General features: G+C 38.1%; 3 protein-coding genes across 6 annotated transcripts in view; 1 reads left to right on the top strand and 2 right to left on the bottom strand.

The window, feature by feature from the left end:
- Nucleotides 1-29,875: 29,875 nt before the first annotated feature.
- LOC110922177 lies at nt 29,876-39,802 on the bottom strand. Of its 4 annotated transcripts, none has more exons than XM_035983469.1 (9): nt 39,571-39,802; nt 32,202-32,331; nt 31,836-32,124; nt 31,601-31,685; nt 31,315-31,533; nt 31,111-31,240; nt 30,673-30,827; nt 30,220-30,599; nt 29,876-30,133 (listed from the first exon to the last, which is right to left on the bottom strand). In XM_035983469.1, exons 2-9 carry the CDS (start codon nt 32,328-32,330, stop codon nt 30,096-30,098), a joined length of 1,425 nt encoding a protein of 474 aa, XP_035839362.1. In that variant the 5' UTR covers nt 32,331; nt 39,571-39,802; the 3' UTR covers nt 29,876-30,095. The 4 variants fall into 4 exon arrangements, with proteins under 4 accessions (XP_035839362.1, XP_022022182.1, XP_035839360.1 ...); XM_022166490.2 differs by having other exon boundaries at nt 29,876-30,136; nt 39,571-39,801; XM_035983467.1 differs by having other exon boundaries at nt 29,876-30,136; nt 39,595-39,801.
- LOC110896032 lies at nt 32,651-37,169 on the bottom strand. Its single transcript, XM_022143449.1, has 3 exons — nt 35,543-37,169; nt 33,025-35,501; nt 32,651-32,734 (listed from the first exon to the last, which is right to left on the bottom strand). The coding sequence occupies exons 1-3, from the start codon at nt 37,167-37,169 to the stop codon at nt 32,651-32,653; spliced, it is 4,188 nt and encodes a 1,395-aa protein (XP_021999141.1).
- Nucleotides 39,803-69,651: 29,849 nt separating the features above from the next.
- Nucleotides 69,652-72,089, top strand: part of LOC110922150 (hydroxymethylglutaryl-CoA synthase) — a 4,122-nt gene continuing 1,684 nt past the window's right edge. The window contains exons 1-5 of the mRNA XM_022166467.2: nt 69,652-69,717; nt 70,861-70,967; nt 71,043-71,175; nt 71,266-71,409; nt 71,482-71,640. Coding sequence (XP_022022159.1) covers nt 69,652-69,717; nt 70,861-70,967; nt 71,043-71,175; nt 71,266-71,409; nt 71,482-71,640 — 609 coding nt within the window. The remainder of the gene's footprint in view (nt 69,718-70,860; nt 70,968-71,042; nt 71,176-71,265; nt 71,410-71,481; nt 71,641-72,089) is intronic.

Here is a 72,089-nt window from a genome sequence, read left to right as displayed (position 1 = left end):
CAAGAAGAAGAATGGTTCATTTCGTATGTGTATCGACTACCATGAACTTAATAAGCTTACCGTGAAGAATCGTTACCCTCTACCTCGTATTCACGACCTGTTTGACCAACTACAAGACGCATCCTGCTTCTCTAAGATCGATCTTCGATCTGGATATCATCAGTTGCGTGTTCTCGAAGATGATATTCCTAAAACCGCATTTCATACTCATTACAGACACTACGAGTTCGTGGTTATGCCTTTTGGACTGACCAACGCACCCGCTGTGTTCAATGATCTTATGAATCGTGTGTGTAAGCCCTATTTGGATCGTTTTGTTATAGTCTTTATCGATGATGTTTTCATTTATTCTAAGTCTAAGGCTGATCATGCTCATCACTTGCGTCTCATGCTCGAACTTTTACGTGGTGAACGTCTGTATGCTAAGTTTTCTAAGTGTGAGTTTTGGATCGATGAAGTGCAATATCTTGGTCACGTTGTTAGTAAGCAAGGTATTCATGTTGACCCGTCTAAGATCGAAGCCGTGAAGAATTGGAGTACGCCTGAATCCGCGTCTGATATTCGTTCTTTTCTAGGATTGGCTGGTTATTACCGTCGATTCTTCTCGGATTTTTCCAAAATCGCGGTGCCTCTTACTACGTTGACGCAAAAAGAGAAACCTTTTGCTTGGGGTCCCGAGCAAGAGGAATCTTTTCAGACTCTTAAGACCCTTTTGTGTAACGCACCTGTACTTACTCTACCTAATGGGAACGACGATTTCGTGGTTTATTGTGATGCCTCGAACCATGGATTGGGTTGTGTGCTCATGCAACGGGACAAGGTTATCGCTTATGCCTCTTGTCAACTCAAAGTACACGGAAAAACTATACTATTCACGATCTGGAGCTTGATGCAGTTGTCTTCGCGTTAAAGATCTGGCAACACTACCTATATGGTACAAAATGTGTGGTCTTCACCGACCGTAAGAGCCTCCAACATATCTTTGACCAGAAGGAACTGAACATGCGACAGAGACGTTGGGTAGAGCTACTTAACAACTACGACTGCGAAATTCGCTATTATCCTAGTAAGGCGAATGTAGTGGCCGACGTTCTTAGTCGTAAAACTCATTTTAAGGCTATTCGTATCTCCAGTGATCTCCATGCCTGTATTCGTGAAGCGCAGTATTCGTCAGCTAATGAAGGTAATCTAAGGGTGGAAATTCGTGGTGCTAATGTGGATCATCTTGAAACTAAATCTGATGGTCTTCAGTAGTATCTTAATCGCGTCTGGGTGCCAGATCGCGATAATCTACGTGAGCTCATTATGAATAAGGCTCACAAATCTCGCTACTCTATTCATCCAGGTGCCTATAAGATGTACCAGGATCTGCGTACGACTTATTGGTGGCCTGGCATGAAGAAGGACATTGTTGTGTATGTTTCTAAGTGCCTTACTTGCTTGAAGGTGAAGGCTGAACATCAGCGTCCTTCTGGACTTTTGGAGCAACCTAGGATCCCAATTTGGAATGGGATAGCATTGCTATGGACTTTATTACCAAACTACCCCGTACGCCTTTTGGTCACGACAGTATCTGGGTGATAGTTGATCGTTTGACCAAACCGGCCCACTTTCTTCCTATTCGTGAAGATTATAAAGTGGAGAAACTTGCTTGAATCTATACTGATGAGATTATATGCCATCATGGCATACCTCTTGACATAATCTCTGACCGTGATGGTCGTTTTACTTCGCGTCTTTGGCAAACGTTTCGGTCCGCTATGGGTTTGCACTTGAATCTTAGCACAGCCTTTCATCCTCAGACAGATGGACAGACCGAGCGTACTATTCAAACCCTAGAGGATATGCTCCGTTCTTGTGTCATTGACTTTGGTGGTAACTGGGATGTACATTTACCATCGATTGAGTTCTCGTACAACAACAACTATCATTCAAGTATTCAGATGGCTCCTTTCGAAGCCTTGTATGGCCGCAAGTGCCGATCTCCTCTCAGTTGGCATGAGATTGGTGACAAGCAGTTTACTGGCCCTGAGATCATTCAAGAGATAACGGATAAGATTCTTCAGATCTGTGATAACTTGATCAAGGCTAGGAGCAGACAAAAGAGCTATGCTGATGTTAGGCGTAAGCTCGCTCCTCGCTATGTTGATCGAGTTCTTCTTAAGGTATCTCCCTGGAAGGGGGTAGTTCGTTTTGGAAAGAAGGGAAAGCTCGCTCCTCGCTATGTGGGTCCTTTCAAGATACTCGAAAGGATCGGCAAGGTGGCGTACAGACTCGACTTGCCACAAGAACTAAACAATGTGCATCCAGTGTTCCACGTATCTAATTTACGCAAATGCCAAGCCAACGAGGGACTTCAGGTTCCCCTCGAAGACTTGCAAATAAATGAAGCTGTGCAATTTGTGGAGAAACCGGTCGAAATCATGGATCAAGCTGTCAAGCGTTTGAGGCACAACAAAATTCCCATTGTTAAGGTTCGATGGGAAGGAAAGCATGGCGCCGAATTCACTTGGGAGTTGAAAAGTGATATGAAGTCCAAGTATCCGCAGCTCTTTAGACAGTCTTCTTCTAAGATTTCAGGGACGAAATCTTCTAAAGGAGGGGAGACTGTAACGCCCAGCGTCCCTAAACTTTAGACTTTTGACAGATCTAGTCCCTGAACTTTATCTAATTGGCAAGTCTAGCCCCTGTACTCTTTAATGTGTGACATTTTGATAATTTGGTAATCTATATACTTGGAATGTCTAAATCTATGTTGGAATGCCTAAATCTATGTTTGGAATGCCTAAATTCTATATACTTGGAATGTCTAAATCTATGTTGGAATGCCTAAATCTATGTTTGGAATACCTAAATTCTATATACTTGGAATGTCTAAATCTATGTTGGAATGCCTAAATCTATGTTCGGAATGCCTAAATTCTATATACTTGGAATGTCTAAATCTATGTTGGAGTGCCTAAATCTATGTTTGGAATGCCTAAATTCTATATGCTTGGAATGTCTAAATCTATGTGCATATATTTGGAATGTCTAAATCTATGTTGGAATGCCTAAATCTATGTTGGAAATGTCTAAGTCTAATTGGTGCTCGACTCTTGAGACTCGTGAAACTTGATTCTTGGTTGAATGAGAGACTAGAGCCTTGTCACTGGCGGAATCCATTAATCTTGGGAACTTTTGGTGTTTATGATGTAATCTAGTTATTCTCTTACCAAATAATACACAACGCATAATCTAACTCGTAAAACGAATCAAGGACGGGAATGCGGAAAGGGTGGATTGACTGAGTGGCAATCCGATCGGATGACCACCCGATCGGATAGCCACCCGGTCGGATGACCACCCGATCGGATGGTCACTCGATCGGACCACCATCCGATCTGTGCACACCGCCCCTCTCCACACACTCTGACACTATAAATAGGCCTGTCAGATCACCATTCTCACTGATGTGACAGCCTTGCTCGACCAGATGCACGCACTCCCCTTTTTCCTTATTTTCTTGACGATTTCGGTACGTTTCACACTAGATCCTTGTACTTTCTTGATCTACACTTCATTCCCTACGTGATTCACTTTTGAAATCACACTTTTCATCTTGGAATCTTGTGACATCTGTGCTTGTGATCATTGTAAACAGTTCAGTTATCAATGAAATAAAGTTATTTGATCCCTATGTTTGTTTGTTTATGTTTGATGTTTTTCATATTTTGACTTTTATTCGATTTCAAACTCTATATCGCTTTCTGGAGAATTATACGCAAACTGGTGCGAAAACGTAGTCAGTTAAAAGCGACAAATACTCCGGAACACCAATTTATGCTTAACATACCTTAAATAACCTTTACATAACTTAGAAATAAGTTTTGAAGGCTTTGGTATGGCAAAATCCAGTTAATTCGCTTACAGGGACTAAAATTGACAAACTGCGAAAGTATGCCAATCTGAACTGTAACGAACATTCCGGAACATGATCATAAGTTAAACACACCTTAAATATCCTTTACATAGCTTAGAAATAGGCTTTGAGGGGTTCGGTGTGCTAAAATAAACTTTTGGGTCATTCAGGGACTAAAAGCGTCAAAAAGTGCATAAGTTTGCATTTTCGCGCATAACTTACGTTCTGAATACTTCCGGACATCCAAAAATTTATGTAAGCATTAAAATATTATGTTTTAGTGTTTGGCTTGTCAAAAATCCATTCGTCGCGCAATTTGGATCGTTTTTGTGTCCGTTATGACTTCCGTCGTAATTAACCGAACAACGCAATCGTACGGCCAAATGAACCGACATCCGGCATATTTTTGAGCATATTTCAAGTCCCCTATACTTTAACTTCATTTTAGAGCTTAAAAATGGGTTTGACGGGTTTTAGAAGTGCCAAAACACGACCATACGCGCACAGGGATCAAATCTGCCAAAACTGAAAGTTAGCTGGTCTGCAGGTCCCTTACGGACCGTATGGGATTTCTTACGGTCTGTATGCCCCTCCTAGATCAGTAGAAATGTTTTCCAGCTATTTCCAGCTGTTACACACTTATGCACATGGTTTCTCCTAAACTATGGGCTGGTTTTGGGTGCCAATGGTTTTGTAAATCAGTGGGTACGAGGTGTACGGCTCAGATTTAACGCTTGGGGAACAAGAAACGATCTTAACGGTTCCATGTTTCCTATAAATACCCAACCCCAACTTCATTCAAACCCACTTGATTCTGAGATTTTCTCTAAGTTGGAGTTATAAACACTTCATACCTGAGAAATACTCGGAAATCAATCTTGCGGGGACCTTCTGTAAGTATTCTTTCGCGTTTTTCGTTCGTTTTAGCGTTAAAGTCAAACTGTGTTTGACTTTCTGCTTTGACCAGTTTATGGTCAACGCGAAGTTCGTTTGAACTTCCTAACGTGAGCGTAATCACGATGGTTATAGTCCCTAGTGACTATACCTACTGATTACCACGTTATCTAGGCTCAGTGACGAGTCGTAGTTTCGGCCAAAATGCGTTTTCTCACGTATTTTGTAACCAAACTACTCTAGGGTATTAAAACCGTTTGTTTTAATACCAAACCTGTTTTCTAGCTTTACTAAACATGTTCTAGCATGTTTAGCTCGTCGCTTTTAGATTTGTGCTTGTTTAGGGTCGTAAAGGTAAGCGATCTAATCAATCGCTTATGCTTACGAACCCGACCCATTTGGTCGATCATTAGGATCCGACCAAACATTTTAGGTGACCATAGTTGTGTAGGGAATAACCTTCCGAGGTTATACCTTATGGTCACGACGTTTAAGTAGTTGTATGATAAGTAGTTCTTATGCCTTAGGTAAATTACCAAAATACCCTTTTTGCGCCGAAATTCATTTTAAGCCTATGTAACATAAATTTTGACATCTAAACTGATTTAGCAACAATATTAAGCATGTTAAGGCATAACTTGCTTGTCATAGGACTAGTTAAGCATTCCGAACGCGTTTTACGCGAGCGACGCGTTAAAGTAGCATAAGCTACCTAAACGGGTCGTAACGGGTCAAAAGCACTTAGGATAGGTTTCGTTTTAGTACGTAGGCTTTGTTAAACCATATTACATAAGTTCCCATACTTATTTGGTTTACGAACCCTCGTACTACCCGATCCTCCGTTAGGTCCGTTTATTAATGTAGATACCTATATAGGTGCCGTTTGATTCCGTGATCTTCTAGCATTGCTTGGTGGTTATCCTACGACTTCTAAGCAATCTCAAGTGAGTACATAGAACCCCATCTTTTAAATGCTTTCAAGGTGTCTATGTGAGTACATAGACCCCTCTTTTACTGTTTTCCAAACATTTTGGGGTGAAACACATGTGCCTACTTGTTACTTTCGTGCTTCCTTGTTTTCACAACTTATGCTTGCTATGTTCTTGAGTACACTATTAGTACATGATTTCATTATGTTTTGCTATGTATGTTTACTTAGCATGCTAGCACATTGATTTACATTACATTGCTTTGCTACATATGTTTACTTGGCATATTAGCACATTGTTTTACATTACATTTTCTGCTATGTATGTTGACTGAGCATGCTAGCACATTGATTTACATGACTTTTCTGCTTTGTATGTTTACTTAGCATACTTAGTACATTGTTTTCACATAACTTGTTTACATTTGGTATGACATTTGGTATGCATAAACGGTTCTTTTACTTCATTCATTAACATTAGCTACGCCGCTCGGTAGTAAGTAATGGTACCATAGGACTTGGCAAATCCCGTTCCTGACACCCTAGGTTTGTTTGGGTGAAAGGAAGGACTGAATCCGTGAACATTTTACTTTGATAACCTTTACTCTAAGGTTATCCTGCTGTCTCAAGGCTTGAATGTAATGCGTTAACTTACCACATAAATGTTTGTATCGATAAAACAAGCTTTTACTTGGCAAAACATAACTTTTTGATTTATTCAAAATACTTTGTTTTGTTCCTTTTTACTTATGGTCAAGTATTCTCATTTTGTTACTTACCATACATAACTTTTGTTAACACTTAACTACATGACTACATTTTGGGTTTTAAACATTGACAATGGTTTAGACAAGAACATTTGATGATTGGTTTGAACATGAACTATATGCTTTGGTGGTTTGTTTAAGTGACTTAAGTAACGATATGTGTGTAGTATGTTACAAGCATGGTGGATACGCCGCTGGTACTTCCTATATATAAGTGCTTGTAATGTATTACATGACATACCGTTATTTAAATCATTCGATTTTGGACTTATACATTGTACACAAATAATATCTTTTTCACAAGACTTTGTTTTACAAAACAATTTATTTCATACAACTTATTTTTACTTGGTTATTCTTTTAACCATACATCATTTTTTATACATACATATTAACTGATTTGTTATCGTTTTTCAAACATTTTATAAGCAAACACTTAAACTGGATTCATGACAAAGTTTTCATTAAACATTTTCTTAAACCTAAGTCATGAATCCTATTTTCACAAAACCTATGTATCTCACAGGCATTTTTATGCTGACGTACCTATTTTCACATGTGTTTTCAGGAGCTAATGCATAGGACGATCGTGACACGCTAGGGTGGACTTGGGCCTTAGTGACATAAAACAGAGCTAGACTTAGTTTAATTACGTTATGTACTCTTTAATTCTGTGATTTTAAGACAATGTAACATGTTGGTTCTCGTTTCGCACGATGTATTCCACCCTTGGGTGATGAATAAAATATTATTTTAATTACCTTGGTTGTGGAACAATAATTATGTTACAACACTCGCCGACGTTTCCGCCACGATTTGATGTTTTACGTGGTCGGGGTGTGACAGGATAGTTGGTATCAGAGCCAATGGTTATAGGGAATTAGGTTATTAGTAATGCTTTGACCTAGACTATAACCTTTCTAGGACCCCAACACAAGTTGTCTTGTGTTTAGATCTTAAAACATGCACTTCACCTATCCTTAGGTGATCACCAAAACAAGAACCCAGTTTTCTAAAACGATTTTTTTGAAAAACAATCTTCTGTTTTCAAATGATTTATTATATGATTTTGAACCCTTCCAGTTTGATTTTTGGCCTTGTGCCTTCCAAGTTTTCAAAATCTCGTCAAAGTTTTGGGTTCTAAATAGTGTGAACACGTGCAAACTGGAAGAGTGAATGCCTGTACCCTGGGTTTTCTGTCTAAGGCTAGAGTGTTCGTACAAATCCACATAATCGGACCAGTCACTCTTACCTGGGAACTCTTGGGGTGAGTGTTCACTTATAGGCGAGCATGTCTTCGCAAAGCATTATTTATGGACCCATTTACTTTGATTAGTCACTGTGTGTCATTTGTTTGCTTTGTGATACGGACGAATGACCACCATCCTTGCTTTGCTGATTTTGTTTCGTCTCGTTCTTTTCATCTAATCATCTCACTCGTTTCCTCTCATGTTTTCCTCTTTTTAGCATGCCTCCTCGACGCGAAAATCAGCTACCGAATGCCGAACTGGCAGAAATCATCGCACAGCATATGGCTGCTGCGTTCCCGAATCTTATTGCTCAGTTTAACCAAGCCAACATCAATCAGAATGCTCCTTGTAACTTCAAGAGCTTCAATTCGGCTAAACCACTCAAGTTTAGTGGTACTGAGGGGGCAACTGGGCTCCTTCAATGGTTTGAGAGCATTGAGAATACTTTTCGTCATGTTCAGTGCCATGATAATCGGAAAGTCGAGTTGGCTTCTAGTGTTTTTCAAAAGAGGGCGTTGACATGGTGGAACGGGGTCATGAGGGATCGTGGTGCTGAAATTGCTTTAGCACAGACATGGGCTGAGTTGAGGACTCTTATGATGAGTGAGTTTTGTCCTCGTCATGAACTGCGAGCATTGGAAAGGGAGTTTGATTATCTGAAACAAGTAAGTGGTGAGCACCGGGCGTATACTGATAGGTACGAAGAGCTGAGTTTGTTATGCCCAACAATGGTTACCCCACTTGATAAGGCTATCGAGAGATACATCGATGGTCTACCTGACTCTGTGCAAGACATCGTTACCGGTAGTAAATCTACCACTGTTCGTCAGGCAATCGAACTATCTGCAACGCTGACTGAGTCGCAAATACGAAAGGGCAAGTTGCATAGAAAGGGTGACAAGAAGGGTAAGAAGCAGGAGTCTGACAAGAAGGATAGCAAGAAAGGTAAAAGCAAGAAGGGGAGTGATGCGGGTTCTTAGAAGGGTTCGAGGAAGCGGAAGGCTTCCCAGAACTATGCCGTTACTACTCAGGCTCAAGCTGCTCAAAATCAGCCTGCGCAACCTCTTGCCAAGAAGCCATACTTTGGCAATGCACCTTTGTGCAACAAGTGTAACAGACATCATCAACCACACCACCAGTGCCGTCAATGCACTAACTGCGGAAGACCTGGTCATCTTGCTGCCACCTGCCGTATTCCTGCTAATTTGAATCGGGCAGCTCAGAACCCGGCTCAACAGGTTGCTCAGCAACAAGGTCAAGCAGCACGACCTCACTTCCCACCAGGTTCCTGTTACAACTGTGGGGATCTGACCCACTACCGTAATCAATGTCCAAGATTGGTAAATGCAAACCCGGTTCAAGCTCAGGCTCGTGGACGAGCTTTTAACATGAATGCTGTTGAAGCGCAAGCAGACAACGAGGTGGTGAACGGTACGTTCTTTGTTAATAATCAACCTGCGTCTGTTCTTTTTTATTAAGGGGCCGATAAGAGTTTTGTGTCGTTATCTTTCGAGCCCTTGCTTCGCGTGTCTAGAACGAAACTAGGTAAGCCTTTGAAAGTCGAAGTTGCGAGTGGTGAACCCATTGTTCTTGATTCTGTTCTTCGCAACTGCCAGTTGAACCTTAACGACCATCTTTTTCCTATTGACCTCACGCCTATGCAACTTGGGAGCTTCGACATTATTGTTGGTATGGATTGGTTAGCCAAGCATCGCGCAGAGGTAGTTTGTTTTGAGAAGATTGTTCGAGTTCCGCTTTCGTCTGGTGAGATACTACAGGTTCGTGGTGAAAAACCTGCTAGTAGCCTCAAGCTTATGTCTTGTTTTCAAGCTCGGAAGTATCTGCGAAAGAACTATGTGGCCTTCTTGGCACATGTTACAGCAGATAAAGACCAAGGTAAGTCTATACAAGATATCCCTGTTGTTCGGGATTATCCGGAGCTGTTTCCTGAAGAATTATCTGGACTACCCCCAGCACGCCAAGTCGAGTTCCGTATTGATCTTGTACCTGGTGCAAATCCTATTGCCAGAGCTCCATATCGTCTTGCACCGTCTGAGATGCAAGAGCTATCTAAGCAGCTTCAGGAGCTTTCTGACAAAGGTTTTATCCGTCCTAGCTTTTCACCTTGGGGTGTTCCCGTTCTTTTTGTCAAGAAGAAGGATGGATCCTTCAGAATGTGTATCGATTATCGTGAGCTGAATAAGCTTACCATCAAGAATCGATATCCCCTACCTCGCATTGATGATCTCTTTGACCAGTTACAGGGTGCTACTTGCTTTTCGAAGGTCGATCTTCGTTCTGGGTATCATCAACTTAGTGTGCATGAAGAGGATATTCCCAAAATAGCATTCCGCACTCGATATGGGCATTATGAGTTCACAGTCATGCCATTCGGTTTGACCAATGCTCCTGCTGTTTTCATGGACTTGATGAATAGGGTCTGCAAGCCTTATTTAGATAAGTTCATCATCGTTTTTATTGATGACATCTTGATTTACTCTAAGACGCGAGCTGATCACGAGCAACATCTTCGTCTTACTCTGGAACTCCTGAAGAAAGAGCAACTTTTTGCCAAATTCTCCAAGTGTGAATTTTGGCTTAAGGAAGTTCAATTTTTGGGACATATTGTCAACGAACAGGGTATTCATGTAGATCCCTCCAAGATCAGTGCGATTAAGGATTGGGATACGCCTACTACTCCTACTGAGGTTCGTTCTTTTCTTGGTCTTGCGGGTTATTACCGCCGCTTCATCGAGAACTTCTCAAAGATTGCAGTTCCTCTAACTGCTCTAACTCAGAAGAACAAGCCCTTTGAATGGGGTTCTAAGCAAGAAGAAGCATTTCAGACCTTGAAGCATAAACTTTGTGATGCACCTATTCTGACTTTGCCTGAGGGCAATGATGACTTTGTCGTTTACTGTGATGCATCGAAATTGGGTCTTGGCTGTGTTCTGATGCAAAGGAACAAAGTCATAGCCTACACATCTAGACAATTGAAGGTACATGAGAGAAACTACACCACTCATGATCTTGAGTTGGGTGCAGTTGTCTTCGCTCTCAAAATCTGGAGACATTATTTGTATGGCACAAAATGCGTGGTTTTCACTGACCACAAAAGTCTTCAGCATATCTTCAACCAGAAGGAACTCAACATGAGGCAAAGACATTGGGTCGAACTCCTAAACGACTATGATTGCGAAATTCGCTACCATCCTGGTAAAGCGAATGTTGTGGCTGACGCATTAAGTCGTAAGGAACATACTGTGCTTCATTGTGTTCGTGTTCAATCTGCTATTCAAGCTCGATCTGATATCCAAGCACGCATTACTCAGGCTCAACAGGCTTGTGTTTCACAAGACTTGATGGGTAAGGAATTACCCTATCACATTAAGCCTGATCTTGTGCTGAAGGAAGATGGATCGTATTATTTCATGGACCGTTTGTGGGTCCCAAGCCAAGATGATCTTCGCACTCTGCTTATGGATGAGGCCCATAAGTCTCGTTATTCTAGTCATCCTGGCTCAGACAAAATGTATAAGGATCTTCGTACTCAGTATTGGTGGCCTGGTATGAAGAAAGACATTGCCTTGTACGTTTCAAAATGCCTTACTTGTCTAAAGGTTAAGGCTGAACACCAACATCCTTATGGTCTTTTGGAGCAACCAGAGATCCCAGTTTGGAAATGGGAAAACATTGCTATGGATCTCATTACTAAACTTCCGCGCACTAAGAAAGGTCACGATGCCATTTGGGTAGTTGTTGATCGTCTTACAAAGTCAGCGCATTTCCTGCCGATCCGTGAGAATCTATCTGCTGAAGATCTGGCTAAAATCTATGTGGATGAAATTGTATCTCGACATGGTGTTCCTTTGAACATTATTTCTGATAGAGATGCTCGCTTCTCTTCTCGATTTTGGAGAACCATGCAATCTGCTATGGGGACCCAACTCAATCTGAGCACAGCTTATCATCCACAAACAGATGGCCAAACTGAAAGAACAATCCAGACTTTGGAGGATATGCTTAGAGCTTGTGTGATCGATTTTGGTGGTAGTTGGGATTCACATCTTCCATTGATTGAATTCTCCTACAACAATAGTTATCACTCCAGCATCAACATGGCTCCTTTCGAGGCTCTCTATGGTCGAAAATGTCGTTCACCAGTCTGCTGGAATGAGATCGGTGAGGCTCAGCTTACTGGACCTGACCTCATTCTAAAGACAACTGACAAGGTTAAGAAAGTTCGTGATAACTTACAGGCAGCTCGAAGCCGTCAAAAGAGTTACGCGGACCGACGACGCAAGCCCTTAGAATTCCAAGTCGGTGATCGTGTATTACTTAAGGTCTCACCTTGGAAAGGTGTGATCAGATTTGGAAAGAAAGGAAAACTTGCACCTAGATATGTTGGATCATTCAAGATCGTCGAAAGAATCGGCAAGGTAGCCTACAGACTTGCATTACCTCTTAAACTTGGAAATGTTCATCCTACCTTCCACGTATCCAACCTCAAAAAGTGTTTAGCTGATGAGAACCTCCACATACAACTTGACGAAATTCGTGTTGATAAAACACTACATTTTGTTGAGAAACCTGTGGAAATTATGGATCGTGAAGTCAAATGGCTTAAACGCAAGCGCATTCCGTTGGTTAAAGTTCGCTGGGAATCTAAACGTGGACCTGAGTTTACTTGGGAACGTGAAGATCAAATAAAGGCGAAATATCCACATCTATTCCCACGAGTTTCCTCTAAACAAATTTCGGGACGAAATTTCCACAAGTAGGGGAGACTGTGACATCTGTGCTTGTGATCATTGTAAACAGTTTAGTTATCAATGAAATAAAGTTATTTGATCCCTATGTTTGTTTGTTTATGTTTGATGTTTTTCATATTTTGACTTTTATTCGATTTCAAACTCTATATCGCTTTCTAGAGAATTATACGCAAACTGGTGCGAAAACGTAGTCAGTTAAAAGCGACAAATACTCCGGAACACCAATTTATGCTTAACATACCTTAAATAACCTTTACATAACTTAGAAATAAGTTTTGAAGGCTTTGGTATGGCAAAATCCAGTTAATTCGCTTACAGGGACTAAAATTGACAAACTGCGAAAGTATGCCAATCTGAACTGTAACGAACATTCCGGAACATGATCATAAGTTAAACACACCTTATATATCCTTTACATAGCTTAGAAATAGGCTTTGAGGGGTTCGGTGTGCTAAAATAAACTTTTGGGTCATTCAGGGACTAAAAGCGTCAAAAAGTGCATAAGTTTGCATTTTCGCGCATAACTTACGTTCTGAATACTTCCGGACATCCAAAAATTTATGTAAGCATTAAAATATTATGTTTTAGTGTTTGGCTTGTCAAAAATCCATTCGTCGCGCAATTTGGATCGTTTTTGCGTCCGTTACGACTTCCGTCGTAATTAACCGAACAACGCAATCGTACGGCCAAACGAACCGACATCTGGCATATTTTTGAGCATATTTCAAGTCCCCTATACTTTAACTTCATTTTAGAGCTTAAAAATGGGTTTGACGGGTTTTAGAAGTGCCAAAACACGACCATACGCGCACAGGGATCAAATCTGCCAAAACTGAAAGTTAGCTGGTCTGCAGGTCCCTTACGGACCGTATGGGGTTTCTTACGGTCCGTAAGCCCCTCCCAGATCAGCAGAAATGTTTTCCAGCTATTTCCAGCAGTTACACACTTATGCACATGGTTTCTCCTAAACTATGGGCTGGTTTTGGGTGCCAATGGTTTTGTAAATCAGTGGGTACGAGGTGTACGACTCAGATTTAACGCTCGGGGAACAAGAAACGATCTTAACGGTTCCATGTTTCCTATAAATACCCAACCCCAACTTCATTCAAACCCACTTGATTCTGAGATTTTCTCTAAGTTGGAGTTATAAACACTTCATACCTGAGAAATACTCGGAAATCAATCTTGCGGGGACCTTCTGTAAGTATTCTTTCGCGTTTTTCGTTCGTTTTAGCGTTAAAGTCAAACTGTGTTTGACTTTCTGCTTTGACCAGTTTATTAATTCAACGCGAAGTTCGTTTGAACTTCCTAACGTGAGCGTAATCACGATGGTTATAGTCCCTAGTGACTATACCTACTGATTACCACGTTATCTAGGCTCAGTGACGAGTCGTAGTTTCGGCCAAAATGCGTTTTCTCACGTATTTTGTAACCAAACTACTCTAGGGTATTAAAACCGTTTGTTTTAATACCAAACCTATTTTCTAGCTTTACTAAACATGTTCTAGCATGTTTAGCTCGTCGCTTTTAGATTTGTGCTTGTTTAGGGTCGTAAAGGTAAGCGATCTAATCAATCGCTTATGCTTACGAACCCGACCCATTTGGTCAATCATTAGGATCCGACCAAACATTTTAGGTGACCATAGTTGTGTAGGGAATAACCTTCCAAGGTTATACCTTATGGTCACGACGTTTAAGTAGTTGTATGATAAGTAGTTCTTATGCCTTAGGTAAATTACCAAAATACCCTTTTTGCGCCGAAATTCATTTTAAGCCTATGTAACATAAATTTTGACATCTAAACTGATTTAGCAACAATATTAAGCATGTTAAGGCATAACTTGCTTGTCATAGGACTAGTTAAGCATTCCGAACGCGTTTTACGCGAGCGACGCGTTAAAGTAGCATAAGCTACCTAAACGGGTCGTAACGGGTCAAAAGCACTTAGGATAGGTTTCGTTTTAGTACGTAGGCTTTGTTAAACCATATTACATAAGTTCCCATACTTATTTGGTTTACGAACCCTCGTACTACCCGATCCTCCGTTAGGTCCGTTTATTAATGTAGATACCTATATAGGTGCCGTTTGATTCCGTGATCTTCTAGCATTGCTTGGTGGTTATCCTACGACTTCTAAGCAATCTCAAGTGAGTACATAGAACCCCATCTTTTAAATGCTTTCAAGGTGTCTATGTGAGTACATAGACCCCTCTTTTACTGTTTTCCAAACATTTTGGGGTGAAACACATGTGCCTACTTGTTACTTTCGTGCTTCCTTGTTTTCACAACTTATGCTTGCTATGTTCTTGAGTACACTATTAGTACATGATTTCATTATGTTTTGCTATGTATGTTTACTTAGCATGCTAGCACATTGATTTACATTACATTGCTTTGCTACATATGTTTACTTGGCATATTAGCACATTGTTTTACATTACATTTTCTGCTATGTATGTTGACTGAGCATGCTAGCACATTGATTTACATGACTTTTCTGCTTTGTATGTTTACTTAGCATCTTAGTACATTGTTTTCACATAACTTGTTTACATTTGGTATGACATTTGGTATGCATAAACGGTTCTTTTACTACATTCATTAACATTAGCTACGCCGCTCGGTAGTAAGTAATGGTACCATAGGACTTGACAAATCCCGTTCCTGACACCCTAGGTTTGTTTGGGTGAAAGGAATGACTGAATCCGTGAACATTTTACTTTGATAACCTTTACTCTAAGGTTATCCTGCTGTCTCAAGGCTTCAATGTAATGCGTTAACTTACCACATAAATGTTTGTATCGATAAAACAAGCTTTTACTTGGCAAAACATAACTTTTTGATTTATTCAAAATACTTTGTTTTGTTCCTTTTTACTTATGGTCAAGTATTCTCATTTTGTTACTTACCATACATAACTTTTGTTAACACTTAACTACATGACTACATTTTGGGTTTTAAACATTGACAATGGTTTAGACAAGAACATTTGATGATTGGTTTGAACATGAACTATATGCTTTGGTGGTTTGTTTAAGTGACTTAAGTAACGATATGTGTGTAGTATGTTACAAGCATGGTGGATACGCCGCTGGTACTTCCTATATATAAGTGCTTGTAATGTATTACATGACATACCGTTATTTAAATCATTCGATTTTGGACTTATACATTGTACACAAATAATATCTTTTTTACAAGACTTTGTTTTACAAAACAATTTATTTCATACAACTTATTTTTACTTGGTTATTCTTTTAACCATACATCATTTTTTATACATACATATTAACTGATTTGTTATCGTTTTTCAAACATTTTATAAGCAAACACTTAAACTGGATTCATGACAAAGTTTTCATTAAACATTTTCTTAAACCTAAGTCATGAATCCTATTTTCACAAAACCTATGTATCTCACAGGCATTTTTATGCTGACGTACCTATTTTCACATGTGTTTTCAGGAGCTAATGCATAGGACGATCGTGACACGCTAGGGTGGACTTGGGCCTTAGTGACATAAAACAGAGCTAGACTTAGTTTAATTACGTTATGTACTCTTTAATTCTGTGATTTTAAGACAATGTAACATGTTGGTTCTTGTTTCGAACGATGTATTCCACCCTTGGGTGATGAATAAAATATTATTTTAATTACCTTGGTTGTGGAACAATAATTCTGTTACAACACTCCCCGACGTTTCCGCCACGATTTGATGTTTTACGTGGTCGGGGTGTGACAAATCTCTCGGATCTAAGCTCTTGAGGATGATGTCACCATGGTGGTTTGTATAAACTGCCATATCATGTCATTCCAGACAAGATCTAGCTCAGATCTAAGGAATTCCAGATATTTTACACTAAATCTAAGCTAAATCTAGACTTTTCATATAAAATTTGAGTTATCTTCATCTTTCCTTCAAACTTTTACCTTATACGGGGGAATCCAACTCGGAATGGGCTGTAGACTTAATGACTAGTCTAGAGCCGGCTTAGAGATGGATTTCTACCCGAAAATGATGGCTGGAGTATGGATTCTGACATTAACACTATCGCGGACAGTTAACTTATCAGACAGGGGTGGTTCCCATCTGATCCGAACGACCGTGTGCCGATGAGTCTACCGTTGTCTCAATACATGCCCTGCTGACATCATTAATCTAGAAACTTAGAAATTTTACATAAAGGAGTTAACAGAACAAGGACCACCCGATCGAACGGCAACCCGATCGGATAGCCACCTGATCGGACAACCACTTGATCAGGAGACACTTGTCCTTTAGCCTTAAAACCTTTCAACACTTAGAAACTTTTCAGAAACTGGGAAACTTTGGAAATCTTGATCGAGTGGCAACCCGATCGGATAGCCATCCGATCGAGGTGACTAGCACTAAACTTAAAACTTGGATCGAGAGGTGACCCGATCGGATAACCATCCGATCGGACAGCCATCTAATCCCTCCTCGCTTTGTGGAAATTGAATCAAGTGGCAACCCGATCGGGTAGCCATCCGTCCCTCACACACTTGGCACTCGATTGACTGGCAATCCGATCGGACAACCATCTGGTCCAATGACTGCTACGACACTTTGCGCAATCTCGTTATTCTGCCCGACTCTTATCTGTTGTAATCTAATCAGACTAAATTCTAAAAGAGCTCCCTTTGATCCAATAACGGTCTATACCGTTAAGCAATCACTCTGAGTATAATCAATCTCTTTTTATTTAACTTTGGGATGTAACATGTATTCTATTAAACTACGATACTTGAGACTTTGCAAACTAAACTCTATCCTACGTGTATGTGAAACTTGTGCATTCTAGTATTCTATTTTATGTTATGTGACGTTTAATCCAGAGTGTGTAGTTCCGCCTTAACAATAGTAGCGCTATAGGGGGTGCACCTCTCCCATTATTCTCAGGGGGTATTGTTAGGAGGATTCTAGTTTACCTTGAGTCTTGGGTAAGCACTAAAGCATTGGGATACTTGGGCTATCACTGCGTGGATTGTGACACTAGCACGGCTGAAACTATTTTATTCTACTTACATTGTGGATATGAGTTGTTTTAATCTATTATTCTATTACCAAACTTGTATACTCGCCAATACTTATGTATTGATATTTTAATACATATGGCAGGCTGATAGGGTGCTATGGGAACACATGGAAACCAAGCTAGGACGATGCCTAGAAATGTCACGTAGTTAATAAGACTTTGAACAATCTTTTGGTGTTGATGTAATATGGTACTTGGTGTCTTGGATATTCGTTTTAGGCAATTATGCATGAAATCAATTTAAATTCTATTTAAATATCTAGTGTTATGGAGCTTCATGAGCAATCTGAACGCTTAGTGCTCGCACCCCGATGTTTCCGCCATCGGTTGGGGTGTGACAACAAATCTCAAGACAATCACTGCTTTTTCAAAACAGGGTTTAGTAAGAGGTCTTCCTCAAAAATTGTACACCTGTCCTGTGCACTGTGTTTCCTGCTTAAAAGGAAAACAACATAAAAGCTCATTTAAGTCCATTGAAGAGTCCAAAACAACCAATTGTTTGCAAATGCTGCATATGGATTTGTTTGGGCCAGTTAAAGTCATGAGTCTCAAAAAGAAAAGATGTTGTCTGGTAATTGTAGATGACTTTTCTAGGTTTACATGGACTTATTTCTTACATTCCAAAGATGAGACTGCAGGCATTCTGCAAGACTTTGTTAAACAAGTTGAAAACCAGTTTGACTTGCCAGTAAAAGTCTTCAGGAGTGACAATGGCACAGAGTTCAGGAATAGGGAGTTGGATTAATTCTGTGTGTCAAAAGGAATTGTAAGGCAGTACAGATTCCAAGGACACCAAAGCAAAATGGGGTTGTTGAAAGAAAGAACAGGACATTGATTGAGGTTGCCAGAACCATGCTTGCTGATTCAGGTTTGCCATTAACTTTCTGGGCAGAGGCAGTAGACACTGCTTGCTATGTCCAGAACAGAGTTTTAATCAACCTCAGGCATCAAAAGACTGCCTATGAACTGCTATATAAAATCAAACCACTGATCTCATACTTTAAAGTATTTGGCTGCCCATGCTTTATTTTGAACTTAAAAGACTCAATTTCAAAATTTGCAGCCAAAGTAGACAGTGGATATCATTTGGGATACTCAACCGCTGCTAAGGCCTACAAAGTGTTTAACACAAGGACCAAAACAGTGGAAGAGACTTTGAATGTAAAGTTCAATGAATTTTCTTCAATGAAAATCCCTGTAAATCCTGCAGAACTGTTTGATCTTGATAAATTTACTTTTGAAAATGTTGTTCTCAAGACTAACAGTACACGTCCATCAGAAACTTCTCCATCAGACAATGGGTATGAAGTGATCATTCCACAGCAAACCTTCAAATCCATTGCCAGACCAGCAGATGTTCAAAACAGTTGTCAAAGCTCAACCACTGCTACCTCAACAGTTGTTGACCAAAGTAGCCTTTTAACCCCTGCTTCCACATCATCAAACACTGCTGATAAAAGTTCTCAAATAGTGGATCAAAGTCAGCATGTTTTCACACCAATTCCACCTATTCCTCCACCTCCCTTTCAAGACACTGTTGGATCATCAAAGTCACCAACAGTTGTTAGCTCAGATGATTCACATCTGCAACCTTCACCATTAAATGCCATTATTCCATACCAAGGAGATTTAATCTTCTTGAAGTCTCATCCACCTGACCAAATTATTGGCAACATCAATGAAGGGGTGCTCACAAAACGTCAATCCCAAAACATTTGTCTTTTTGCTGGTTTTCTATCTCTCCATCAGCCAGTCAAGTACCAAGAGGCACTGAAAGACAAGAGCTGGGTAGAAGCCATGCAAGAGGAGCTCCAACAGTTTAAAAGACAACAAGTATGGGAGCTTGTACCACTGCCAAAGGATGTAAGTCGTATTGGCACAAAGTGGGTCTTCAAAAACAAAACTGATGAAAGGGGTATTGTTGTCAAGAATAAAGCAAGGCTAGTGGTTCAAGGTTTCAGACAGGAAGGGGGCATTGATTATGATGAAACTTTTGCCCCTGTAGCTAGATTGGAAGCTATCAGACTGTTCCTGGCCTTTGGTGTCAACCACAACATAAAGGTGTTTCAAATGGATATCAAATGTGCATTCCTCTATGGTAAGATTCATGAAGAGGTATATGTTTGTCAACCTCCTGGATTTGAGGAACCATTTTATCCAGATCATGTCTACAAGTTAAACAAAGCTTTGTATGGTTTGAAACAAGCACCAAGAGCCTGGTATGAAACTCTTTCCACTTTTCTTCTATCCATTGGTTTCACAAGAGGTAAAATAGACAAAACACTGTTTTTAAAATAGAGAGGGAAAGATTTGATGATTGTCCAGATTTATGTGGATGACATCATTTTTGGAAGCACATGTTCTAAAATGTGTGAAGAGTTTAGACAACTCATGACAGCTGAGTTTGAGATGAGTGCAATGGGTGAACTACAGTGTTTCCTTGGTCTCCAAGTGAAGCAACTGCAAAATGGTACATTCATCCATCAAGGCAAATATGCCAAAGAACTTTTAAAGAAATTTGAGATGGATGATTGCAAACCATGTTGTACATCCATGGCAACCACCAAGCTAGTCATGACTGATGAAAAGGATGATTTGGTGGATCAAACACTATATAAAAGCATGATTGGGTCTTTATTGTACCTAACTGCATCTAGGCCAGACATCATGTTTGCAACATGTGTTTGTGCAAGATCCCAATCAGCCCCTAGAAAGTGTAACCTAATAGCGGTGAAAAGGATACTCAGATACATAAAAAGTGCTCCCACACTTGGTATCTGGTACCCTGCTAATGGGAATATTAAGCTTTCAGGTTTCACAGATAGTGACTTTGCTGGGTGCAACACAACAAGGAAGTCCACATCAGGAGGGTGCCAATTTCTAGGTGATTGCTTAGTATCTTGGCAAAGCAAAACGCAAGCAGCTGTTTCAACATCCACTGCTGAGGCAGAGTATATTGCTGCTGCAAGCTGTACAGCCCAACTGTTAAGGCTTCAAAATCAATTGCTGGATTTTGGTATCACTGCCCTAAAGACACCTCTCATGTTGGACAGTCAGGCAGCAGAAAACATCATAAAAAATTCAGTTTCACATTCAACCACCAAGCACATTGACATCAGACATCACTTTGTGAGGGATTGCTATGAAAAAGGTTTAATTTCTCTGCATCATGTTCATAACAAGGATCAGCTGGCAGATGTGCTAACAAAAGCATTAGACACATCTACCTTTGAAAGCTTGATCTCTAGGATTGGCATGCTGAACATGGAATAACAGGCAAAATCCTGTTTTTCTATGAATAAAAGCATTAAAATGTTTTCAGCAAATCAAAAATCCATCCTTAAAAGTAGCTAAAAATGAAATTTTCATTAATCCTTAAAAGTCTGCCATAACCACTGTTTAGTTCAAACATCTGTTCTGTTAAATGTTGTCCACTGCTAAAAGTCAACCTCTGTTCTCTCATTTCCTTGGTAATCACTTTTGATCAAACGTCAGTGTTTTAATCCACTGATAGGCTATCCACTGATAGTTTTAAAGTTACCCACTGTTTTCATTATAACCATTGTAACCACTGATACTGCTCCATCAGTGGTTTCCATGAACAACTGTCCTCCATTACTCATCAGGGGTTGGCACGTGGACAGTACATAGCAGTCAGATCTTTGTAACCGCTGCCACATCACCATTCACTCTTTCCACCTATAAAACCCTGATCAAAACCCCAAATAGGGTTTTCACTGTCGAATCGACTTCGAAATTCCTTTCTCAAAGCTATTACATCCATTTCTCTCAAAATCACTCATCTTCTTCATCCGTTCTTCATCATCTTCAAATCACCATGGCCCTTCCTTTCAAAACTCCACATAATTACTTGGGCTTGCTTGAAAAACCAACTCATACCAAAACCTTCAACTCTGTCATTGATGCTCTCTCGTCCTCAAAGTACAAAACTTTGTTGACCTGTGATGCTCTGATTTTCATGGAAACCCAGCAAGAATTCTGGAAAAATGCTACATTAGAAACTGCGGATAAAAAGCCCGTAGCCATCAAATCTTCTATAAAGGGTGTTCCAGTCAAAATAACACCTCAAACAATTTCAGAGGTATTTGAACTCAATGATCTTCAAGGTAAAACTTCTTTCCCTAAAATAGAGTATCAAACTGATTTTCTTGAGAGACGGTATGAAGAGGAAATGAAAAAGGACACTTTATAAAAAGCCAATTTTCCTCCTCCATGAGGTTTTTGTTTTATACCCTCCTTATGTGTGTTTCTAATAAAACAACAGCTTTCAATAAGATACCATTGAAAATCCAATACCTGGGTTATGCTATAATGTCTGAGGAAAATTTTAACTATTCCCAGGAGATTTTCAATGATCTTGTTAAAAATGTTAATAAAAAATCATTTTTTGTTGTTTCCCAGATTTCTAAGTGTTTACTTACAAAAGAAATTTGCAAAAGATAATGCACATGTGCTTATCCAGGGAAACCCCATCCAAATAAACAGCCTAACCTCTGAAACTTTTACAAGGCTGTTAAAACCTTCTTCAAAAACACAAACAGAGGTTCCTGAGCAGACTTTAGCAGCTACCACTACTCCTCAGGTATCTGCTGTTGAGCCCATTGCTCAAGGTGATCACAGCAGCAAAACCACTGCTATGAAACCCACTCCTAAAACCACCAAAAGACCTAAAAAGAAAAAAATCCAAAAGCCCCCCAAACCCACTCAAAAGGTAACTCTGGAAGATGAGATCCTAGAGATTATACCAGTGACAACCCAAAAGTCACCAATAACCACTGCTGCTACTTCCTCACAGCAGTTGGAAGAAAGATCTCAACCTAAACCTCAAACTCCTCCTACTTCTTATAAAAAAGAACAGGTTGTAAGCCAAGGGACACCACAATATGAAACATATGATTCACTTGAATCTATGTTCAATAGCCCAGCTCTCGGGGCAAATTCTCTTTCTACCCCCATCCCCACTTCACAAATTCCACCATCAATACTACCTCTATTGGATGTTGTTGATATTGCCCAGACACAAATCAGTTCTTCTCAATCACCTATCACTGAGAATATGCCACAATAAGTGACTGAGTCTGGTGTTTCTATCACTACTAACCCACCAATAGTTGAGGAGGTTACACTGCAGGAATTACAAGTAATTCATGTCAGTAGTTCAAGTGGAGCAGCTACTACAAGTGTTGAACCCACTGTTTTACACTTGGATAGTAGTTTCATAAGTAAGACTCCCTTGAAGGCAATTTCTTCTTTGGGAACCATCCTAACCACTGTTGTATATCCTGTATTCACTGGTGAGCTAAGATTGGTAACCTCTGCAGAAGGAAGAAGTCCCCAGTACCAAGAAAAAGGGGCATCAGTGGATGATTTTTGGGAAAATTTCCCTAAGTCAACCACTGATACAACCACCTCTGGTGGGAAATCAGATGATCTCATTAACTTGAGTGATGGTTTAGAATATCAAGAATTGACGGAGAGGGTTAACAAATTGGATACATCTGTTGCAGAAATAATAGATATGCTGCAACAGTTGTTAAAAGCTCAAAAGGCACCACCCATTGCTGCAACATCATCAACAGCTGCTCCATCCTCTGATGAGCTTTGGAGTCTGTTTCAACCTATGCTTATTCAACAAAGATAATATGCTGATCAGCAACATGAAATTCAAGTTCAAAAGATCAGAAATTTTATGGAAGCTAGGTTTAAGGATACACAAGCAGATATCAAGGCAATCAAGGCCCATCTGTTGCAAACCACTGGCTCTGCTCCTCCTACAATAGTTTTTGTTGATAATCCTCCACCAAATGATGCCAAAAGGGGGAGAAAATGAATCAGTTAAAGAAAAAGGGATATGAAGATGGTCTGTACATTGCACCAGATAATTCTAGTATGCTTGCAGATCTCCCTAGGCCAGATGGTTCCAAAAAGGTTGATGTAACCTTAAATGCTTTTGCTAATGAAAAAGCAAGGCTGAAAAAGGATATGGAGGCAAAGGGTAAATCAAGGTTTGAGCAGAAGAAGAAAGTTTTTATGGAGATGGAAGAACAGGGAGTTTCAGAGCCCAAGGATGATGAAAGTCCTAAGCCTAAAAGAAAACAGCCCACTAGAAAAGTGAGGCAACCCAAATCCACACCTTCCAGAATCACAAAACATGCTCCCCAAACTCCCAAAAGCTCCTCTCATCAACCTTCCAAACCAACAGATGTTAAAACACCTGCTGTATCAACAGTTGTTGGTACCTCAGTTGTTTCGACATTTGTTACCCAAACAACTGCCACTACTACCACTTCAACACACACTCAATCCACTGCCTTACCAAAAATCACATTACCACCAAAAACATCCTCAATACCACCAACACCACCTTCCAAAAAGCAAAAGACATCAGATGACACATCATCTGTTGTAATGACAACAGTGGTTGAAACACCAGTTGTTTCAACAGCTGTTAGTCAGCCACCTACCACTCAAATCACCACCACTCAACCTACCAAAACACCACCAACCTCTCATAAACCCAAAAGGAGAAGGATAATACTGGATGATGACTCTTCACCACCTCCAACATCTTCACAACCACTGACCCTTGTTACCATTCCAAACCCTGTTCCACTCTCTTCAGGCTGTCACACCCTGATATTTCCACGTATTACCGGTGGGCCTGGTGGAGAGTATCGTGACGTAGTTGATATCATCATAGTCAAATAACACAAATATAAATGCACAGCGGAAGCAAAAGATAGATTCATTTCAACCGAATAAATTTTAATATTAAGTATCACAAGATAGTTGAAAATGATCCACAGGCGGATAGAATAAAAAGGAAACTTTGTTCAACAGAATTTAACATCTAGAGCTTGCAAGACTTGATTATTGATACCTGGAGTAGCCAGCCTATTTCGTATAGCACCTGCACTTAGCCTTTTTGGAAAATACGTCAGTTTACACTAGTAAATACAATTTAACTGACTCATTTTGAAAAGAGTTTAAGAAAAATTAATTTGGATGCACTTAGGCAAAAATATCATTTATAACTTGGGACAATTATTTAAAAATAATTTTGTATACAGATTTACTTATTTGTCGTCCGTTAGGGCCGGTTTGTAGGGCCGGACAAGATTAGTTGACATGCCACAGGTATAATGCCCACAAGGTTGATTCCTTTAAGTGGATTACCAGTTTTTACATAATGCAACTATCAGGTGTACGCCTACACCCTGTGCTTAGGTCGTGGCCATTTCTTTAAATGATGCCAAGGATATCCGGGACATGGTCATTTAACCCCCAAAGGCCATACACCAAATAATACAGATTAAAACAGGTTATGTAAATGCATTAATCACAATACGATTTAAATGACTACACACCTGACCAGGTGGTATTATTATAATACCGTATCCCAAGCCCGTATAGGGAAAATAAGTTAAAAGTATTTACCTTTGCAAGTAATATTCAAAATCAGTACTAGGCTCCTAATCTGGAATGAAGGTTTTTAAATAACCTATTAGAATTCTAACGGGTCTTTAACTTAGACCGGTTAGTTTTAAAAGAGGATACGATTCGAACGCGAAGACCGGTTTAGAATGTGATTTTGACCCAACAAGCTTGAATACTTGTTTAAAGAGGGTAAACTAAACACATTCTGCATTTTGAGATGAAAATGATATGGTTTGACCCGTTTTGGCTATTATATGCAAACTAGTTACATAAGCCGATCCGAACGCGAGAAGTGCGTAACGGGTAACCAAATGAGTTATATACAGTTTCCTAAGTTAATATGCCTTAAATATGTTGCGACATCAGTAAGATATCTTCTATTATGCCCAAAACGAAATTAAACTCAAACTATGCCCCGCAGGGGCATTTTGGTCATTGTTAAGGTTATAAAAGAGTTTAAATATCAAACTGAGTTACAGGTCTGATCTAATTAGTAAAAATACTTAATTTAATAAGTTATAACAGTAGGGTATTGCATGAATGTGAAGTTTATCATTTATAACTAAACTATGCACCGTAGGGGCATTTTGGTAATTTTACATAAGCCTAAAAGGTCAAAACTGGAAATCTGAGTTTAAAACTTTTGCTTACTGTTAAAATATAAAAATTTACTGAACATATCAGTAGGCATCAAACCTTATATGTTTAAAATAGTTTTAATACATACTACGCGCTTAAAACACGTAAAAATGTAGTTTTAAGCGATCTCCGGGTTTTATAAGAAAAGCTTATATTTTCATTATTCCAGAAGGCTTAAAATATTCTATTTATCATATTAGATCAGTAGAAAAAGGTTTGGTATCAAAAGGATTTGTAAAACTCATTTTATAGCCAAAAAGGGCAAAACCGACAATAACCGAATCAAGCTTAGAACCCTATGTTATGCTCAGCCTAAAAGTAAATAAAAATCTTCAAAATCTCAAAATATTATTTTATATCAGTATGTAAAAAGTTTGGTATCAAAAATTGGGTTTAGATAGGCAATATGCTAATTATGTCGTTTAATTAATAAAAAGCTTTCTAATTACGCTAATGAGCATAACTCCTAATCTAGACCTCAAACTGATGTCAAATTTTAGGGACAAGTCTATAAATCAGTAATGAAGGTTTCTATTCTTTTACTTTTTCAAAAATCACATTTTAAGGTGAAAAGGGCATAATAGTCAACATTTAAGCACTTAACGGAAACATGCATATGAATCGGATAATTAAAGAACCAAGTTGTATAATCACAGAGGGTTATACTAACATGTAACCTGGTCCTAATAAGGCTCTAAGGCATTTCTAAACTATGCTCAAACGGGTCAGAACTGAAAGTCAAAGCAAAAGTCTATTTTTGCGACTTTCGGCTCCGAACCGAGCTTAAACTGAAAATTATCGGGTTGAACATGTTTAGACATGTTCTTACATTAATTACCAAGTTATATTAGTGATAAAACAGGTAGCATAGCTTCTATATTGCTAATTATGCATTAATTTGAAAATAAGCTTTTTGTTGACTTTTTATGAATAGCTTTGACCCGACAATTGACCTAGTTAGAATGGAAATCAGAGAGTACCCTTTTAAGGGTTTATTACCCACATAATTACCAACTCATAGGTACTTTCAATTCGAGTTTTGACTGGACAAATATTGATTAATCTCGAAGTCAAACCTTAATTACGACGGTTTGACTTTAAGCTAATTAACTAAGCAAAACTGAATTAAGGAAGGTTAAGGACACTTACAAGGGTCATATGCACGATTAGGAAGCCTAAGAAAACTTGGTTGCTGACCAGAGAGCTCCAGAAATATGCCTTGAATGAGAATGAAGTGAGCAAGTCCCAAGTGTTGCAACAATGCTCTATATATACCAACTTAGGATGCATGAGATGGTGCCAACATAGTCTACAAGTGTTACAAGATGGTCCCATCTGTCCCTAATGCATGAAATATGTTAGTGCATGTTTTGTGACAACAGATTAATAGTTTGTTTATTTAGTCTTTGGATATTTTGTATTGGGCTTAGCATATTGGTTAGGGAGTTATTTCTGTGTAATAGGCTTGGAGAATGGCCTAGCCCAGACCAAAGCCCATATGTAAACCTTGTCCTATATAAACAAGGCTTGGCATTAGGGTTTAGGTTAGCCAGTTAGTAGTCAGTTGAGATAGTTTGAGAAATCTACAGAGAGTGGCTGAGAGATTTCTTGTGAAGGTCTTTAATTGATTGTAAACCTTGTGTTGGATAATCAATAGAAGACCGGATTGAAAGTGATTGTTTTGTGTTCGTCATCTTGATTTTCTTGTTTCTGTTTGTTCGATTGATCAAGGGGATTCCGCACCCTTGGTTGATTATCAATCTCGTTACGATCCACGGGTAGGGACCTACAATTGGTATCAGAGCTTTTGCTCTTAGTTGTTTGGTTCGAGATTGATACAGATTCAAGATCTTTGAACATTTTTTTTCTCTCGGATTTGCGTTTTTTTCTTTTTTTTTTCATTGTTAAGAGAAAATTTTCGAAATCATCAAGAAGTTCATCACGTTCTTCGGGTTTCAAGTCGCGTTCTTCGGGTTTGAAGTCACTGTTCATCAAGAAGTCAAAAATTTTTCATAACTTGCTGTTCAGATCTTGGTGAAAGTTGTTACAAGATAATTGCAACTTTTTAAAATTAAAAAAAAATCGGGGATATCTTGTTTCCAAAGTTGATCGAAATCACAAAAAAATTGGGATATCTAGTTTGACTTTTAAAACAAAATATTTCTTTTGAATTTTAAATTATAGAAAACTGTCTCTCTGTCATCACAAGTTTCCAACTTAAGTTGCAGGTTTCTATTTTTAGAACTCTATCACGGTTTCGACTCAACTGGTTTGTTCCGAGTCATTAGCGCATCTGGTCTCGAGTGTCAAGGTCTCGAGTTAAGTTTCCCTTGTCGCAACCATCAACCACCTTACCATCATCTGCTTTCGAGTCGCAACGAGATTTGAGGTCTCGATTCATCGACATCACAGAGGTCTCGAGTCATCATCTTCAATCAAGGTCTCGAGTCAGCCATCTTCAATTACGAGTCGCAATCACGTTTCCGAATGGTTTCGAGTTTCACTTAATCTGTGTCGCAACCAACGTCTCGAGTTATTAAGGTCTCCACTCATCATCCTCTACGGTCTCGAGTCATTACGGTTTCGAGTCGGAGTCGCAACCATCTCCACTGTCTCGAGTCATAAAGGTTCCGAGTAAAGATTTCGAGTTTTTGGTTTCGAGTTCGTTTACTGTCATTCATCTCCGATAGTCTCTCAACATCATCTCGGACATCTTCTGGTATCACCGTCATCTCCTGTAACCGGTCATCTTCTCCATCATTTTCTCCGGCAACCACCTTCCTTCGTCGCTATCATAAATCATCGTCATCATCATCATTTATTACTTCCGGCGACTGCCTTCTACCTTGTCTTCTCTGGTCATCTTGATCACCACCGCCGTTCATCATCACCTCTGCCGTCTTCGTCCATCACCTCCGGCGATCACCATCTTCAACTATCGTCACCTCTTCAACTTATTACCATCACCGTCATCCTACTCCGACATCCACCATCCTCCGATCACCATTAAGACCAGACACCACCTCACCATTCCTTGTCTATCATTAGTATCGGCTCTGTAGGTAAACGAACGAAGAAGACAGGCGTTACGGTTTTCGTTTTTTTGGTTAATAATAATATAATATAATATTTAATCATTAAGCAATCATTAGTCAATAATAATAACTAGTCGATTTCCCTCGCGCTTCGCCGCGGGATCTCGATCGGTATTGATTCGGTTTATTTCCGTACCGACACAATACATACATTCGGTATAACAATCAACATCTGCTCTACATTGACCGAAAACCATAAAACAAACACGGTGCCAATACCGATGTTGTTCGGTCCGGCTCAATATGGTACAATACAGTACAGTATTGATACAGTATCAGTTTATTGAAACTAAAAATATAAATATAAATACCGGTACCAAGTATCGATGTTGTTTGTTCGGTTTTACGTTCGGTACAACAGCGACACGGTGTCTACTTTCAATAAGATTTACCGAAAACGATAAATATGAATAGTGGCACTTATGTTGTTCAGTCGATTTTCTCTTCGGTATGGTAGCAACACGGAATCCATTTTTAAAAAGATTTATATCAGAATGTTGGAAAAAATACATAGATGCGTATTTAGATTATTTTTAAACAATTAACGTACGCAAATTATTAAAAAAAATTATATTAAATGAACAATACTTAAAACAAATACTTTAAAAAGCTATTTTTTATTCATGGTCCCTCTACTTTATATATAAAATAAAAATATCTTTTAGTTAAATTAAAAGATTATAACAAACTAAAATAAACATATTTAGTTTAAATAAATAATATTTTAAGAATTGAACGTTTGAAATTTAAATAAAAAATAAAGAATTAAAACACTACTAAAAACACTATAATAATTATTTAATTATGTTATTACTGTTCATCAAAACTTTTCATACTTTAAAAAGCTATTTTTTATTCATGGTCCCTCTACTTTATATATAAAATAAAAATATCTTTTAGTTTAAATAAATAATATTTTAAGAATTGAACGTTTGAAATTTAAATAAAAAATAAAGAATTAAAACACTACTAAAAACACTATAATAATTATTTAATTATGTTATTACTGTTCATCAAGACTTTCCTTTAATATGTATAACTAGATGGATTGACCTGCGCTTCGCGGCAGGAAATTAGTTGTGGATTAGAGGTGCAAGTTGCTTTTGATGGAACTGATTGCAAGGTTTGGTTACAAAATATGATTGCTACATACAAAAGGCAGCCCATGGTTACCAAACGTGATTGCTACATACAAAAGGCAGCCCATGGTTTTGTCGAACGTATCATAAGTTTATTTACAACAACTACTTCAGTTAATTGAGATGTACAAAACGTAGTGCATTCTGATGCAGTTGGTTGCGTTCTTTTAGCTGGGCTGGTATTTGTTGGTGGCCTATTCCGAGAACCTGAGTTTCTTGGTGTCGCTTACGCCTTCTGTGCATTTTGATGGCAGTCATTAGTAATGTTGTTTTTGTTAAAAGTGGCGTTAAGTTAATACTTGGAATAGGATGGGATACCTGATTGATATAGTTGACGTTTAGCTGAAGGTCTGTTTTCATTTGATTCTAGGGCCAATTTTTTGTCTGCAGTAGGTGTTGTTTGTTGGGTAGGTGAAGGTGGTGTTGCTGTGATGTTTAGCTTGCTGTCGTAGACTTTGTTGACGGAGAGAACACTTGAGTTGGGATTGGGAGTTGTTGAATGGGCATACTGAACCTGCATTGTGACGTCTTTTCCAATGGCCTCATATAGGGGTTCTGGTGTTTGATAACGGTCTGTGTATCCATGCTTCAGGACCATGTCTTTACATTGTATGCCGATTAACCCAACAGTTGCCTCGTCAAAAAATGTTGCCATAGTAGGAGCTGTGTTGTCTGAGATTGTTGCAGCCACGCAGTACCTACAGTTAGTTATTAATTAGGATATTTGGCGTTTTTTTTTGTATTGTATAATTATATTTCTTTTCATCTTACATGAATTTTGGTTCTGGCAGGTTTTGGTGACTACCACATGACCAACCTCTTTTTGTTTGGTATATTTTTCTTGGGCACTGTGGACACATTGTGTAGTACCATGGTCGACCTTTGATGTAACTTGTCACTGATGCTTGGCAACTGAATGTTTGCCCCTGTATAACAAAGTTATCAGATCATATCATTATTTTAATGGTAATGAAATTTGTAGCAGAGAGTTGTTGGCGATCATTTACGAATATAGGGAACTTATAGGATAATACGATAAATAAAGTATTTTTTAAATAGTATGCTGAACTTGTAAATAGTATTCATCAGCTAGCTTTTCCGATAGTATTGCATAATTGACCTAGAGTAATATGCTACCAATATCAAGTAATTAACAACATTTACAAACTTTGTTAACAATTACGTGGATAGTTTCGGGTATGTATGTACCTGGTTTTCTTTTTGGTGTTCTAAGAGCTCTGATATTGTTCTTTTGTTTCTGTCTTCTGCGCGAAGATGGCGTTCCTGTGATTCGTAGCCAGGGGTTGCTGCTAGTAGATGTAGTGTTTTTTCTTTGAACCTATAGAAGTAATTTGCTATGTTAAATTGTCAAAAAATTTATAGCTGAGTAAATCAAAGAGTCTTGTTCTTTACCTGTTTCGAGCTTCTATGGCACTCTCTACATCGGGGTTGAAGTAAATGTGGGTTGCTGGGGTTGACGACAGTTGTAGTTTGTCTGATGTGTGACCTTTGAAGATGGTGACCTTCAACGATGTGAATGCGACGACAATCGGTTCTTCTGCGCTTAACATTGCTTGCTTATCAAAACGTGGTAGAACCTCTTCCCATAGGGTGACATCAATGTTTGGACCACTGTATTGATTTTATAGTTAGTTTCTGATTTTGGCTAAACTATGAAGTAGAAATTCTCTAAAAGTACCTGATGTCTGTCAATTTCACACGTAGATAATTCTTCCCCTTTTTAGTGATACCTGGTACGGTGTCTTCAATTTTGCCCATGTAATCTGTAGAATGAAGTATTTTGTTAAGCGTTAAGAAGTCAATATATCATAGCATGAATGAAAATAATTAGAATGGAAACCTGGTTGATTATCATATCTATAATGAGCATGCATTCAGTAATGTTTGATTTATTAATATAACAAATGTAATACCTGTGAGAACACTTGGTTTTTCATCAGTAAGGTTGTCGTCGATCCGGAGATGTAAGTTAGCATATGGACAAAAGTTAAAGTAATGCATTGGGAATGTTTCTGAGCTAGGTATCAAGGTTATCGTTGTTGTTGTTCCCATGAGAATACTTGCTGGGTGTGCATTAACTTTTAGTGATGTAGGTGCATCATTGCATATGTAATCGTCTAGCAAGTAACATGAAAAAAGACTAATCTTCCTTTCAAAGTAATCATTGTCTAACCAAGGGACGGTTGCCTGTATTGCATCTCCCTGTATATGTACAGTAGGTTATGTTATTATATTGGTGATAGTGGGTAAGTAATGCGTGTAAAGGAGTACATACATACATATTTGTCTATCATGAGGTAGAAGAGGTCATTACTTCGCTTCCACTTTCTTATAACACGGACTTCTATTGGTGCTGGATCACCCCTGGGGACGATTGATGCGATTCTGAAATCATTGATGATTGCCATTCTGTTCAAGAAAGATATTACCGTCATTAAACACACTATATTGGAGGTTAGTAGATGGATAAGACGAAACATATTCTTAAAGTATAAGAACATATTGAAGTTATTTCTTATGTATATTAATAGCGTAAAATCCATGCTAACAATTCTGACTTTTGTAAGTGTAAATAGAAGTATTAAAGGCACTAACGCTATTAGATAAGTAGTGCAGCTAAAGGGTTGTTTAGTGTGTGTGTGTGTGTGTGTAAAGTAGGGTAATAACCTCGTCAGCTGTAATTTCACCTAGGAGCTCTGAGTACACAATGTTTTTTGTTTTCTTTGCCTCACAATTTTGTTGAGGTTCTATAAGGACTTTGAGACCCGTTGGGGATGTTGCTCTTGACAGAGCAACATATAGTTGGCCATGACTAAACACAGGTTGAGGCAAGTACACAGCAATTTTTTTTAATGATTGACCTTGGCTTTTATTTATAGTCATTGCATAACATGTTTTAATTGGAAATTGTCGTCTTGTGAAGACAAAGGGCAAGTCTTTACTATTGTGTACAAAGCTGATTCTAGGTATGTAAACACGGTGTCCTACAGCAGTGCCTGTAATTACATGTGCCTCTATAACTCTAGGTAACAACTTAGAAATTAACAGTCTAGTACCGTTACACAAACCAGATTTTTGATTGATATTGCGTAACAGAATTACAGGGGCATTCACTTTAAGTTTTAGGCAATGTGGGGGAATACCATTGATGTTCAATAAGTTAAGATATTCAGGAGGGTACATCATATCCGTTTCACCTCCATTTTGGGAGTGAGGTACCATGGAGTCGAGACTTAAGTACGTTGAGCATTCTCCGGGGGAAGACGCAAGTATCATGTCATTTATCTGATCAGCAGTGTCATTTCTCGGGCATACTATGGCTCTTTCGGACAAAGTAATTGATGTAGGAAATTCGAGCAGGTTATCATCGTAGACGAACCTTATTAACTCTCGCAGCCCGTTCTCTCCAGATTGGATAAGATATTGCGCAGGTATGTCAATGAATTTTGAGTCGGATGGTGATTCTTCGTCAACTGCACCTATCTTACCATCCCCAACATCAATTAGCCAATTGGAGAAGGATGTTATAGCTTCTTTTTCAGCGACAGTTGCATTGGACTGCGACAAGCGCATATTCTCTGTCAACATGTGAATGCTAAATTTGTCCCACAAATAAGACTTTGGTAGTGATGATGCTATGATTTCTGCTTTTGAAGCCTTTGGTTTGACTGGAAGTGTTTGTCTGAAGTCTCCTCCTAATAGAACAGATTTTCCGCCAAATGGTTTATCTTGGTTTCCAAGAACATCTCTGAGACTTTTATCCAAAGATTCAAAGCATCGACGATCGCTCATTGGTGCTTCATCCCAAATTATAAGGGATGTTTCTAAGAGTAGTTGCGCAAGTTGCGTGTGTTTTTTTATGTTGCACAGAGAGTCATCAGTTAAATCTAGCGGGATTTTGAATCGAGAATGGGCTGTTCTTCCTGATGGCAATAATAGTGATGCAATTCCAGATGCCGCTACTGCCAAAACAATCTTTCCAGTCGATCTAAGAGCAGCAATAATAGCAGTCCACAAATACGTTTTACCTGTACCGCCATGGCCATATACAAATAAAAGCACTTGTACTTTGTCATTGACAGATTTAAGAACCTTGTCATATATTTTTCGCTGCCGATCATTCAAACCACGTAACATAATAATATTCTGGGCAGCTAGTGCCTCAAGATCATAACACCTTTCTTCCATAAGCAATCGGTTTCTAAGGGCTGCGACCATGGTGTCAGGAGGCATGGGAAGCCCAAACTCCGCGAGGGAGCGGGAGCTTGTGTTTGAATTAAGAAGCATTTCTATCTCATAGAGTACGTATTGTTGCAAATTTGGACCACAAAAATGCGCGTTTGATGTTCCTGCAACTTGCCTTAGATTGAGAATTATGTCATCACTCATTCGTTCCCAATGTTCTTGCCACAATGCCAATGGATTTGATATCTCACAATATAGTAGCATGTGAACAAACAGGGCCCTAAGTTCTACAGAAGTAGCCCAGCTAGATGCTTCTATAAATGCTGATGCCCATTCTCTATCATTGCCAATCAAACCCAACTTTTCGCAAGCAAGACGATACGTCGAACAAAGGACACCGGAAACTGTTCGGATATCCTCAAAGGAGCAACAACCAGTTTGGTGGGCAAGCAACAATCTCAAATAGAAAGGTTCGCCACATGTAGGATGAATATATGCTAATCGCCCAATCGTTGGATTTGTTGTTAACAATCTTCGGATCCACCCTTTTCCAGAAGGTTCCCACCTGTATCTGGATACATAGTCAATGTATCTCAGATCTCTACCGCTAGGGTCTAATTGATTATTTCTCAACCATTCAGTCAAGGTTGTCTTACTTGTTGCTGGATTGGTTAGTATTTGTTGCAGTTTTTGATTGTCTTTAAAAGTAACATTCTGCATGTGCTCGAGGTGTACAGCCAACAATTGTACTGGTGGGTTTCTGTTGTGGATTGGGAATTGTAGTATTCGCCATGCTGCCTCGTGAGGACATATAAATCTCCCATCAACAAAATTATTGATCTCATTAATGTTTTCAACAACATTAGTGTCAGATTGTGTTGAAGATTCAGCGGTCCTTGTGACAGCATAACGCACACGATCTGCCCCTTTGGAGATGTACTTGAAAAGATACTTGATAAGCATACTCCATCCACAATATTCAACATTAATGTGGGCTTCGAAACGTAAACACAAAATTCTATTGTAAGGAACGACATATCCATTGTCAAGTGGTACCCCGCCTTTATCTACTTGAATGCCATTCAGCGATCTTTTGTAGTGGATGTAACCTTGCTCGTCAAATCTAGTAACATGTTCATAGGCTTTTGGGAATGACTTAGAACATTTACCATCTATCATGCAGGGAGCATTCATTTTTGGCAAACCGCAAGGTCCATGCATCATAGATTCTGTTACTATTCGATACAAAACTGGATCTGTTGTCGGGTTAGGAATTTCAGCGCTAATGAAGTTATCAACATCCTCTGCAGTTTGTATCTTGCATTCCGGCGTAACCCAAAGCAGCATATGACAATGTGGAAGGCCTCTTTTTTGGAATTCGATTGTGTATAAATCTGAAAAAAGTAGAGGTCATTGGTGTTAGTACCTAAGAAACCAAAAGGAATATGTATGTTAAATAATAGAGCAAAGTTTAGGAGTATATCAGCTGCAACTTTCCCAAATGTCTCGTGTGTCTTCAAAAACTTGAGTAAAGCTTCAACCTTCATTTGAAACACTCTAGCAATAATGTCCGGTCTATCTTGTGAGTTTGCGCCACCAATTCTATTCAAGTAACGCTTGATTTCTGGCCATTTGACGCTACATGTAAAAGTTATGAAATATTGTGGGTTACCATGTACCCTACAGATTGCAAGAGCATCTTGATAATGCTTATACATATATCGAGGGCCACCGGTAAAAGAAGACGGTAGGATTATTCTTTTTCCAACCTCACGGCCCTCGGTATCACCTTTCGAGAAGGCATCGTGGATACCACGCAAGAATTCAGAACGGAATTTATTTTGATTGGTACGAATATATTCAAGCCGACATTGCTCTATGCACACATATGCGTCGACCAAATATTGTTGAAAGAGACGACCTGCATTTAACAACAACGTGTATGTATCCTTACGATCGTGGATCTGATAAGCGTAAAACATATTCATGGTAAGGTTTCGATCTTTAGCCCGAGAATTTAGAGTCAATTGAAGTTCTGGAGACCAGCCTGGTTCCGCATAAGGGAAAAGAAGCGGGTACTGAAGAGGCATATATGATGAATGCAACTTGCTTACACGCTTTGCTCTGCCATCTTTACTATGTACCACGATATCATAATCACTTGCTAAAGGGTCATTGTCTCGTACAATAGCACCAAGAGTACCCGCAACGGGTAACCCGTAAATGTTTTGTTTAGACCTGTTATAAAGGGTAATCGCAAACTCAGGTACTTGTTGTTGCGAGCAAAGGTCAGCCGCACTCTTAAAAAGGCGTACAAACTCATTGGTTTCGGCTAATGTACGCGTAAGAAGTGAGACAACATCTGGGGACAATCGATGTTGATCATCACTATTAAAAAAACGAAGTATATTTTCAACTTCGTGCAGTGTATCATAGACATACATTTGAAGGAACCTAGGTTTCTCACCCGCTGAAGGGCATAAAGAGCCAATCCAATGTGAAATTTGGCCAGACACCTTAAAAACATACGGACCAGCAGAATGGTTAATTGTATCATCAACGTCGGCACCAAATGATGTCATGGAAAACATGGAATTATACGCACGTATGTTTACCATGAATTGCGAGCTAGAATACAATTCTTTGATACATGATGGTGGCTCAACTGGAAAAGGAATGCGTACACTGCCTGCTTTGCAACACGTGTTATATCTAGGTCTTTGTTTAAGTGGAGATGATTTCAGCCGCTCTTCGAACCAGAAGAATGCGCCACAGTATTCACATTCGTTTATACAATCTCCCAAATCAACGTATGAAGGGCCAGGCAACTGCAAAGCAAATGATGATGTTGATGGACCCTCATACTGTTCCATTTCAGGCTGAACAGAAGTTAGAGATTGTATAGAACGTTGATTGGCGGCAGCCCGCAACATGCTTGATCGCCTTACCAGCTGACCAGTTGTTTGCACACCAAAATCAGCAGGTTCATTTGAGAAAGACTGCTCACCAGAATTTTCAGGTGCAACAGCTTTTCGTTTTCTATCCAAAGAACGTGCAGCCATATGCAAACCTGATTTTGCAAACGTTGGCTTAAAATGGAAAAAAGCTTCGACTATAAAAGGAACAAAAACATCATGTTGCGAACCAATCAGAGAGAACCAACTTACAAAAGAGCACTTTTATCTCAATACTCGGAATGATAATAAAAATAGAAGACAGTAATATATAGACAATCTAATCTAATCAAAATCCAAATGATGAAAAAGAACAACAAAAAAAGTGTAACGCCAATTCTAACTGAAAATGTGATCAAATCATGCTAACGAAAATTAGAATTTCGTCTATCATACATCCTAAACTAAAATAAACATAAAGACAAACACTTTGACAAAACAAAAGAAAATCAATATTTAAGAGGTGGCTGTCTAGAGCATAGCCATCAAGTAAACTAATTACATCATGAATTTCTATTCTTAACTTTTTTTGTTATTACTTTACATTCTAAACTATAATAAGCATAAAAAATAAACACTTTAATAGAACAAAAGTTCATCAGTTTTGGGAAGTTTCATAGCATTTTGATACTAAAAAACTGCACTTTAGTCTTATATAGGACAGGCAAACCGGCGGGGTCGGGCCAGAACTGATTAGGGTCACAATGGGTTAGGGTCGAAATGGGTCAAATTTAAAAAGGGTTGTTTTGAGTCGGGTCAGAGCGGGTCCGGGTTGGAACGGATTCACGTTCAAACGGGCTCGGGTCAGATCGGGTCCCGTTCGAATGGGTTTTGGGCCAAAGCAGGTTGGGTTCATTCTTTTCCCATTTCTAAAACATGATTTCGTAATAAATATAGCTTTTGGTCAAGTCGATACAAAAATCAAAACCAGGCATACGCAGAGACACACCGTCGAAGATTATTCTGGTTCAGGTGGAAACAGAATATAAGTAATGATTTAAACAAACACGGTTGTAATATATACACAGTGTATATATAAAGTTTTTTATAAACCTATCTAACTATAAGTTCTGTATTTGCACCAAGTAATCGAAAAAATACAGGTGAAATAATTTCCAATTCAGTTTTGGTATTGAAATTATGAAACTGTTAATAAAGTATTTGGAATCCATTTGCGGATTTGAGTTCTGGTGATGCAGAAGTTAATGTATTAGTATTTTTATGCAATTGCAGTTTATTAAAATTTGATAAACTGAGTAGATATAATACTAATTCTATATAATTAAATATATAAACAAAAGTCTACTTTTACCTATAGTGATCTGATTATAGGGGTGTTTGGCAATGTGTTTTGAAAGTGAAGCTCTATAATTTATTTGAAAGTCAATCTCTATAATTATGTTAATAACTTGTAGATGATCAGTTTTCTAGTGTTTGGTATCATAAAATTAGTGTATGTGTAGGTGCAGTTACATTAATTAGCTTAAGGCGAAAACAAAATACTATAATATCCCCACTCAAACTTCGTTGATGCTAAGTATCGAAAACGAAAAAAGAAACCGAAAGCACAACTGAAACGAAACAACCAAAACGAAACAAAAAACTGATTCGAAACCGGCCAAAACGGAGCAAAAAACCGAATAAAAAACGAAACAAAAAACTGAATCGAAAGCAGCGAAGACGAAAGAAAAAACAAAAAAAATAGAAACCGAACTGAAAAAGCGACCCAAACAAAAGAAAAAAAAACAACCTGAAACCCGTTTCGTGCTAAAATCCGTCCCCACTCAAAACTCGTCCCATGCGAAAACTCATGTCGGCCCGAAACCCATCCCGTGCGGGAACCCGTGCCGACCCAAAATCCGATCCGAACCAACAACGTTCCAATCCGAAACTCATCCCGGCCACCTGAAACTCAATCCGAACCCACATTGATCCATTTCTTTGAATATGTCGACCCGTTTTGACTCAAAAATATTTGAGATCGAATTTTAAATGACCCATTTTGACCCATTGAGTAAAAATATCTTACCCAAAGCAACCAATATAATTTAAAAAGCAACCCAAAGTGACCCACTCGGAACGCTTTGAGTGAAGATTGCCCCCTCTACTCTTATGGTCACTGAATCAACTTTCATTTTTTAATCAAACAGAGAATTTCATCCTATACTAACCAAGTAAGTGGAGCATAAATACCAATTTCATAATAACTTCTACTATGGCTGTTTAAGAAAGAAACAACTTAAACCCTAGTTTCATAAAATTTAAATAAACAACTTCTAAGTTTTAAAATTCCAACTCCTAAGCCTCACTTAACATGTAAATCATTTATTTCCAATTCCAAGCAAACAATTCTTAACATATCTCCAACATGTAGCTGCCAATCGATGAATAGAATTCGAAATTCAATATATACCAAAGAAAGAAAATAAAAGAAGAGACCAATCAAATGTAAGCAATCAGAAACAAACAACAAAATAAAAGGACCAATTGAATAGCAATAGCAGTAAACCTGTTATATGTGGAAGAACCCTACCAATCGAACAACAGCAAAGCTATGGAAGAACCCTTGCAAACGCCAAACCAGTGTCAATTGGAACTTCCTTTTTCTTCAATGAAAACACAAATGAACAGCATCATATTTGCTAGATATTGACAGCTTCATTACTTGGCACGCATTGCAAGTGTGATGAAGATTAATGAGAAAACAAAGAAAGCTGGGAAACATGTACACGCGGCAGCAGTAGGGACATAACAACACAAAAGTAATAAAACCTTTTTTTTTTGGGCCGTGGCTTATATATCAGGTGAAAAATGAGGTTGTTGGTAAAGGAAAATGAAGCCCTATAAAAGCTTAAAAGCCCATTTATAATTATACTGTTCATCATAACTTTGTATTCATATAGATAATATGTATAATAATAATAATAATAATAATAATAATAATAATATTAATAAAAAGTTTTACTAAAATTAAAAAAAAAATAAATAAATAAATAAAAAGGTTTTAAAAATAAATTAAAAAAAAAGATTTGTTTGGTGTGTTAAAAAGTTTGACAGGATTTGAGGTGCGGTTCGGAAGCTGGTTCGTGTGTGTTGCAAAGGGATTGAGTCAGCGGAATTTTTGTACGATTTTATCAGTACGATTACGGTAAAACGTGTTTAAAGATGGTTAAAGTGGACAATGTTGGTGAGAAAGTCAAGAATTGGCCAAAGCTGAAAAACGTCAAAGAATATACTATCTGGAAAGAGGAGTTTAAGGCATTTGTGAAAAGTGAAGATACGAGAATGTGGAATTGTATGATCGATGGGTACATTGCTGCCACACGACGAGTTGACGGAAGAGTTAAAGTGATTTCTTATGAGTTGATGGATGAATCTGAGAAACTCATGGTAAATGCTGAGAAGAAAGCTTTAGCAGTGATCAAGATGTCCTTGCCTGAGGGAATTAAACATACTATCAAGCACTGTGGGACTTCTTATGAGCTGTGGGAAGCTTTAGAAAAACGTTACCAGAGTTCATCTAGACAAAGTGTAGAAGAAAAGAAGAAAGCAGATGAGGAGAATGTTGAGAAGAAACATGCAGAAGTTTCAAAGGGCTTGAATGATCTGAATGGACATACATCAGAAGTGAAGGTATCATCAAAATCTGTAAGTCATACATGTCTTAATTGCACTGAACTACAGGGTAAAGTTAACAGCCTATCGGAACAAAACAAAACTTTGTTAGTTGATTTGGAAAACTGAAAAGAGTTAAATGTTCTTTTGATTAAAAGAGAGTCAAATTGTTTAGATAAACTCAAATCAAATGAACAGGAAATCAGCAGTTTAACAAACAAAGTCAATGAACTGTTACAGATCATTGATTTGGCTCATGAAACTCTGAAAGAAAAGACTAACGAGTTTTCAGAAAAGTTCACAGAATTGACTGATGCACAAGCCAAAATTGTAGAACTTCAGGGGAAGTTAGACAATTTTGGGAATTCTTCGTTAGTCAGGACTCGAATTCAAAAAGGTTTAAAAAGGAGTAATGATAAAACAGGGGTGGGGTATACTAAAGCTTCATCTTCTGAAAATCAAGACTACTCATTTTTACCAACTGAAGATGAGCTAGCTGATTTTGTAACCACTACACAAGTAGTAGTGGATCCGATAGCTGTGGACTTGCCAAATAGTCCAGTCTCTTTGAAAGAATCTGTTGGGTCTAACAGTACACCTCATAAAGTGGATGAGGATACTGAAGACAAAAAGGTTAAAACATTTAGAAAGGGATCAAACAAAAAGAAAAGTTATAAGAAGAGATCTTGTTTTAAATGTCACAACAAAGGGCATGTGGCGAGTTGTTGTCCTTTGAAGAAAGGTAAACAAAAAGTTGATGAGGTTAAGGATGGGAATCAGGTTGGGTCAAGCAAAAGTGTAAAAACTAGTTGTCAAACAAAGAAACCTGAATCTCAATCAAAATCCTCAACTTCGAAACGATTTGATAGACCAAGAAGTAATTCTCGACAATTTAGTCATTATAATGGTAAATCAAATCGGTTTCAAAGTCAAAACAGAAATTTTGGATATCAAAATCGATACCAAACTGCTGGTAATCGAAATTTTCAACAAAGAAACGAACATAGGGGTTTTAGTAACTCGAATGTTCAACAACATCCAAATTTTTTTTCAAAATTCATGGTACAATAATGGGAGAAGAAGGTATCAAGATAATAATTTTCAAAGGTCAGAAAATCCGAGAGTTTATTGGAACTCTCGCAATCAAAGACCTAGTGGAAATTATCGATCTTGTTCAACAACGGGTAAAACATCCAAGACACCAGTAAGGTGTAATGGATATTGGATAGAAGCATCTTATGTGGATTTACATGGTCAACCCAAAACCGGTCAGGTTTGGGTTGTTAAGTCTAACTGAGTTGTTGAGTGAATGCAGGATGACCAAGAAGGACTGTTGATGTGTTCGACAGTGATTATTCCTATAAAGCAACTGAGGTGAATAGTCGGTTAACATGGGTAACGAACTATTTACTTCTGTGATTGTTTTTTATTATTCCAAACTTTAACCGTGAAAAACTATTGTCAGATTTAAAAGGGGAGTCTGTTTGTGTTTAAATTTCTGTTTTTGAAACTTACTCCATAAAAACAAAAATTTAAGGGGAGAAATCACCCTAAGCCAAAAAGAGTTTAGATAGTGCGTGTGTTTAGGGGGAGTAAGTTATAAAATTTTAAAAATCCAAAAACATTGAAAAATGAAAAACTTAAAAAAATAGAAAATCAAAAATGAGTTATCATTGTGTGAAAAAGAAGAAATAATAGTACATCAGCAAGTTAGACTGTCACACTGAAATTAAACCAAAATTGCTTAAGTGTGATAGCAGCTTCATCATACGACGTTGATGTGTGTAAAATGCAACATATAAATCACATCAATTAAGGCATAAAACTAACCCTTTTTTAGTACTAATGTTGGAAAAAGAGTGTTTTTGTCTTCCTTTTGTATTTTCAGGATGAAATGAGCTCAAAATCACAAAAGAAGCAAAAAGACAGCTAATTCTACCATAAATACAAGAAAAAGGAACAAAAGTGGATTGCCCGGACCCTCAACGGCACCTCCCAAGGCAAAGGAGAAGAAACAGAGTCTGAACACGCCCCGTGTCCAGCGAACACGGGGGCGTGCCCAGGAAGCAGCAGAAAAGACAAACCAGTAGAAGCTTCCATTGCCCACCACGGGGCCGTGTCCAGCGAGCACGAGGGCGTGGTGAAAGTACAGCAGGCGCATTAATTGTAATTCGCAATTACAATTAATGAGGAGAGAGAGTGTCAGGCGGGCACGGGGCCGTGTCCAGCGGACACGGGGCCGTGTCCAGCCTTCTGTTCAGCCTATAAATAGAGGAGCTTGGCTTCATTCTCTCTCATCCCTTGGCACACCACCTCTCTCACACCTCATCCACCACCCACCACCACCATAACACCATCATCCACCACCATCATCCATTGTCCATCGTAGAGTGTGTGAGTCGTCTCGGGATCCAAGATTGATCGTAAGAGTTCTTGACAATCAAGGCCATGTTTGCCTAAGTCTCTTACATCACTTGGTGAAGACAAGTGTTTAGTATAATACTTTTTATTTTTAATCTTTTGCACTTTTTATTTGGTTTTGTATTAATGACTTTAATAACTAGTTACTTATGTTGAAGGTGATCTTTCCTTATCGTTTGTCCGTGGTGTCTTGGCATTATTTTACTGTCTATATAAAATAAAAGATTTTCACCATTCATATCTCCACGGTCTATATGGAGGTATGTTGGCTACCTGGTCGGGGGTTAAGGGAACGGTTTGGTAAGGGTCTTGCCCTTGTTCAGCGTTTAGAGGTCCTGCTTGGGACCTGGGTCAAATTTAGTAGGATCTCCTTCAATGCCCATAGGTATTGGATGGCGGGGATCCAAACTCTTTGACCCCCTCATAAGTTAACTACTATTAATACTATAACCCGGCTATTTAGGACTGTATCCCTGCTGACTCAGACTACTTAGCCGAGGGTAACGTCACCGCCAAAAGCGGGGCCTACCACAATTTGCATTAATAACTTAATTCATTATCTTTCAATAATCCGACCCTTTAGGATTGTATCCTTGCTGACTCAAACTACTGGGTTGAGGGTAACGTCACCTTCAAAAGAGGGGCCTACTACAATAACTAAGATAATCTCTTAAACAAGTGCAAAAGTGCGAAAATAATCAAAGGTTATACTAATACACGTGTCGGATCCAAGTGATTCATCTTGTCTATCTGTTTTTTATTTTATTTTTTATTTTTCAGCATTTAGTTAGTTTTTATTTTTCTTAGTTTAAAACATTTTTCTAACCTTTTTGATTTGATTAGACGTTGAGGATAAACCGGTATTAAAAGCTCTTGTGTCCTTGGACGACCTCGGTATCTTACCAACACTATACTACGTCCACGATGGGTGCACTTGCCCATATGTGTGTTTAGTGTTAGTGAATATCGTGTTTTATAAATTTAAAACTTGGCTAAAAGTGTAAAAAGGGCTTAAATATATATCTAAAAACATATATACACTGACACGCATCAACGTACTAGTAGGCAAAAAGCATGAAATAATCAACTTACCAATGTGATATAAACTTAACTGAACTGAATATGAGTGGGGAACACATCAGTGGTGTATGGTTTAATGACCTTAATTCTTGCGTTGATAGATTGCCAAAATCTGAAGTTTTGGGTCTTTATACTGTTATTTCATCTGGGGATATCAGGGGTGTCCTTCTACTGCATCCAGATACATGCTGACCTAGACACACCCAGGATATCTTAAAAGAGCTAAAAATGCCAAAACCTTGAAAATGAAGAAGCTCTCATAGAGAGTCATTCAAAAATTGCAAAATGCATAAATCGTACCAAAAAATGGTATTTGTCTTAGCCCTCGATAAGATATTTTGGTCTCTCTGCTGTACAGAAGTACTGACCTGTTCACCAATTATATATCGTTGAAAAATAAAACGGATGAATTCAGTATACTCACCTACTACGATGAATTTTTGTGCATACCTTGATCGCGGGGGTATATCCTGAAGTGGGACACACTAGTATATCAGTAAATAAAATTACCTTAACGTATCATACGGTAATGGTACTTGAAATGTTCATGCATTTTGTTTAAGTGGACAAACATACTGGTAATCGTCTTGAACTGCTTTTCATGAAAAAATTAAATATAGAATCATCTAATAGTGTGAAACAGTTTGATTTTGTTGATATGATCTTCTTGCACATGATTCTCACAAAAAGAAGTATTGTAAATATTTTTGAGTTTAGTTTAGTTTGTTTAGTTTATGTTGAAAAATATCAAAAATATCAAAAACATTTTCCTTTTTTAAAAGATCTCCCATTTTGAAATGACAGATAGTTGTTTTTGCAATCTAAGATAAAATATTGGTTTATCTTTAAATGTGAAAAAGGCTAATGGTTTTTCGAGATACTTGCTTGTGTTTCTAAACAGATTGATGCAATTATCAAAATGAAGTGCAGAATACAAGTAAAGTGCAGATTAAGAGTGAAGTGAAGAACGTGTGAAGATGCATGGTAGGATCCTTCTACTACATTGCAGAAAAAGAAAGAGATATGAAGAGTTGGAGTTTACTTGCTTAACCAAAGATTGCTAGTTCGCTGATCTACAACGAATGAAAGTTTTGTAGATTGGAAGCATCAGCTAAGGGGGAGTTTGTTGATGTCAGAAACTGTGTAACTGACGCTATCCAAAGACCAAAAGACTGCAAAATGTTTGAAGACAAAGTTACACTATGAAGCTATTGTCAAGGGGGAGTTTGTTAGTGCATGTTTTGTGACAACAGCTTAATAGTTTGTTTAATTAGTCTTTGGATATTTTGTATTGGGTTTAGCATATTGGTTAGGGAGTTATTTCTGTGTAATGGGCTTGGAGAATGGCCTAGCCCAGACCAAAGCCCATATGCAAACCTTGTCCTATATAAACAAGGCTTGGCATTAGGGTTTAGGTTAGCCAGTTAGTAGTCAGTTGAGAGAGTTTGAGAAATCTACAGATAGTGGCTGAGAGATTTCTTGTGAAGGTCTTTAATTGATTGTAAACCTTGTGTTGGATAATCAATAGAAGACCGGATTGAAAGTGATTGTTTCGTGTTCGTCATCTTGATTTTCTTGTTTCTGTTTGTTCGATTGATCAAGGGGATTCCGCACCCTTGGTTGATTATCAATCTCGTTACGATCCACACGGGATAGGAACCTACAAAATACCAGTGGAGGAGTCCCTGGTATGTAAAAACAAGGTTTTAAGTCGGTTTAACAGCTTTAACAGGCAGCTGCCTATGTTTTCTGTCGCTGGCAGGCCCACGCGGCCCACATAAGAATCCCTTAGGGGCTTACGCGGCCGGTATGGCTCCCCAGAACCAGCCAAACAAGTTTCAAGTTTTGCACTTTAGGTCCCTGGTCCTTCCAAACGTGGTTTTAACTTCCAAATTTGCATTTTCAGCCCTCTAACTTGATTTTTAAGGACCTTAAAACTTAACCAAACTTCGTTAAGTCCTCGGTTAACTTTGCGATCACCCGAAAGGCCCTAGATTTCAACGTTGATGTTTTTAACCCCTCGTACACGAATATTGTCATAACTTTCTCATACTTTATCAAAACCTTGTGAAATTTTTTATCACTTATTCTAGTGAGTATAATTATTCGTTACAATGCTTCGGGTTTGCTAAAAGGTCACTCAGAGGTATACTTTGAACATGTTGACACAATTAACCCCATGTAGTTTGTAATCTCTCACTTTCTTTCACAATTAGCTTCGTATGATCCATAATTTATTCGTTTAAGGGTATAGACATCATGTAGGGCTATTGAAAGATATATTTATCCATTGTTGACATTTTGAACCCTTTTATTCACATAGTTTCTTTGTTTGTCAACTTTAGTCCCTCTAAAGTAATCTTTTACATGTTTAAGCTCATGACACGTGTCGATACATTATTGGACATGAATTTTCGAGGTGTTACAACCTCACCCCCTTAAAAGAAATCTCGACCTCGAGATTTACTGAAATAAATGAGGGTACTTTTCTTTCATTGTGGATTCTACCTCCCACGTATACTCGGGACCTCTGCGGGCATCCCATTTAACCTTGACAATTGGCACATGCTTCCTTCGAAGCTTCTTTACCTGTTGATCCTTAATCGACAAAGGTTTTTCCACAAATTTCAAGCTCTCATCTATATGCACATCCGTATGTGGTATGACTAGCGATTCATCAGCCAGACATTTCTTCAGATTGCAGATGTGGAATACATTATGAATACCACTGAGCTCTTCAGGTAAGTTTAACTTATAAGCCACTGTTCCTACACATTCGATGATCTCGAATGGTCCTATATACCTCAGGCTTAACTTACATTTCTTTCCAAATCGCATCACTCCCTTCCAGGGTGATACTTTAAGTAAAACCTTATCACCAACCTCAAACTTTAGAGGTTTTCGCCTTTTATCAGCATAACTTTTCTGCCTATCTCTGGCAGCTTTCAGGTGGTCACGAATTTGGACAATCTTGTCCGTTGTTTCAAGGACTATATCTGGTCCTGATAACTGAGCTTCTCCTACTTCTGCCCAACAAATAGGCGTTCTGCACTTCCTACCATATAATGCCTCAAAAGGTGCTGCCTGAATGCTTGTATGGTAGCTATTGTTATAGGAGAACTCGATCAATGGAAGGTGGTTATCCCAACTACCACCGAAGTCAATCACACATGCACGAAGCATGTCTTCCAAAGTTTGGATCGTACGCTCACTCTGTCCGTCCGTCTAAGGATGGTAAGCCGTACTAAAATTTAAGCGCGTGCCCAAAGACTGTTGGAAACTTTTTCAAAAATGTGATGTGTATCTCGTATCTCTATCAGAGATAATAGCCACTGGTACGCCATGCAGAGATACAATCTTATCTACGTACAATTGGGCTAATATGTCGGAGCTATGAGTCTCCTTGATGGGCAGAAAATGTGCTGACTTAGTCAGTCTATCTACTATCACCCAGATAGTATCATTTCCTTTCTTTGTCTTTGGCAACTTGGTGATAAAATCCATTGTCACCATTTCCCACTTCCAGGAGGGAAGTTCAGGTTGTTGCAGCAAACCTGACGGCTTTTGGTGTTCAGCTTTGACTTGTGCGCACGTCAAGCATTTGGCTACATAGGTAGCTATAGACTTCTTCAAGCCTATCCACCAATAATTTGCCTTCAGATCCTGGTACATCTTATCAGCTACAGGATGAACAGAATATTTAGAACTGTGGGCTTCCTGGAGGATAACATCCTGAAGTCCTCCATATACTGGAACCCATATTCGTCCATTTAACCTAAGGATTCCGTCCTTACCATAGGATAACTGTTCTTCAGTTACTCCTAGCTTTTCATCAGGGTAGTTAGTTTCTAGCACAGCTTCCTTCTGCGCAGCTAATAACCTTTCATTCATACTATTCTTTAACTCAATGCTCTTGGCATTGATTCTTATAGGCTTCACTCTCTCCTTTCTACTTAAGGCATCAGCGACTACATTTGCCTTGCCAGGATGGTATCTTATCTCACAGTCATAATCATTTAAAGTTTCCATCCATCGTCGCTGCCCCATGTTCAAGTCCTTCTGATTGAACAGATGTTGAAGGATCTTGTGATCAGAATAGATCACACACTTGGTTCCATACAAATAATGCCTCCACAGTTTTAGTGCGAATACAACGGCACCTAACTCCAAGTCATGGGTGGTGTAGTTCTTCTTGTGCACCTTTAACTAACGTGAAGCATAGGCAATAACTTTGCCTTTCTGCATAAGCACACATCCCATCCTGGTGTGTGATGCATCACAATATACCACAAATTCATCAATTCCATCAGGCAATGTTAGAACAGGAGCATTGCTCAACTTCTGCTTTAGAATATCGAAAGATTCTTGCTGCTTAGGCCCCCAGTTAAACTTGCTATTCTTGCGGGTGAGTAAAGTCAGGGGTGCTGCAATTCTTGAGAAGTTTTCAATAAATCGCCTGTAGTATCCTGCCAATCCTAGAAAGCTATGAATCTCCGTAGGCGTCTTTGGCTCTTGCCAATTCATAATGGCTTCAATTTTAGCGGGATCTACTTGGATACCACGCTTACGAACAACATGTCCAAGGATTTGGACTTCACGAAGCCAGAATTCACACTTTGAAAATTTGGCATAGAGCTTTTCTTGTTGAAGAAGCTTAAGAATGCAACGGAGATGCTTCTCATGGTCAGCTTGACTCTTTGAGTATATGAGAATGTCATTGATGAAGACGATGACGAATTTATCCAAGTAAGGCTTGCAGACGCGATTCATGAGATCCATGAATGCGACAGGTGCATTAGTGAGCCTAAAAGGCATCACTAGGAACTCGTAATGACAATAACGAGTCCTAAATGCAGTCTTGTGTACATCTTCATCTTTAACCTTCAATTGATGATAGCCTGACTGTCACACCCTGGCTTTGCGGAAGCGTGGGTTAATTTGGTGTGACTTCTTAATACCATAGCTTAATCACAACAGAGCTATATGAAAGTAAAACCATGCAGATCATCCATTGATTTAAGTTTCGAAATAAAAGTACCACGACATTGTTTTAAAGTGCTGACACATGCAACGGAGATTACAACCTAATAACATAAAAACATTGTTCAGAATTTATAACCACAAACATAAAGCAGACGTAGTTTAAGAATTGTGGCTCGTCCAGGTAAGAGCCACGACCCCTAAACTTGGATGACCTTATTTCTCTTATGCAGCATGAAAAACGTAGCATACCATGCCAGATCCTTAATTACTTGAAATACATGTAAGTTGGAAAAATCAACAAAAAATTGTTGAGCAAGTTCATGTGTAGTGAGTAAGTAAAACCTTTGTAAGAATAAAATCCTGGTATGTAGCAAATAAGGAAAAAGAGATCACCAATGGTTTGCAAGGCCATTGATATGTGTGAAGTGCAAGTAGGAAGACTCAAACCTAGCATATTTTGCGTTGGGTACAAAGTCACCCCGAGGTCCGTTACGCTGGGCCTGGGGCTGGGCTCGCTACACCTAGATAGATCTACCGCTACTGTCCCTCGGTCCTACTATGAGGATTAATGGCCTCAAGTTGCGCCTACCCACTCACATGATCTAAATAATAACCCTCCTTACGCTAACCATACCATGTAAAAAGTACTTGAAATCATAGTAACATGTATTTCACCCCGGCAGTTTAGAAAACTGAAAACAGTTAAGAGAAAAGGGGGACATGAACTCACAGTGGTGCGTCTCTAACAAGAAAATCTCCTGGTCAATCTGCTGAGCGTCGACCTACACGTACTAACTTCTATTAGACGGACGGCCGTGCCTTACTTTAAGGTTTATTGTCTTTGGGAAATAGTTAGACAGCTATTTCGTAATTACACTTAGTAATTATTTGGTAAATACGTTCCTTCCCAAGGATGGGGGCTTTAATACATGTGCGTTTGTAAATCTTCGAAATATATTATTAAGTCTCACTTAAAAATATATTTTATTCCATTTATCCGAAATACTTTACTTCCAAAATATAAATATTTTTCCCAAAAATATTATATTTTAATCCTTATAGTTTTCCAAAATGACACTTTTAACAAATTACGCATTCAATTAGTATTTTTCGAAAATACGTAAGTTACGGATAAAGATAGGGTGGTATTAATAATACCGTTGTAACTTAATATTTATTGTGAAGGTGTTCGTATTATTTTGGAATCGTTATTATTCGGTAATATTATTTTTACCCTAAAAATAATATTTGTATAGTTCACAAAATAATCATAAAAATCTCACAAGTGTTGTTATGAAAAATATATACTAAATATATATTTATCAAGTTTTATTTTGTGAAAATCCCACCTCCAACACTTTGAAATTTTGTAATAAAAATCGTGGCGGAATTTACATTTTTGAAAACAAGTTAGAAATGTATTTATAACACTTGTGGTGAAAATATTTCCAAGTGTTAGGTTTTTGGAAAAATTTCGCCAGAGTTTCCCCTGTAACTGGAGGTGGCCACGCTTTCAAGCGTATTATTTTCTTTTAAAATTCAAACCAACAATTTTTTCAATCAACAATCAACAATATTCAAACCATCAAACTAGTCAAAATAGGTGTAAATCGCAAAAATACATGAACTTGTGGTTTATCTAAAATATGTAGTAACTTTCCATTACTTTTAGTGGGTCTTTGTATAAATCAACTCGGTTTCTTAAAAGTCTCGTTTTTAAAGAAGTTACATCTTTACAACTTCTTGTCAAATACTACAAAAATAGTTCTTGTTCCAAAACTTTATGTTACACAAGTGTCTACACACTTGTGTGTTTAAAAATCACTCTTGTTCATGTAAAACCTGGTTTAGAAAGTATGATTTCTTTTGACGCTTGGTCCTTTGAAAATACCACTTGTAGATTCGTAGATCTACTAGTTTACAAGTCTATTTCATAAGAAATATTGGCCTTACACAAGTTCATGCTTGATATGTAGTAGTGTTCGTCATTTAACCTCTTTCACATCTAACATGTTCTAGGTCACGTTTCATGGACATGACCTAGCCGGGTTAGATGACGATCCGAGCTACTACTAACATAGATCAACACTAAATAATCACAATAAAACAAGTCTTACAAGTTTTACACAACTCTATAGCTTTTATCCAACATATTTATCATTTTTGTAAACTTTTAGTATGTCATCTTGTATGTTCATGATTTTTAACCGACAAAGTTCATTTTAACCACTCTAGAATAGATCAAGAAGTCGTTTAGAGTCACTTACTACTAGCTCAAGGCTAGGGAAGAAACTAGTCAGAAATCGAGTGGATAAAAGCAATGTAGCGAGGTCCTTGACAATCCGAGTGCACCGAGCTTCCTTATACGCAATCCTTAGCCCTTGTATATACTTGGAATTGGAAGATGGAAATCGAAAAATGGTTGTGGTGGTGCTATGGTGGTCGGCCGAGAATCAAGGAGAGGGAAGAGAGAGAGATATTGTGTAATGTATGTTAGTGAAAGAATGATGGTTATGATCATATACTTATAGACAAACCTTGCTTCATTGTCTGAAGGTCCTTGTGTTAACTAGATATTAGGCAAAGTAATTAAAATAATAAACAAAGGACAAGGGTCCTTGTGTTAACTAGATATTAGGCAAAGTAATTAAAATAATAAACAAAGGACAAGGGGTGTCCCCCATGAGGGTCGAACTCGGTTAGGGGGGGGGGTATTTGGTTGGTTTCCAACTAATAGTTAGGATCTAGTTACATAATTAGGAGGTTAATCCGGTTACTAGCGTGTAGTAAGTTGTAACGGGTGTTAGGGTATTCGGAGACCCTAACTGGCTCAGAAAAGGAAAAACAATGTTAATGGTAATATTTTTATGTTCCGGGTATAGTCCGGTTATTCGGTTGGATAGTGATCCGTTAAAGTGTTTAACAAAGCTTTAAAGTGTCGTTATTATTATTTTTAGTGACACGAAGAATTCCCGACACTTGGGAAAGTGACTAGTAATATTTTTCTCATGTTTTGGCACTTTATTAGTTAGCTTAATGCTGAATTTTTATTTAAAGTGCTGAATTTTGTACTTAAAGTACGTTTTAGGCACATCCGGTCACTGAAATGATCACCTAGTGACGCAGTTCTACAATCCTCACTTCCCTACACTCTCTATGGGTGTAGTAAACTATCTCTGGCTCATACAGGCCTTAGAGGTAGTGTCCGCCTGGTGCTGGCTATATCAGCGTGTTAAATGGGTTATCCGTTCATTGTGCTACTGTGCTTTTGTGCATCAAGGTTGTCACTAAAGTTCTGTATGTAAATAATAGAGTAACAGCAAATAGAGTATGAGACATGGTTATATATATTTCAGAAATCATGTAGAAGTTTATTTACCATTGTAAGCAAGCACAGTAATTGAGCATTAATTAAATACTAATTAATTCGTACGGATACCTGGTTTGGTGAGGGTTGTCACACTGACCTCAAATCGATCTTAGAGAAGTAGCTTGCCCCTTGTAATTGATCGAACAGATCGTCGATCCTGGGCAAAGGATACCTATTCTTGATAGTGATCTTATTAAGCTCACGGTAATCGATGCATAGACGCATCGATCCATCCTTCTTCTTGACAAATAGGATTTGTGCTCCCCAAGGAGACGAACTAGGTCTAATGAAACCTTTGGCTAGCAAATCATCTAGTTGTGTCCTCAATTCCTTCATCTCTGTTGGTGCCAACCTATAAGGCGCTCTCGCGACAGGCGTTGTTCCACGGATGATGTCAATTCTGAATTCTACTTGCCTATATGGTGGTAAACCAGGTAGTTCTTCAGGAAATACTTCAGGGTATTCAGAAATGACTGGAATATCTTCAACCTTGGGCTTCTGCTCATCAATAGTCACCTGTGCCATATAAATGACACAACCCTTCTTCAGACACCTAGATGCCTTGAGCATAGACACTTGCTCAGGTAATCCATACCGGGTATCTCCCTGAATGGTAAGTGACTCACCAGACGGAGTCTTGACCACCACTTGCTTCTTGTTGCAAACGATCTGGGCTTGGTTATTAGATAACCAATCCATGCCTAAAACTATGTCAAATCCGGCTAATTTCAAAGGAAACAAGGATAATGGAAAAGAGTGGTTCCTAATGGATATAACACATCCATCTAACACAGTTGAGGCTGTTTCTATGGTTCCATCGGCTAATTCGACCTCATATTTCACACTTAAGGTTTTAACAGGCAATTTCAACAACTCACAAAGCTTATTATCTATGAACGACTTATCAGCACTTGAATCAAACAATACTCTTTCATAAACATTATTTATGAGGAAGGTACCTGTTATCACATTGTCGTCCTGAACAGCTTCCTTTGCATCCATCCGGAAGACCCTTGCATTGGTCTTCTTGACCTCTTTAGGCTTCTTGGCGTATTTAGGGCAGTTGGTTTTAATGTGCCCTTTCTCATTGCAGTTGTAGCATGTGGCATCCTTAATCTTCTTGCAATCAACATTCTTGTGCTCTTTAGACTTACATAACCCACATGCAGACGGTCCTGACCTAGACTTGGACTCAAGTCTGCATTTTCCAAGGTGGCGTTTTTGGCAAGTCTTGCACTTTAGTTTCTCCTCCACCTGTTTGTTACCCTTGTTGGACCCAGACTTCTTCTTGAAGTCAGTATTACCTTTGTGCTTCTTCTCAGACCTTCGTGAGTTATCATCCTCACGCTTTCTCTTGCCTTCTTTCGAATTCTTTAGCGATCTGAGCCTGACGCGCGTCCAAGGTAAGAGATAAAGACAGATCCGCTGCTGACCTAAAAGTAGCAGGTCTTGAAGCCTTAACACTGGCTTTGATTTCTGGGGCTAAACCCCCAATGAAGCGAGCAATCCTTTTGGGTTCCGAGGTTACCAGATACGGAGCCAGTCTAGACATGGTATTGAAACTGGTGAGGTAAGCTTGACAATCTAAATTCTTCATTACCAACGATAAGAAATCTGACTCAATCCTTTCAACTTCATGTTGCGGGCAATAATTCTCTTAAATGAGAGCAACGAACTGATCCCATGACAAATTGTAGAGTGGGATCTTCCTAGCAGCTTGAATGAGAGACTTCCACCATGCTAATGCCTCTCCCTTGAATGATTGGGATACATACTTCACTATATCCCTTTCAGCACAACCGTTGATGTCAACTACTGTGTCCATCTCATCTAACCAGGTCATACAATCAATTGCCCCTTTCTCCCCAGTGAAATCCCGGGGTTTGCAGGAAACAAAGTATTTATAAGTACAGGATTTGGTACGTGGCTTATCATCAAATATTGTCCTCTTGGATGGAACACTGTTTTGGTTTGAGGAAAGTCGATCATCATCTTTCTTTGGCTCATCTTTCTTAGAGGGTGGCTTGCTGTGAGCCTCTGAATGAGTCGTAGGCTTGGAATGCGGTGCGGATAGGGTCCTACTTCGAGTCCCGCTAGATTCATTATACTGCCGCTCTATAGCTTTTGTAACAACACTATCTATTAATGCTTCCAGTTCCGCACCGGTCACATGTATCTTAGCATTTTCATAGTTTTCCAATGGATGACTGTTTACCTCTTCTGACCTAGTCATATAGCTTTAATTGCTACATAAAAGAAAATAATTGACAAGGTTTATTTAGAAGCTTTTACAGTATTTTATGATTTATTAACCATGGTTTTATTATCCATTCTGGTTAATTTGTTAAGTATTTATATATTCAGGATCTTTATTACAATCCTTAATTACAATTTAATAATAGCACAAAAAGCCTAGTCACACAGACAAATTTAATTTATAAACCAGGATTTTACAGAATCGAGGTATTAAGGTTTGAATCAAAGTTCATTACCTTTTCTTGACAGGGAGTTGTAGGCTACTACTGTCTTCAGTCCCAAAGGACGTTAATTATAGCTCGTAGGCACTTCATCCTTAAGGGATGATTATATAAATAAGGGAAATTGGAAAAACCCAATTTAAGGATGACTTATGCGATTTTATTGAATCACATCTTGCCAAGAGTGTTAACATGTTTTTAGGTGTTAACAATGATTGGAATCTTTTGTGTAGGTTTTACCATCTTGGTCATGTCTGCAACGACATACAGACTAGGTTTTACCTTTAAGATTCATTTTAATATTTAACGCAGAACAATCCTAAATTGAGATGTTAATATGGATCTAAATTTAGTTGTTGAACTACCATCTTGGCCCTGTCTTAAGGTGACACATGCCTAGGTCTTGCCCTTTTTAGATTTTTTCATTTTATTATAATGATAGATCTTATATAAAGGAATGTTATTTTATTTATTTCACATGTTATGTTTATGCATGTAATTAATAAAATGAAAATTTAAACTAACTATTCCATTAAAAATTTCAAACAAGTACAAATTTGCCCTAAACGGGACTTCTACTGAAATAACATGCCCATGCAGGGGCTTAAACAAACAAACATACCTACGCAGGGGTCAACAGAAAGACATGCCCACGCAGGGGCAGAATACAAAAAGACAAGCCCACGCAGGGGCTGAGTACAGAAACAAATGTCCACGCAGGGACATGATTACAATAAATTAAAATAAATAAGGATTTTTAAAAATCCCCTCTCTTGGACTTCCCATTGATTAGGCTTGCCAAACCCTTGAAGAAGCCTTGACGTTCCCTGCGATCTCTTTGAACCTCCCACTCAACCTGGTTCACCCTTTCAAGAACCTCCTTTTGGCGTTCCGGCGGGATCAGTTGCGGCTGCGGCGGCGGCTGATGCAGAGGTTGAGGAGGTGGCGGGTGCTGGTACACATAAGGTGGGTACCCAGTGGTCCAAGGACCACCACAGGGCCCTTCAGGATGAAGAGAGTTGTAGTCCCACGTTGCTTGATATGGGTCGACCTCTGCATAGTTGTAGTTGGTGTGGGTCGGCTGCTCAAAGGGATTATACGCCGCTGAACCGGCGTATGCAGGAATTGGGTTACTAAAACCCAATGGTGGCGCTACAGGCGCAGAGTCTACTTCTGAGACGGGGTTTGAAGGTCCCCCCCATCTACGGTTCTTCTTGGAGTGGCGGGTAGTGGCTGCCACTTGATGATTGAGGGGTGCTAATACGCACTCCTCCTCGCACGGACAATCGTGCATTTGATCTTCTTCGCCTTGGTGGTTCCGGAGGCGGCTGCTCAACTGCTGGTGGTGGCGGTGGAGTGACTGCCACAAAACGAGAATCCTCAGAGGGATCCTCTTGCTGCTGCTGCTGGTGAGGTGATGAATGGTAGGAAGGTGTAAAATACCATTCATACTGGGCGAATCTCGCCTGGTAACTGTCCGGACCACGGTAAGGTGATCCATGAAAAGATGACCCATCAGAGTTCTCGATGGGATGGTTAGGGGTTCCGGACGGTGGCTCAGTGGGATCGGTGTCCTCGTCCATGTCATTGTGCCCGAAAAATGGTCCTCAGGCCCTAGTGGGTTAAAACCCACTGGTTCTTCGATATAGTTTGCCTGGTTGAACCGGCTCTGGAAAACAGGAGTGGGGTCGCCAAAGGAATGGTGCGAATTGGACCGCTGGAGAGGTATAAAAGAAGGTTGCGGGTTGTTGGGCTCATTTTCGGACTGAGGCCCAAAGGAGTGGAGATAAGATGGTGATGAGCTTAGAGAGACGAATCGCCTCCCTGGTTCAATGTAAGTCCTCCAAGGTTCTTGTGGACTTGTGCTCATAGTTATGGATGGTGTGCGCCGGTGGGAAGGTCCGGCTTCATGATCATGACCAGTCACTGGGGACTTGCCTCTACCTCTTCTGAATCGTGGCGGCATTTTTTTTGTTCCTGTCAACATAAACAAAGATAACAACAAGAATATATAAAAGACAAAAATAAAACAAATTAGGATTTGTCCTATGTTCTTTGTCTAGACTCGAAAATTGAGGAAATGTGCAATTTGTTTAACTGAGATTAAACACAAAAGGCTAGTGTTTAATTCACTCAGTGTTGGCTCTGATACCAACCTGTCACACCCCGATATGTCCACGTATTACCGGTGGGCCTGGTGGGGAGTATCGTGACGTAGTTGATATCATCATAGTCAAACAACACAAATATAAATGCACAGGGGAAGCAAAAGATAGATTCATTTCAACCGAATAAATTGTAATATTAATATCACAAGATAGTTGAAAATGATCCACAGGCGGATAGAATAAAAAGGAAACTTTGTTCAACAGACTTTAACATCTAGAGCTTGCGAGACTTGATTATTGATACCTAGAGTAGCCAGCCTATTTCGTATAGCACCTGCACTTAGCCTTTTTGGAAAATACGCCAGTTTACACTGGTAAATACAATCTAACTGACTCATTTTGAAAAGAGTTTAAGAAAAATTAATTTGGATGCACTTAGTCAAAAATATCATTTATAAGTTGCGACATCAGTAAGATATCTTCTATTATGCCCAAAACGAAATTAAACTCAAACTATGCCCCGCAGGGGCATTTTGGTCATTGTTAAGGTTATAAAAGAGTTTAAATATCAAACTGAGTTACAGGTCTGATCTAATCAGTAAAAATACTTAATTTCATAAGTTATAACAGTAGGGTATTACATGAATGTGAAATTTATCATTTATAACTAAACTATGCACCGCAGGGTCATTTTGGTAATTTAACATAAGCCTAAAAGGTCAAAACTGGAAATCTGAGTTTAAAACATTTGCTTACTGTTAAAGTATAAAAATTTACTAAACATATCAGTAGGCATCAACCCTTATATGTTTAAAATAGTTTTAATACATACTATGCGCTTAAAACTCGTAAAAAGGTAGTTTTAAGCGATCTCCGGGTTTTATAAGAAAAGCTGATATTTTTATTATTCCAGAAGGCTTAAAATATTCTATTTATCATATTGGATTAGTAGAAAAAGGTTTGGTATCAAAAGGATTTGTAAAAACTCATTTTATAGCCAAAAAGGGCAAAACCGACAATAACCGAATCAAGCTTAGAACCCTATGTTATGCTCAGCCTAAAAATAAATAAAAATCTTCAAAATCCCAAAATATTATTTTATATCAATAGGTAAAAAGTTTGGAATCAAAAATTGGGTTTAGATAGGCTATATGCTAATTATGTCGTTTAATTAATAAAAAGCTTTCTAATTACGCTAATGAGCATAACTCCTAATCCAGACCTCAAACTGATGTCAAATTTTAGGGACAAGTCTATAAATCAGTAATGAAGGTTTCTATTCTTTTACTTTTTCAAAAATCACGTTTTATGGTGAAAAGGGCATAATAGTCAACATTTAAGCACTTAACGGAAACATGCATATGAATCGGATAATTAAAGAACCAAGTTGTATAATCACAGAGGGTTATACTAACATGTAACCTGGTCCTAATAAGGCTGTAAGACATTTCTAAACTATGCTCAAACGGGTCAGAACTGAAAGTCAAAGCAAAAGTCTATTTTTGCGACTTCTAACCGAGCTTAAACTGAAAATTATCGGGTTGAACATGTTTAGACATGTTCTTACATTAATTACCAAGTTATATTAGTGATAAAATAGGTTGCATGGCTTCTACATTGCTAATTATGCATTAATTTGAAAATAAGCTTTCTGTTGACTTTTTATGATTAGCTTTGACCCGACAATTGACCTAGTTAGAGTGGAAATCAGAGAGTACCCTTTTAATGGTTTATTACCCACATAATTACCAACTCATAGGTACTTTCAATTCGAGATTTGACTGGACAAATATTGATTAGTCTCGAAGTCAAACCTTAATTACGACGGTTTGACTTTAAGCTAATTAACTAAGCAAAACTGAATTAAGGAAGGTTAAGGACACTTACAAGGGTTCTATGCACGATTAGGAAGCCTAAGAAAACTTGGTTGCTGACCAGAGAGCTCCAGAAATATGCCTTGAATGAGAATGAAGTGAGCAAATCCCACGTGTTGCAACAATGCTCTATATATACCAACTTAGGATGCATGAGATGGTGCCAACATAGTCTACAAGTGTTACAAGATAGTCCCATCTGTCCCTAATGCATGAAATACCAGTGGAGGAGTCCCTGGTATGTAAAAAAAAGGTTTTAAGTCGGTTTAACAGCTTTAACAGGCAGCTGCCTATGTTTTCTATCGCTGGCAGGCCCACGCGGCCCACGTAAGAATCCCTTAGGGGCTTACGCGGCCGGTATGGCTCCCCAGAACCAGCCAAACAAGTTTCAAGTTTTGCACTTTAGGTCCCTGGTCCTTCCAAACGTGGTTTTAACTTCCAAATTTGCATTTTCAGCCCTCTAACTTGATTTCTAAGGACCTTAAGACTTAACCAAACTTCGTTAAGTCCTCGGTTAACTTTGCGATCACCCGAAAGGCCCTAGATTTCAACGTTGACGCTTTTAACCCCTCGTACACGAATATTGTCATAACTTTCTCATACTTTATCGAAACCTTGTGGAATTTTTTATCACTTATTCTAGTGAGTATAATTAATCGTTACAAAGCTTCGGGTTTGCTAAAAGGTCACTCAGAGGTATACTTTGAACATGTTGACACAATTAACCCCTGTAGTTTGTAATCTCTAACTTTCTTTCACAATTAGCTTCGTATGATCCATAATTTATTCGTTTAAGGGTATAGACATCATGTAGGGCTATTGAAAGATATATTTATCCATTGTTGACATTTTGAACCCTTTTATTCACATAGTTTCTTTGTTTGTCAACTTTAGTCCCTCTAAAGTAATCTTTTACACGTTTAAGCTCATGATACGTGTCGATACATTATTGGACATGAATTTTTGAGGTGTTACACTCTCTTCAACACAAGCCTTTAATCCAAATACTGCCATTCCTCCTGTAGGTGTCCAGTATCCATTAGATCTTCCAGCAGTTAGAGAGGAGATCAAATCCTTCTACTCTGAAGATGACCCTGCTAAAAGAATCTGCCATCTCTTCAAGGATATCCTAGGCCTAACAACATAGAAGAATATTTGAAGTTAAAGGCTCAACAAGCAAAGGATATCTCTAAAAGAAATTCAGAGGGAAAATCTGACAAGGAGATTCAAAGATACTATCGATACCTGCTCACTCAAGTCAGCACTTTGGAAAGGTTTTCAAAAGATCTCTGTCAGAAACTATCAGAAAAGGATGATGAAAGCCTGAGAAAAGATTATGTTGATTACATCATGGCATTTAAGAGATATAAGGCACAAAAAGCTCAATATAAAGAATGAACATTGGTGAGCTTAAGGAGGAGTTAGAAAGAGTGCAAAAGATGAACAATGACAAAGTAAAGCACACTCCTCCTGTTTGGTCAAAGTACAAGAAAAATGTACCAGATAGGGTTTTAAAGCTGAAGAGAATGAAAGAAGAGCTTATTGCTGCTGACTATGGGTCAAGGAACCATGTAACAAGGTGGAAAGAAGAAAAAATGTTGGCCACATACAAGAGTCTGGAAGTGTTGGCCACATACTAAAGTGGAAATCTGACAAACAGACCCACGTATTGACTTTGCTCAAATCCAGTGGTGAGGTGAAGAACATATCAAGGGAACAAGCACTGGGCCTGGGTTTTGAAGATCTGCAATATCTCCTTGATCTTACACTGTGCAGGGATGAGGATGATACAGATTCCTTGAACTTTGAATTACAATTCAAAGGGTAAGTTAGGGAACTGTTGATGAGGCAATAAAAATCCACAATAATAAAGGGTTTTGGCATCATCTGTTCCAGGGGGAGATTGTAGGGATTGAACCCTACCAAAGGAACAATTAATTAAAGCCAAAACTGGATCAGATCAGTGGATTCAGAATAAGAAGATGTTTGTATTCAATCTTACCCCTTGGAAGTGGCTTTAACAACTGATGACCTCTATCTACTGTCCGCTTACAACAACTGCTAATCACTCAACATCTGATGAAGACCTAAAGACTGTTGAAGACAAACATTGATGCTCAATCTAGTGTCATAATTCAAGTACTGCTGAGAAGACAAAGCACTGCTAGGAGTATAATAGTGGAATGGGAAGCAATAGATTAGCTTGTCTTTGTATTGTATTGTAATCAGTAGTTTGTAATAGCAGTAGTTGTATTAGATCAGTACTTACAGGTTGTTAGGAGGTTAGATGTCACTTTCATGGTGACGTCAGCAAAGATGCCACAGTGGTTTGCTTCGTACTATAAATAGAACAGTACTCTGTACTGTTCTATTAGCTCTTTTATCCCAAGTCATTTTGTACGAACATTCTCTGTGAGCTCAGGCTGAGGGGGAGATTGTATGCATTCATGCAAGTGTAATTGAATTGTTATAATAAATATAATCATTCGATTCTCTGTTAAACATGTTTGTTGAAAGCATTTCTCCTATTTGATTGTGTGTGAAAGTTTTGTTTCCATTTTAATTCCGCTGCAATACTCATTCATCTTCATAATTATAAAACAAAAACACAATCATAAGAAACTCAGATCCTAACAGACCTTTTTCATGTTCATTTATTAAAGAATATATGTGTTCACGAACGGTTCATGAACACTTACCGAACGAGATTTTATGTTCATGTTCGTTTGTTAAGGAAATAAATTTGTTCGTGTTTGTTTGTTAATTTTAGGCAACAAACGTTGATGAATACAAATGGAAACAAACAAACACAAACACGCATTCATGAATAGATCATATAATACACTAACATTTATTAAATATTTTATTTTCGGGATCTTGTAATATTTAAATAAAATATAAAAACTAAACACTAATGAACTATCGAACACAAACGAACACGTTACCGAACGTTCAATAACATAAATGAACGAACGCAACCTTTGTTCATGTTTGTTCATTTAGCTAAACGAACGGAATTTCTTGTTCGTGTTCATTTGTTTAATAAACGAACGAAAACAAACGAACTTCCCGCCGAATGGTTCACGAACTGTTCGCCGAACGTTTGGTTCGTTTATAGCCCTATCGAGGATGATAGTCTTTATAACTAATTAATTAGTCAAAGATAATAATAAATAAGATAAAAGAAAACTATTTAGTACTTCACAATTATACCCTTTGTTCTTTTTCTTCTCAATTTAATTTTCTTCCCAGATAAGCCTGTATACTTGTATTTTCTACATTGGGTGATTTTAATGGATTTTGTCGTTCATAGGGTTGTGTGCTTTTGATTGCTTGATTACATTGGCGTGGATATTTTAATAAAGTTAAGGGGTTTTAGCACTCTATTATGTCGAATCGGATTTTTTTTATAAAGTTCTTCGATTTTACAAACATTACGTGATCAGTTGATTATAAATAATAGACAAAATTGTAAAAATCAACCTTTATGTTATATCTAAACTGCACTTCATACCTTTCACTATGAAATCGGAAAAACTCAACATTTATATTCATGTTTTGTTACATTCTATAACCTTTATAACTAACGTCATCCAAAAACTCAATTAAGTTACCTCACATGCTTTGCATGTGAGGGTATTTTAGTCTTTTCCCATTTTATTAATACAATTTATATATTTATTTATGTATTTATAAGATTTTTAAGAAAACCAAGGATGTGTTGTCCATCTCTCATTGGTTCCTTTTTCTTGTGGGGCCATCTTCAATATCAACCATATACATCATCTTCTTCTCTATCCATCATCATCCTCTACAGCATCAATATCTCCATCATCCTCATCTCTACATCAATGTCAAACAAATCATACAAACTTGTTTTTTTTATTTTATCAAAATCGAATATTCATATATCCCCTTCTTAATTAAAAAAGAAACATAGCCATTAACCGGCAATTGATTCCTTGAATTCCAGCCCACCGCATTATTTCTACCATTTCATTAGCATTCATCCCACTATCATACTATATTGATGACATGAGTCATGTCACAATATCACATGCTTCTTGTACCAAGCACATGTAGATTGGTCATCAAATTTCACAACTCATGTAAATAACAAAATCTTGCTATAACTTAAAACAAGTAAGTAATATCAATACTAACACTAATATTAATATTGAAAACTAATTAAACAAAATCAGTTGTGGTGGTTAAGTTTAATACACACAAATGGTGAAACACAACATCCTGCTCACTAACAACTGATTAATAAGAAAGCTTTAGAGACAAATATCGCAACCCCCAACCCTTGCCTTAGGACGCGGCCTACTCAGAGATGGTGGTATCGGTGTTTATCATTATTTGGCAACGGAAATTTCATCAGGACCGTAGTTAGGAAATATTTTATCAGAGTAAAATACTACATTTTTATAATATTAAACGCGTGGGAAATTCACAAGTTTCCATTACAAACATTTTTATAGGGATAAACCCTATTTTATTGAAATAAAATATCATTTAGGTAACTTTTTATAGCCACTTTTCCAAGCCTTCTGTGCTGTCCATCTGGCTTCTATTTGGCTTTCACATTTTGTTACCTGAAACGCGTTTAAAACATTTTGTTAGTGGGAAATACCGGTGAGTGAATCCCAAATTAATCAAAACAGGTGTTATCAGTTTACAGTATTGAGGGTGATCTCGCAGTTACATTTGTTTTTATTTCTACCTTAATTACCACCCACGGTACTGTCAACCCGACTTGAGGTCATGTTACTACTCACAGTGTAGTAACAAATTTTGTATACAAAACCCCAACATACCAACGATAATTGTAGAATTACAAATACTCAATCACTGTGAAATATAATTTAAAACATTGAGGCTTTGTAAAACAATTTGCAAAAGGAGGATTACTCACATTGCTATCTTAAGTAATTACTGTGGCTTCCTAGTTATAATCTATAAATTTTAAATAATGCACACGCGTTAGTATAATAACCCAATTTTACATTAGTGTATCCTCCCCGAGACAGAACTCCAACGACTACGTCGGGCAGAGCCTCAACAGCCGTTACGGAGCACTAGATCAATCGGGCATCGTATCTAATACGTAACCGGGGGTTAAAATACTTACAACGAGGCATGGCTTCACTATTTTAGTGGGTATAATACCCGATATAATTCTTGCACTTTAGAAATTGAGAGAGAATCACAAAAATTGAGCGACGAAAATGAACTGCCGATCGTTCCAATTTATAGGGCTGCTTTGGCAGTCCCTCGCGCCCCGCGTAAGACACACAAGGGCTTACGCGCCCCGCGAGCTAGGGGGTGTAGGCCCTAGCCTTGCCGAGTCGGACCACTAGCCTCGACACGCCTGTGCCACGTGGCGGCACCGGGCTCTGCCGCTTGTCCTCTCGCTCGCGCACCGCGTAAGCCGAAGACTAGGTCTTCGCGGCCCGCCAGAGACCATTAAAATTTGTTTTTATTTAATTTTTATAAAAATAAAGGTATTTAGGGCCATTTTATGTATACGGGGGTATTTTAAGGCGTATAGGGTTGTTCTAAATATTTTAGGAGGGTTGTTATATCCTCCCCACCTTGTTTTAGAACTCGTCCTTGAGGTCTACTGGAATAGGTGTGGATATTTCCTCTGCATCTCGGATTCAAGCTCCCATGTTTATTCTGGTCCTCTCCTGGAATCCCATTTTACTTTGACTAGAATCAACCTCTTGTGTTTGAGATTCTTGGCTTTTCTGTCTTCAATCCGTAGAGACTTTTCTACAACCTTAAGCTTCTCATTTACCTCTATGTCCTTAAGAGGTACCACTAATCATTCATCGGCTAAGCACTTTTTGAGATTACATACATGGAATACATCATGTATTCCTGCCATTTCCTCTAGCAGTTGTAGCTGGTAAGCTACTGATCCTATTCTTCTAATAATTTCAAAGGGTCCAACATACCTAGGGCTTAGCTTTCCTCTCTTGATGAATCTCACCACTCCTTTACAAGGAGAAACTTTTAATAATACCTTGTCTCCTACTTGAAATTCCAATGGCTTTCGTCTGTTATCAGCATAACTCTTTTGTCGATCACGTGCTGCTTTTAGTCTTTCCTTGACTTGAATAATTTTGTCTGTTGTTTCTTGTACTATTTCTGGTCCAGATAGTTGCTTTTCTCCAATTTCTACCCAACAGACTGGAGTTCGACACTTTCGTCCATAAAGTGCTTCGAATGGTGCAGCACTGATACTGGTATGATAGCTGTTATTGTAAGAAAATTCTATTAATGGTAGATGATTGTCCCAATTTCCTCCTAAATCAATTACACAAGCTCTAAGCATATCTTCCATTGTCTGAATTGTCCTTTCGCTTTGTCCATCCGTTTGAGGATGATAAGCGGTGCTTAGATTTAGCTTGGTTCCCATTGCTTTTTGGAACTAATCATCCCACACTCATCAACTCTTTCTGCTCCTCAACTCCGCCACATTTCCCCGGGAAAAACTCATACTCCGTCATCGAACCACAATCGTTTCAGTGAAGTGACATAACCTCCCTCACCTGCCACTTTAAGAACCTGCACATCACAACCAGTCATTGAACCTCCTTCACTTCACAACCCGCTACTTTAAGAACCTACACATTAGACTCATCTTTACTAACCTGCGAGACGTATGAGATGGCGGCTTGGCAGATTACTGCAGTTGAACTCGAGATGGCGGCGGCGGCATGTTGGTTCCGACAGAGGTTGCGGTAAGAAGATGTAGGGTTGATGATGATAGATTATTTATGGTACTATTTTAAATATGTATATATATATATATATATATATTAAATAATGATTTAAAAAGACTAAAATATCCTCACATGCAAAGGGTGAGAGGTAACTTAACTGAGTTTTTGGACGACGTTAGTTGTAAAGGTTATAGAATGCAACAAAACATGAATATAAAGGTTGGGTTTTGCCGATTTTATAGTGAAAGATATGAAGTGCAGTTTAGGTATAACATAAATGTTGATTTTTGTAATTTATTTGAATAATATGTACTTTGGTAGATTTATACATGATGTGTGATTATGTCTTATATGTTATCTTACTATATTAATACATGTTTTGTGATTACTTACATTCGCTTGTGTATACTACATGCAATACTTCTCTTTCAATATTAATGATTGATCTAGCAAATTATGTGACTAATGCAAAAGACTAGCATGATTGCATCATAATGATGTGTGAAATACATTAGTTAAAATAGATTATTTATGGTACTATTTTATATATATATATATATATATATATTAAATAATGATTTAAAAAAGACTAAAATACCCTCACATGCAAAGGGTGAGAGGTAACTTAACTGAGTTTTTGGACGACGTTAGTTGTAAAGGTTATAGAATGTAACAAAGCATGAATATAAAGGTTGGGGTTTGTCGATTTTATAGTGAAAGATATGAAGTGCAGTTTAGGTATAACATAAAGGTTGATTTTTGCAATTTAGTTTGAATAATACGTAGCTTGGTAGATTTATACATGATGTGTGATTATGTCTTATATGCTATCTTACTATATTAATACATGTTTTGTGATTACTTACATTCGCTTGTGTCTTCTCTTTCAATATTAACTAGGATTTTGTCTGCCGCGCGTTGCGGCGGCGCGCGACGGATGGAAACAGATAGCAAGACAAAACACGATTCGTAAAACGCAGTGTGTAACAAAGGTAGACACAAAGCGTACAACACAATGCCAAAGACATTCGAAAAACACAATGCATTAGCATTTGCAAAAGTAGTAGTTATAGTCTAGGGCTTACAATTGCAATTTTTTTAAAGTTTGGTTGGTGTAAAAATGGAGTAATAGTGCAAGGGGTAAAAAAACAAAGTTTAAAAAAGACAAAGTGTAAAAGTATAGGGGTGGTGGCGGAAATGTGTAAAAGATGAGGGAGTGTTGGTGGAAATGTAAAAGAAGAGGGTTGGTGGCGTAACTGTGTAAGAGCTAAGTGAGTGATGGTGAAAGTATAGGGCTGGTGCAGGCAAAGTTTGAAAGATGAGGTTGTGGTTTTGGAAATCCAAAGTAGAAGGTTTAGGGACTAAATTTGTCATTTTATGAAACTTTGAAGATACCAAAGTCAAGGGCTAAAATTGCAACATCGTGAAAGTACGGGGGCAGGGAGGCAAAGCCGATGGGAAACCCGCGCGCGTTGCGGCGCAAGTACATTGCAAACATCGAATAGAGCAGTCGAAGCGTTATGTAATGCGTTAAACATATGAAAACGCACATTTTGACGTATCCAAATTAACTCAATAGTATTGTAGCTGGATAAAAATGTAAAGTATATCGTATTAATATGTGACTCGACTCATACATAGGAAACGTACAAAAAAGCATAAAATGTGTATCAAGGGAAAACTAACACGTGTAATCAAAAGTGATAGTCATATCAAAGGAAAAAACTATACCCTTAGCGTGTTGCGGTAGGGTCGAAACGTAGAATTGGAAATGTACATAAAACAATCAAAAAACAAAATATATTTGACCTGACTTGTTCCCACAAAAAGTTTGCAGATGACAAAAATGTATTTTACTCAAAGTATAGGTGAAAAATTGAAGTTTAACTTGGAAAGGAAAGAGACTCAAAACGCAATTTAACAAAACTAAAAGCAAGAGGTAAAAATGTATTTTTCTCAAAGTATGGGTGAAAAGAGGAAATTTCGAAATAGACTCAAAACACAATTTAACAAAACTAAAAGTAAGAGGCCAAAATGTATTTCACTCAAAATATTGTGTAAAAATGGAAATGACACATGCATGTCGGTGGCGTATGCCACTGATTTTGTTTTTAAGTAAGTTGATAATTAGATTTTTAAGAGTCCAACACTTATCGAGTTTTGTTCAAGTCACGCCATTAAAATTAGCAGTTTATTACCTTAAGTTAATGGGTTTTTATAGTTTAGACAAAGCATTAAACGGACGGAGGGCAGGTCAACGCCGTTTGACCACAATTTTGCTTTTTAGTCTTTACAGTTTTTATTTGTTTGTGATAATAATATTTTATCATTAGTTAAATGTTCATTTTCTAGTTCTTGTTATAAAGCAGATAAGAATAACACAATGAAGAAACGGATGGGTATTTAAATGGCCTTTTTAGGACATGTATATAAGACAAAAAGGGAGGAAATGTCGGTGGCTTTGCCACCGACTTTGTCCTTTAAGTCTTTAGGGTAATGATTGATCTAGCAAATTATGTGATTAATGCAAAAGACATGATTGCATCATAATGATGTGTGAAATACATTAGCTTATAATTGTTAGAAAAAATGAAGGTTGTAAATCCTAATAATGATTAATATCAAAATAGCTTATAGTCTAGCAATATTAAGGTATGTATAAAAATTGTTTTTTTTAAATGATTGACAATTCCAGTCCCGTGGTATACATCGATACATAATTAAAAGTAGGTTTAAAGGACGTATGAGATAGCCGTTAAGAAAAACAATAATAATGAAAATTGTCATTATTATTGTTCTTTTTAAAAATTATTTCTTTTTAAATGGTATACATCGATACAAAATTAGAACTGTGTATGCAATGACGATTTTCAAACGGCTCAAAAGTCAAAAGAAGAATTAATCATCCACACGAAAAAACAAAAGGGCTAACACAACCCTTTATACCCTACACCAAATATCAAAATCAAAACAAGAAACGCACCAAGCAACTTATGTTGCGTGATGCTTAAATTTATATCATAACAAACATGCTATACAAGATAAAATACTTATTTACAAAGTTTTTATCTATTAAGATAAGGCCCGTAATCAACATAAAACAAATTTGTAGTAGTTAACTACAAGAACATATGTCCATGGGTAGGTTTAGAGACCATTAGGTTCTGAGTTCGATTTTCACAAGAAGGTTTTTCTAGATTTATTACTAGGTTCTAGGTTCGATTTCCACAAGAAAGTTTTCCTAGATTTATTAAGTTTCCCCCTGAATTGGTGTATAGATAGAATAGCTTAGTGGAGATGAATATAAGGGTGTAAGGGGTACATGCCTAATGATATGGTGCAAACTTTTCCCCCACTCAATCATATTGTACCATGTCATTTCCTCTCTTATTCTTGCATTTTGCTAAAAAACACAAGGGGTGGTTTCCCCCAAACCATTTAAAAAACAAAACAAAACAAAACATGTGATTGGTTGAGAAGATACTGGCCCCACCACTTACCCCTCTCCTCATCTTTGCGGCATGCAGCATGGTTTCCCCGCAAATCACCTCCCTTCATGTGTACCACGCGGCAACTTGGTGATGGCGGTGGGGTTGCCGATCGGCAAAAAAGGTTGCCGATCTCTTTGCCTAACCCACTCCGTACACCCAAGCGGATGATTCCGCTGGTAACACAACAATACTAAAAAATAAAACTAAAAAAACAGATACAGTGGCAAAGTAGGTAAATTGAGTGAAGAGGAAGGGCAACTCTTAAAGGGGAAGCCATAGCTACCTAATTCCCCCGCTACCCCCTTACCAAGTTGCTGCTGTACGTATATATAACTAACTGTAAATAACACATTCTCTCTACCAAATACAAACAAAATCAAAATTCAGATCGTTGCTTTCCGTTTGATCCGGTGAATATTACGATTTTAGTTTCATCTATGGCTCCTCAAAATGTAGGAATTCTCGCCATGGAAATCTACTTTCCTCCTACATGTATTCAACAGGTACTTCTTCTATATCTTCTACTCCAATTGTTTTCCGTTAAATTCATTTTCAATTTCTCATGAAATTGTTCCGTACGATTGAAATTTCATTTTTGTATTAGGTTATGGCGAAGATTCACGGTTAGTTTCACATGCAAAGTAGATTTGATACAGTTATTCATAATCTCGCAATATTATGGATTTTTGTTGTTGTTTTGCTTTTAGTTAAGTTCTTCACGCTACTGTTTGATACAGATAATGAGATATATGTTGTATTTGCCTTAAACTTTGTTTAAATTTGAACTGATTATCATTAGAATGTTGATGCTGCTATATGTTTTGAAATAAGTTATAAGCCGTTGTTCCGGATTGATTTTGAAGTTCTCATGAAATTCAATTAGAATTTGTATTTTTGTATTAAGTTGTTGTGAAGATTGACAGTTAGCTGCTCATGCGAAATGGATCTGATATGGAGAATTTATTAATATTGTGGGTTTTGTGGTTTGTTTTGCTTTTGGTTAAGTTATTCACACTACTGTTTGATACAGATATATGTGGTATTTGCCCTTGAATTTGCCTAAATCTGACTTGATTGATTGTCATTACTCATTAGAAATGTTGAAGATGCTTTATGTTTTGAGATCATTTATGAAAGAAACTTCCTTCTGAAATTTGTTGAAAACTTGGATTGAATACAGTTTTCTGGTGGTTTAGACTTTCAGGCTATGTTTTGCTTTATATAAAACCAAACCACATATTAATGTCATCTAAATAGCATGACTAACTCATGTAAGTTGTGTTCATTTTATGAACGAATAACTTAATGTAATTGATTTTAATATCAATAAGATAGAAGGAATGCTGTGAATCGAAGTCAGCGTCATCAATATTTACTAATGGTTAACAATTTGCAAGAAGGAATATAAATTAGATTTAAATTAATTTATAAACTGTTTGGCATTATTAAGTTTAATCTTGTAAATTATCGAAGAGTAAAATTGATTGCTTGTTTTCTTAGCTTAGTATGTTCTGCAAGTAAAGTAGAAGTTATTTCAATTTATTTGAGTGGTCTTTTTCCGATACATACTTGTAAGCAATATCTTTGATTTTGGAGTGCTGTAACCTTAAAACATTTTTGCTTTTTTTGGGTAAATTATTTTACAGGACATCCTAGAGGATTTTGATGGAGTTAGTAAAGGCAAATACACCATCGGACTCGGACAAGATTGCATGGCATTTTGTTCAGAGGTGGAAGATGTCATCTCTATGGGGTTCGTACTTCACTATGATGTTACATAATTCAATCGTTTGGATCACAGTTCTTATATTAACTTTCTCGACTTCAGATTGACAGCTGTCACGTCACTACTTGAGAAATACGAGGTTGATCCTAGACAAATTGGTCGGCTGGAAGTAGGCAGTGAAACCGTTATAGACAAGAGCAAATCCATCAAGACTTACCTTATGAAAGTTTTCGAGGTACCAACAGCTAACAAGTCCTCTTTTGTTACTCATTGTTGCTAATTTTCTTGTTAAAACATAACGATTTAATCTTCTAACCTGTTGTAGGATTGTGGGAATACCGACATTGAAGGCGTTGATTCAACCAATGCTTGCTACGGTGGAACCGCAGCATTATTCAACTGTGTTAACTGGGTGGAAAGTAACTCATGGGATGGACGCTATGGATTGGTTGTTTGTACAGATAGTGCAGTAAGTCGTATAACCTGTGTCACTAAAAATAGTCTAGCATAAAATATAATTACAATAAAGCCCGATTCATAGGTCTATGCAGAGGGACCCGCTCGACCTACCGGAGGTGCAGCTGCTATCGCAATGCTGATTGGGCCCGACGCGCCTATCGCATTTGAAAGCAAATTCAGGGCAAGTCATATGTCTCATGTTTATGACTTTTACAAACCTGACCTTGCAAGCGAATATCCGGTATCCCTCAATCCCTATAATTAACATTTTGTAAACTATTATATTTTATAGATTAAAATGCCATTTTCTTCCCTGAGGTTTGGCTAGTTTTGCAAATTTCGTCCAAAGGTTTGTTTTTCGCATCTCGATCCAAAAGGTTTGAAATCTTGCCATTTTCATCCAGCTCGTTAACTGCATCCATTTTTCTCCATTAAGTCAGGGGTATTTTCGTCTTTTTTGCTAACTGAAAGGGCAATTTGGTATTTTTCAGGGGTATTCGGTCTTTTACATAAAGTGAAGATACCGAATTGCCCTTTAAGTTAGCAAAAAAAGACGGAAATACCCCTGACTTAATGGAGAAAAATGGATGGAGTTAACGAGCCGGATGAAAATGGCAAGATTTCAAACCTTTTGGATCCAGATAAGAAAAACAAACCTTTGGACGAAAGTCGCAAAACTGTCCAATCCTC

This window comes from Helianthus annuus, chromosome 2 (genome assembly GCF_002127325.2).
Source record: "Helianthus annuus cultivar XRQ/B chromosome 2, HanXRQr2.0-SUNRISE, whole genome shotgun sequence".
In the NCBI taxonomy this organism is placed as follows: Eukaryota; Viridiplantae; Streptophyta; class Magnoliopsida; order Asterales; family Asteraceae; genus Helianthus; species Helianthus annuus.
This window is presented reverse-complemented; position numbering and strand designations above follow the sequence as displayed.

Excerpts from the sequence above, each read along its gene's own strand:
- LOC110896032 (XM_022143449.1), bottom strand. The coding sequence starts at position 37,169 with ATGGCTGCACGTTCTTTGGATAGAAAACGAAAAGCTGTTGCACCTGAA. Across the intron at positions 35,502-35,542 it reads TAACATACATATTCCTTTTG|ATTTATACACAATCGAATTC; the intron begins GTTTCTTAGGTA and ends TACTTTTTTCAG. Across the intron at positions 32,735-33,024 it reads AACTTAAAGTGAATGCCCCT|TCATGGCCAACTATATGTTG; the intron begins GTAATTCTGTTA and ends ACCTGTGTTTAG.
- LOC110922177 (XM_022166490.2), bottom strand. The coding sequence starts at position 32,330 with ATGGCAATCATCAATGATTTCAGAATCGCATCAATCGTCCCCAGGGGT. Across the intron at positions 31,241-31,314 it reads GCCATAGAAGCTCGAAACAG|GTTCAAAGAAAAAACACTAC; the intron begins GTAAAGAACAAG and ends TTACTTCTATAG. Across the intron at positions 30,600-30,672 it reads CTGCCAGAACCAAAATTCAT|GTACTGCGTGGCTGCAACAA; the intron begins GTAAGATGAAAA and ends AACTAACTGTAG.